Raw genomic sequence first — 72,089 nt, forward strand, 5'->3', positions numbered from 1 at the left:
TAGAGCTACAAGTGTGGATTTGGCTGTATTATTGGAGAAAGACACACAGGAAAAATGAGAAATTACTTTAAGAACAAATTCAGGGTCTTACATCGAATCTTGTGCGGTACCCTGTGTTATGTAAGGCTGGTTCTGATCATAGAATCATAGAATGGCTTGGGTTGGAAGGGATGTTAAAGATCACCTAGTTTCAACCCCCCCACCCTGCCCCACCATGGGCAGGGACATCTTTCACTGGGTCAGATTGCTCAAAGTCCCATCCAACTTGGCCTTGAGCTGTTCCAGGGTAGAGTCATTTAGGCTGAAAAGGACATCTAGAGTCACTTAGCCCAAACACTTGCTCAGAGCAGGGCCAAATTAGAGCAGGGTCAGCTTGATCATCAGCAAATGAGGCAGATACCAAAGATATTGCTGTAAAGCAGCAATACATGCCCCTTCCTTGTGATTTGTTTTATAACAGTTCTCTTATTTCTTTCTGTAAGAATATTTATCTATTACTGTTTTCTGTAAGACTAAAAGAATGTGGTAAGAATCTTTAAATAAAGACAAATATCTGAAAAATATTACAAATAGTCCATTACCTATTGCATACTTAATGTTACAGAGAGCTTAGAAAGCAGCGGAAATCTATATAAATTATGTAGATCCACCAAGGATAAAGTAGAGGTGACTCTCTTCTCTCAGAAAAATAAAAAATATAAATAGAAAGAAAACCATACTGAGAAATAGTGGCAAAGAAAAAAAGAGAAAGCCATCATCTAAAGAAGACCAATAAATGGTCTAGACTAAGCATTTTTCTGAGTTAAAAATCTTGATAAGTTTCTTAATTAAATTTATATATACTCAGCTGATATATTTAAAATACCATGGTTCCCTCAAAATGTTTTTGTTCTTCATAGATCTCTGCTTGTTAGTATCTATCAAATGTGTTAAAAATGAGGAGCTTGATTTTGAACGTGGAGCCCCAGAAACATTTTCCAATTGACAGAGCATATACAACTCCAATTTAATACTCAAGAGAGATGAAGTGACTGGAAGGTAACGGCACTGGAAATAGTCACAACAATATGCTTGTCATTCTTTGTAAAGGAAGAGGTTTTGACTGAAATTCAAACTGGTGAAACTCTAAGCAAACCATAAGGGAAGAAGACTGTCTCTGAAAATATTTTCCTGAAGCTTTTGAAAATACCATGAAAGGAAATAAGACTGTAGAAATCACAATGTGCACTTATTGGAATAGAAGGAGTTACAATATTCCTCACTTTTTCCTGATCTCAACGGTTATTTCCCACAGCATCATAAACTTGGGAAATACAAAAAGTGCTCAAGAAACTCTTAAATGTCCAGAATGCTAAGAATTGCACATTGCACAATACCAGTAGGTCAGTACACAGCTAAGTCATTTGTATCTACAGTCACCCCCCAAAAAAAATCTAATTTAAGTCTGACCTTTATCCTAGAGAAAGTCTGCTTTCTTCACTAAAACAAAGCCTTTGCCCAGGAAGAACAGATCTCTCTCATGTATGACTTACAAGGTCAAATCATTTTTTCAGCTATATTCAAATTCTACATGAAACCTTTTTCAGAAATTAAAATGGCTTCAAGTCCTTCCATGAACAGATGAAAGTTTAAAGCAGATCTTTCTGGCCTGAATTTCCGGAGTAAGAACTACAAAGCGCTGAAAGCCCTAGGTAGTTAAGAATAACCACAATTAGAAACAAACCTCCAACAAAAATGTTGTCTTCTGGTCCTGCAATAGCACAGAGGTGACTAAAGGATAAGATCTGGCTTCTTCATTGTTATTAGTAGACATTAAACTTGTATTTCAGACTATTAAAAGTTATGTTCTCAGTGAAGGACAAACAGGACACATCTGGACTTCACAGTGAATGATTTGGACATTGTCTATTAACAAGCTGCCCCATGGACAACAAAGATACCATATTTTATGCATTTTTTCAGACATGATTTCAAATGAAATCAAGAATAGCAGTCACGCACCTGTGATAAGATGCATTTCTATTAGAAGATTGGGATAATGAGTTCTCATCATCTATGAAAAGCCCCATTATCTGGTGACTAAACAGCACATTACCAGTGAAATAAAAAATTATCAAAATGAACTCATCTTAATTTAGCCTGAAAAGGTTATCGTCAAGTGTATTTCCAGATGGGAAGACCTTTTAAAAAGTTTATAGAAGAAAACAAATTTGTGAAACATTATAGGGATCTGGTGTAATAAAGTGTCAGAAATATTTCACAATACTACAAATCACCATATACAAACTGGACATCAGAGACATGACTGAAAGTGGTTAGGTTCCTAAGCAACTCATTAAATCCGATTATGTTAATGGAGAATAAGATTTGTTTGATTTCACTTCTCTGTTTCTTCACTGTCCCCAGAATACCACTCCTCCTTACAATAGGATTGTCATTTGCAAAGAAACAAGGATTAAAAAACAAGGCATTCCTTTGAGTAGGAAAAATATTCCTTTATCTCCATCCATTCTACATCTTTATTAATAAGCCTATGTAGTAATCATTTCCTTTACAGGCTGAAAAATGTAACTTGCTAATTTCTGAAATATTACAATTAAAACCAGAAAGCTATAATGTTAGTGGAACTGGAAGGGGTAAAACCCTTTATCTATATAACAACAAATATTATCATAGAAATGACAGAAAATCTGGGAAGGTTAATATTCATTCTGCAAATCTGCTTATCTCCCACATTTTCTGAGATATTTTACCTTCACAAATTGTGCCAGAAATGAATGAGATTAAGTTTGTTTTTACTGCCTTGTATGCTGTTATTCCAAGCATATATTTGATAACAGTGTTCATCTTGGTATGACATGCAACACAAAGAGTCACAGAGTCACAGAACAGGAAGGCACCTTTGGATAATCAGAGGCATCATCTAGTCCAACACCCTTCTAAGAGCAGGGTCACCCAGAGATGGTCGCTCAGGACTGTGTCCAATTAGGTTTTAGATATCTCCAAGAATGGAGGCTCCACAACTTCTATGAGCAACATGTAACACTGAGATCATGATCATTTAAAAAAAAAAAAAAAAAAACAACAATAATAACCTTGTGTTTAAACAGAATTTTCTGTATTTTAGTGTGTGCCCATTACACTTGTCCTGTCATTGGATACCCCTGAGAAGAGCCTAAACCCTTCTTCTTTACTCCCCCACTCAGATAGTTATACACATTGATAAGATCCCCTTTAGCCTTTTCTGCTCTAGAATGAACAGTCCCAGCTCTCCCAGCCTCTCCTCATATCACAGATGATCTGAGCCCTTAATCATGTTTGTGACCCTTCATCAAACACATTCCAGTATATCCCTCTCTCTCTTGTGCTGGGGAGCCCAGCACTGGACCCAGCACTCCAGGTGTGTCTCATCAAGGCTGAGCAGAGAGGAAGGATCACCTCCCTTGACCTGCTGGCAACTTTCTTCCTAATGCAGTCCAAGACACTGTTGTCCCTCTTTGCACTGCTAGCTCATGGTCAAATACACATCCACCAGGACTCCCAGGGCTTCCTCTGCAAAGTTGCCTTCCAGCCAGACTCCAGCCTGTACTGCTGCATGGAGCTGTTCCATCCCAGAGGCAAGACTTGGCATTTGCATTTTTGAACTTCAGGAGATCCCTGTCAGCCATTTCTCCGGTCTGTCAAGGACCCTGTGAAGGGTAGCACAACCCTCTGGTCTATCCACCACTTTGACACCAGTTTTTGCAGCCTTCAAACTTGCTGAGGGCACATTCTGTCCCATCATCCAAGTCATTAATGATGCTAAAGATTCTAAAACATATTGGCCCAGGTATCAATCACTGGGGTATACCACCAGGGACTAACATCCAGATGGACTTGGTACCACTAATAACAACTCTTTGAGGCCAGAAGTTCTGTCAGCTTTGGGTCCACCTTACCCAATCCATACTTTGCCAGGTGTCTATGAGGATCTTATGGGAGACAGTGTCAAAAGCCTTGCTAAAGTCAAAATAAACAACATACGCTGTTCTCCACTCATCAATCAAGCCAGTCCTCTCTTGATAGAAGGCCAGTAGGTTGGTCTGACATGATTTAGTCTTCATAAATCCATGCTGATTATGCCCTATCACCTTCTTGAGCTTCATATGATACTTGATGCATTTGGAAACAGTTACAAGGGTTATTTGCTCCATCACTTTCCCAGGGATCAAGTTGAAGCTGATGGGCTTGTAGTTCACTGGATCCTCTTCTGGTCTTTCTTGAAGATAGGGGTGACACGGGTATGTCCAGTTTGTTTAAATGTGCCATAACCTGATCCTCTCCCACCAAGAATAAGTTTTCCTTTATCCACACTTTCCTCCAGGTTGCAGGTTTCCTGGGATTCCTGAAGTCAAATCCTACCAGTAAAGACCAAGGTGAAGAAGGCATTGAGTACCTCATACTTTTCAATGTCCTTTGTCACCATGTCCACTGCCTCATTCAGCAGTGGGCCCATGTTTTCCCTGGTCTTCCTTTTGCTGCTGATGTACCTGTGGAAGCCCTTCTTGTCGCCATTCAGATTCAACTCTAGCTAGGTTTTGGCATTCCTAACCCCAATCCTGCATGCTCAGACAGTATCTTTATTTTCCCCCTGGGTCACTAGACTACAAGAAACTTGTGCTAATTATGTGCATGTAGCAAATAAGAAAGTTCAAGTAACATTTTACTTTGACTGGTAGCAGGTTTGTTTTGTTTTGGTTTTGGTTTGGTTTTTTGTTTTGTTTTTGGTTGTTTTTTTTTTTAGCTGGAAGCTGTCCTTACATATATAACGGCACTGGACACAAATTATGCCTGACCAGTTGTTTACAAAAATATGAAGAACTGCATAAAACTTACCACAGAGCCTTAAAAGACAGTAGTGCTGCTCACTATAAAAATTGTATGAAAACAAAGCATTCTCTGTGAGACAAAAGAGTAACAAATCACAACTACTGGTTAGATGTCAAAACTCCTTACAAAACATACAACAGCACATTATGTTGGCTCTGAGAATTGCTCCCTACTAAAGCAGAATAGCCAGAGCTTTGAGCTTTGGTAAGAGAGTTATTTGTTCATAGCCACTAGTGACACTGTTTTGTCATGAGTCATAGGAATACACATAGCACAGAGAACAGTTACAAAATACTTCAGCTGACAAAGTTATTTCCCATAGTTCATTTTCATTTTATAAGAACAAACTTGTGCAGAATTTTATACCAGAGTTAGTCTGTGAATTGGATTCACTCAGGAACATCACAGCCTTTCTTCCCTGTGAGGGCTTGTTGTATTCCAGTAGTGATCTTTTAGAAGAGTTGGACATCGTTACCTCTGATACAGTTTCTTTCTTGTTTTGTCAGTGGCAATTTTGGTCTGATGAGACCTTTTCTAGACATTGCTATTTCACCCCTTTTTTGATACTCCTTGTTATTGGCAGTGTACTCTGAGTCTGTCCAGTTTCTGCAGGTCTGTTAATGACATTCCAATTGACAAAATTGCTGAAAATTCAAATATATTGTTTTGTGCTTGAGATAAAATAAAATAAAATGAAAGATACAGTTTCAAAACCCCCTGGAATACACTAGTCATCAACTAACGAGCCATAACTTGTTTTTTCACCTTGGTGCTGCTCCTACTCCATTCCTGAACAGGCATCTTCTGCAATGACAGCTTGTAGCCCTGCTCCTGCGTAAGACATATGTCCCCCAACTCTAAGTCCAGAAGTCATTAGGAGTGCAAAAGCCAGCACTAATAACTCCTGCACCTCTGAAGGAAGATATTTTACGTAAGGGTCTAGTGGCCCTCTCCCATTATATAATGGGAGATTCTGATTTGCAAGAAAAAGGCACGTTAAACTAATCCCTCTGGTAAGGCAGCAGTTCCTGCAGAGCTTTGAACTCAGGGGAGCCAAGAGAGGTTATCTCACAGAGAGGCAAGCCCTGGTCAGACAGCTGCTCCTGGCCTTGTTGCTGCTCTCAGCTCATATACAGTTGCTTCAAGCAGTGTGGTTGGCCTCGGAGTCACTGTTTCAAACAAGATGAAGGTACTCACCACAGTACAAGACAGCCTGAAGTCAATGGAATCAGGAGTTACTGCCTCACAAGGAGCAGCATATTTGTGCAAGACAGCTTTGTCTGGTTCTGTCGAAGTTCTCACAGCTCCCTGAGATCTATCTTCTGCTTAAAAAATATCAGGATGGTGTATCAACTCACACTTGCAATTTAAATAGGCCTCATCCAAAAAATGATTAATAGAGTCCAATATGAACTTTCTCTCACACAAAAAGATATTTATCATAAATAATATTACTTCCATCAATAAGCAAAAAAGGAAAATATACCTACAGCATATCCAAGGTCTGTAGCTGTACGCTTCTACGGGAGAACTTATCTTGGGCCGCATATCTCCGGGACACAGGGCTCTACCCACCCTGGGGACAGTGATGCACAGACACCAATATGATGGATACAAAATGTCCGTCTATTTGGCTGCATCACACGCTTATATAGCTCTTGCGGTTCCTGTTCCTGCCACTCCTATGGGGAGGAGTCTATCTTTCCGTCACATCCCGTAATCTTCCGGTCGCCGATCCCTGTCTATTCCCCTACATCTCCCCCTCCCCATGCTACTAAAATTCTACAAAGCTACTTGCGTAAGCGGATACATATTGCGGTCAGGTCTATATTCATGTAACGCTCGCAGGCGCTCTTTGATTTGTCTTATAACACAGCATAACAATGGTATCCCACAAGTAACCATGATTACTACACACAACAAGATCCCCCCAATTATTACTATCCAGTTCATATCTCTCTTTTGCCGCCCTTTCCCAGTGTCGCTCTCGTTGCAATATTGCTTGTGATCTTGTCAAGAAGCTCATTTCTTTTCCCAATGGTACGGCTAGCATGAGGATCCATGTCAGCAGACCCTGCAAAGAGACAACTCAGAAAGGGATTATTCATTGTACATCCTTGCACAGTTCTGCTTTCACACACTTTGCAGGCACCCATTCTATGCGCCCCTCATTCTCAACCGTGGCGTAGCCCCTCCCCAGGCATCTCAGTTTCCATCCTCTCTCCCATGGCTCACTGCCTGGGAACCTTACTCGTACCTGCAGATAGCGCTCGCCTGCTTGAGCTTTGCCAAAGTGCTTCTCCACTGCTGTAACTTGCTCCTGCCCGCGTATAAAATGATTAAGTGAATATAATGCACGCATTAAAATAGTTTGCTGAGCTGCTATGGGTATAGTTCCCTTATACCCCTCCCCCTCCCCAAGCTGTATTATTTTTGCTTTCAAGGTGCGATGAGCGCGTTCTACTATAGCCTGCCCTGTGCTGTTGTAAGCAATGCCGTGTTTTAATACAATATTCCAAGCTTTACACCATTCTTGGGTACTTCGAGCCTGTTTTCTCTAATTTCTCGCCATAAACTTCGCACTAGCTTGGCATCTATCGGCGTCCACTCCACTCCTCCTCCTGGAGCTAATCGGACAGGGAAGATCCTGGGCATCTCTATCCTTACTCCATCGAGGCTACAATCTCTAGCTATCAGCCGCCAGTTAGGTAACTCAACTGACTGTCACTGGGGTGCACCCTTCGTTAAAAGTCCTGTCTGCCGCTGAGTTACTTCCCCTAGTGCGCGCATAACATGCTGCAGCTGCCGCAGCGCTTCCTCCGCGGACCCCTCCGGAGCTGCAGCGCCCCGGACCTCCCCTTTTGACGGTCCCTCTCCTCCCTCCTTCTGACTGGTCCTCCGAGTCTCTGCTGTTTTGTGCCTCTTTTTTGCGCGCCGCAGGCAAGCTGCTCTCTCTTCCCACATGTGGGCATCGGTTTCTCCCCCAATTTCTGATTCGCTGCTACTCGAAGTTGTTCTATACTCCCCCTGTCCTCCCCTCCAGGCACCCCAATCATCCTCCTCGTCCGACTCCCATCTCAAGGGTTGCCCCGGGAGCCAGTCTCGAGGGTCGGGCAGAGGGCGGTGCCGCTGCCGGCGCTGGTCATCTTTCTCCTTCCACTCCGTCACTCCCGCTGCGTCCGCTGCCACGTCACCCTCCCCGCGCGCGGGCACCCGCGCCTGTGCCAAATCATCCCAGGGGTATGCGGGGGGGGGGGCACTCTAAAGGCCCTGTTGGCTCAACAGGGAACACCGCCGCTTCCCGATCCACCTCCTTGGGAGCCTCAGACTGAGTCGCTGGCCAGGCTACTCCGTCCGAACTCCCCGTTTCTTCCCCATCCCCCGCGATGCTTGCCCCTGTCTGCGTCCCCACTGCCCCTCCTGGGTCTATTTCCGGGCTACTGTCGCCTGTAGCACCGTGCAGGCACCGCCGCGCCTGCCGCCACGTCTCCTGATCATCCCGAGCTTTCAATAGTAACCGGTGTATCTTTCCCCAGAGCTGTATGTACTGGGTTTTTCCCATCATAGCCCTTTCGGCTAACTCCTCTTTAATCCTCACCCACTTATCCTTATTAAATATGTCTGCGGGACTTCGTATGAGCCCCTGCGTAATCATCCATTGGATGGCCTTTGAGGTAGGCATCTTCGATGTCGAAGTACGATATTCCTTCCCCAATCCCTTCAGTACCTTTACGACTGAATCCATGGCGCGCCCGCCGACCTGCGGCTCCCCGTCCCGCCCCTGCCTGCCCCAAGCTCTCTTTTCCCCCCGGCGAACTTGCCAAGCCTCCCCGCTAATCACGTCGGGGTCACCACTTGTAGCTGTACGTTTCTATGGGAGAACTTATCTTGGGCCGCATACCTCCGGGACACAGGGCTCTACCCACCCTGGGGACAGTGATGCACAGACATCAATATGATGGATACAAAATGTCCGTCTATTTAGCTGCATCACACGCTTATATAGCTCTTGCGCTTCCTGTTCCTGCCACTCCTATGGGGAGGAGTCTATCTTTCCGTCACATCCCGTAATCTTCCGGTCGCCGATCCCTGTCTATTCCCCTAAAAAGGTCTTACCACAGATTTCCCTATTTTGTCTAAATAAGAATTATAGAAAAGGACCATATTATTAACATGATTAACTCATCATTCATGCATGCTATACATGATGGAATTAATATTTAGTAATTAATATACATGTAAATGTAATTACTATACATGAAGTAACATACATTGAGTATGTTATGCTAGTATTTCAAAAAGCCTTTGGTTTTCACAGCTAGTACAGGAAAGCCCCTATGAACTGCAGCTAGATAACTGATCCACAGGTTTTAAATGGATCTTAATTTCTACATGTAAGTTATGTCCCAAACTTCTAGCATACTAGATCTATGTATACAGTGAAGCGGTACTACCCAATTATTCTGCCACATCTTCAGATATTATTTAAAACCATTCTGAGCAGAGAGAACAAAACAATACCTAAGCATTTCATTAATTGTATTCATACTCATTGATTTGTAAACAGATTGATGTATTTGATATTAAGCTTGGAAGGTCTGGGATTTTTTGTTGTTTTTAACAGGTCACATTCTGTTCAAAATTTGTAATACTCACATTTTGGTGATATGTGTGCCATGCTTGGCAAAGGTTTCTTAGTTTCATAATTTTGATTCCTAGACACAATTTCTGTTTCCATAAGTGCTTCTATAGGTCATTATTCTGAATTGCTTTAAAGTAAATTTAGATAGAAAAAAATCTAGTTTTCCCATTTACATTCTACCTGACAGTTTATTCAGAATCTGATATCATTAGGACTATGGCTGAATTTTAAAAGAAAACATATCGGATGTAAGCTTAATAGTTCTGTATCCAGTTAAATAGTTTTGTGTTCGTTGGTTGTCTAAAACCTGTTTTTCTATTGGAGGATAACTCAGTAGCTGGGTTAGAAGTAGATTTTAAAGTCTCATGTGCCTGGATGGAATGTATATTCCAGATGATTTCTGATGAGTATGGAGGCAGAAGAGGAAAACAAAATCCCAAACTAAGCAAAACAAAATACACTCACTCTCACACACAAGATGAAGAACAATAATAGCAGAACCAACAAAAGAATCCTTCTATTTTAATGCCAGGTGTTATTGTAATGAAATCTTACAGGTTTATGTGAGATGGCAAAGCTTTTCAGAAATAAAAATCCAGCATAAAAGAATCTGCTTCCTCAAAAGAGTAAAAGCAAGTTCAGCCTTTCTTCACTTTCTTGTTTACACCACATCCCATCTGTTATGAATGGAAGGACACACAGAGATATTTTTTAACTGGATTTTTAATTGGGGTTTTTGTTTACTTTTTTTTTGCAGTTTTAATAATACATACCTGTCCTTTAGAAAATTATAAACCTCCTAATTAACAGGTTGCTGGAAGCAGAAGGATGTTCTGTACCACCTCAGTCCTACATTCTCATATATCCCCTGAGGCATCCACCTCTGGATCAAAGTCACCAAAGACAAAACAGTTGGTAAAGTTGCTGCCTAACACAGGCTGTTCTTTTGTGCACAGGATCAAACAGTTAAATTAATAACTTGGTCTCCTGATGTGTTATGAACTGTCTTGACAGTGGTTATTCATCATCAACATGTCCAATTTTTAAGATGATAAAGCCAAATAAAGCACCATTAGATCTCTAGCTATTATAACTTCAAATGATAAAGATTAAACAACGCTGTTTGATTTTAGGACTGCTCTCAGCTGATTAGTCATTTGAGAACCTACATTAAAAATACATAAATGTGGGAAAAAATTAAATTAAAGGCAATGTATGAGACTACCAGGAAAAAAGTTGAAATGTTATTTTTCATAGCTGAAGGTGCAGTGTTTTTACACCTTCCAAATTACACATGGTCAATCATGTTCATTGACTGGGGAAGAAATCTATAGTTCCTTCAGATGCGAATGTTTATTCAGTATACTGGTGAGAAAGTGGGCATTAATTATTCTACTGTTGATGTGTTTTCATCACTAACATTAGAGTATGGTGATTGTAAGAAAAAAGAGAGTTGTTGGGATTGTTTTTAAGATTTCATACCTGCAAGCTAACCACTGCAGAAACTAAAATTAGTGATTTCATTGGACATTGTGTGATCTGTTTTCATCCCAAACTAGGATGCAGTACACTCTTACAGTATCAAATGAAGGGGAAACACTGCAGACATTAAAAGACTGTGCCTTCAAACTGGAATGGATTATAGAGATGTGTCTAGGTTTACCAGGACAGCCCTCTCTTTTAGCTGATAGAAAACCCTCTTGGAAATTTTCAGGTGAATTTTCTTGCTGTTTAGACTATAAAATGTGTTCCTTATTATAAGAATAAGAGAAAAGATAAGTAGTTTTAGAACAACACTTAACTATAAAATTCAGCTCCTCCAAATTACAGAAAAATATTTGCTGAAACACTCATTTTTTTCATAATATTTTTATCAACTGAAGCAGCTTTATTAACATAATAAAGTTTCAGTTTAGCCTCTTTTTTAAAACCTGTATATAAACTAATGTATCCAGGGAGACTAAATGAAATGCAAAGTTCATCATGATTTTTTAAACAATATAAAAAGTCCTAGCCCTGTATAAAAAAAAAAAAAAAAAAGGCTACATAACAAATTACTTTTAAAAATACTGGTATCATGAATCCTTTCCAAACTTAATTTAGGTTTCCTTTGTTTTTTTTAATATTATGACAGAACCTTAAATATATAACCACATACTGGTCTTTGCTATGTTTTCTGGGATTAAATAAAAAAATGGAGAAGAAAAGAATCAATCATACCCAGAAGACCTGCCATGCAAACTCTAGCATCTCCTGGTAGGTCATCAGTGAAGTCCTAGGCAAACATCATCTCAAGCTAACAGTAATCTTCAGGAGCAATAGATTGCCATCTTCCAGATGTACAACTAGATGGGAACAAAGTATATATTTTGCCAGTAGGTTTCACTGATATTTACTGACAGGAGAATGCAATCTGCTCAAACTCCTGTCACTGTAAGTCCTAGTCCCTTACTCTAGGTCCAATTCAAGACCCAAGTCCTGAGAAGCATTTTCTCCCTTCCCACCTGGCACCACTATTTATCGTTTCTCCATCCTCAGCCCTATAGATGAAAATACTGAAACACTACACAAAAATATTTAGTGAGAGCAAGAATACATATAAAAGCCAACTCATAAACATCCTCATAAACAGCATAATATTGTAGTATTTTGGGCTTGCTTAATCTTCCTAGATGAAATGTACATACATACATGCATATTTCTGTATTTTATATGTATATATACACAAAAACACAGAGGACCTGCCTCCTTCACACAGTCTTGGAGTAATTCCTTGAAAGTGAAAACACATACGAAACCAGGTCTAAAGAAATATTACATGTTCTTAGCTTCTGGAGATACGTCCACAGCTAGAAAAGACTATTCATAACTTTTTCAGTCAGCTAAATTTCATGTTGCACACAGTATAGAATTTGTTAAAATAGTTCAACAATTATGAACTATTTATATTTATTTATTACCTTTGTTATATGAAATAACAATTTTCTCTTAAGTAATCTATTTCATAAAACCAAAACTCTGACATATAACTCTTGCCAAAAAAATTATTGAAGAAGTGTGTTTTCACAGCTAATAGAGTAGAACAATCACAATACCACGTTTCCAAACACCTCCTTCTCTGGCAACATTCTGAGTGATTTTTAGAGTTTAAATATTTGCTGAACATTAATACCAAATAATCTATGAACAATTCACATACATTGTTAGTTTTAAGAGCTATATGAAGTATCATAGACTTATCGAACAGTTGCTAAAAGGAGAGGAAACTCAAATATGTTTGAATTATTGTTAATCTCATATTTCAATGAACTTCATGAAAATTCTCTTTTTTTAAGGTTTTTTGCTTTTAATTTTTAAGAACCTCAATCATCATAGTTATTAGAATGTAATAAAATGATTACTCTGTGAAAAGACCATCACAGCAATCACCAATTGTCAAAATACTATTATTTGAACAGTAGTTCAATAGTGTGAGTGATTTTAAGGGGTAATTCAGATTTTACTAAGCTCTGATATAAGGCCTTTTTAAAAGTCTACCCTCAATTTTTCCTTCCCTTATGAATGGCAGAAGTTTAATTTTAAAAAGCTGGAAATTACTGTAAGACTTTGTAGGTTTTGTACTACTTTTCAGCAAATGTGTATCAAGAATCCCTCTGCCAAAATCGTATGAGTTTTACATTGGCATAAGTGTTAAGTGAAATCAGGGTTAAGCTCCACAGGTTTTTTTAAGCAATTCTGTTATATTTCATCTTCTGATTGACAGTATTGAGAAAAACGGAATAAAAGATGAAATATTTTTTTAAAGTCATTTGCATTATATGGAGCAAAATGCTGACTGCTTTTCTTGAGGAGGGGGTGGGAGGGTTTTGAGTGTTCAATACTGTTTTTTTCAGGGAGAGGGCTATAAGCTCAGGAGAATGGTTTCTTTTGTACAAAACTATCCTCTTACCTGATTGCACTATTATTCTACACTATCAAATCTGAATCATACTTTTTAGAAGGCTGTGCCTTAATAAATAAATAAAGCATACCCAATGTCATAGGCTGCAATTATGCTCTGAAATAATAATACCAACTCCTGATATCCTTCTTTCTCTGTATAACAAAATAATTCATTATAGTACACTTGGAAGACTTGTCATCTTGTCATGTCACAAGAAAATAGTCATCCCTGAATACTGTGTGCAGATTGGAAAACGCGTCATAACATTTATTGGGTTACTAGTAACCAGTTTCAAGTTACATTGCTAATTTAGCTTCCACTGTCATGAATCATAATTTTAGTTCACTTTAAGGATGATCCCCAGCTAAGATGAACATAAAGGCCAAAGGCAGGTCTAGAAAAGCATTTGTCTTTTATTGATATCAGATTGATTTTGCCAGACTGGTTCAAACACTGAAATTGCCTTGTTTAATCTGTTTAGTCAATGTCCTAAAGGCACTCTATGCTGCATTTCAAACTCTCTGCTAACCGACATAAAATTGTTGTATGAAGCTAAACAGAAGGTCTATCTACCTAACCAAAAGTGAGCAGCAAGGGAGAAAACTGCCTTGCTGTTTCCCTGAGAAGAGCTGACCAAGTGCTTTGAGGTAATTTCCTGCTGCCCAGGAAGGACTATGCAGTCTGGCTGCTCAAAAAAACTTGTTTCCACAATCAATATCACATGAACTGCTGAGCCTTTGACTGCTTGTGTGAACATTGCTGTCATCAAATATGCAAATGAAGGAGAAGGAGTAAAGGGAGAAAGAGCATCCTTAACACTCTTTTTCACTAGTCTGCATCCTCACATCTCTTCAGTTTACCAAGTTGACTCAGCATCCTTTCCTCTCCAGCTATTTAATGGGTGTATCACAGAATGGTAGGGGTTGCAAGTGACCTCTGGAGATCATCTCGTCCAATCCCCATGCTTGAGCAGGCACACCCAGAGCAGGGGGCACAGGAACATGTCCAGGAGGGTTTTGAATGTCTCCAGGGAAGGAGGCTCCGCAGCCTCCCTGGGCAGCCTGTGCCCCTGCTCTGGCACCCGCACAGGAAAGAAGTTTTTTCTCATAGTGAGGTGGAAGTTCCCATGTTCCAACTTGTGCCCATTGCCCCTTGGCCTGTCATCGGACACTATTGAAAAGAGCCTGGTCCCATCATCCTGACACCCACTCTTTAGATATTTATAGGCATTTATGAAATCCCCCCTCAGTCTTCTCCAGGCTGAAGAAACCCTGGTTTCTCAGCCTTTCCTCATAAAAGGGATGCTCCAGTCCCCTGATCATCTTGGTAGCTCTCCACTGGACTTGCTCAAGCAGTTCCACATCCTTCTTAAACTGGGGTGCCCAAAACTGGACACAGTGCTCCATATATATTTTAATATTGAGTCTGACTACTTTGCCCGCTTTCTTCTTAATCCAGAATTCTTCCTGAGTTTTCCCCTTTCTGGTCTATTTGTTTCCACCAGGATTTACCAGGGTCTTTTCTACTTTTGCTGCTATCTATACTTCTGCCCACTCTAGGCTGGCTGTCTCCTTATCTGTACCTTATCTGCATCTGCTTAAAACTTCCTTCTTACAATATGACCATGCCTACTATCTTACTATCCTATGTACACACAGCACATGCTTACCTTACCACCTTATACAGACCAGCCAAAGGAGTATCTCCCCTTCTTCCCTGCAGAGAAATGAGTCTTCTTCCATTCATGCGAACCCCTTTCCCATCTCATATCATCTACTTCTTTCCCCTTTTGGCTCTTCTTCATAAATTTTGCTCCCATCAACAAAGGGAAAAGGGGAAAAAGAAACTAAGATACACAGAAACTGATTTATAAGATGTGTAGATGTGGCACTTCAGGGTATGGTTTAGGAGACATGGTAGTGTGGGGTTGATGCTACCCATACCTCTACCCATACCATAGTTAAATATGAATACAAGAAGATTAGTCTCATCTTGGAGTTTAGCAGCCCTTTGGACTAAAGGCACAATAGGCAATGAACAGGTGTTAAGAAAAAACTTTTCCACTACGAGGGAGGAAAAAACATTGGCACAGCCTTTCCAGAGAGGTTATGAAAACTCCATCCTTGGAGATACTTGATTTTTGATTGAACAAGGCTCTACAGTCAAAGCAGAGGCTTACAAGTCCTGTAAATTATAAATGTATTTATCAGGATATAGTTAACAGTAGCTTGCCTTGAATCCAAATATAGACATACGAAACAGCAGTATGTAAGTATTCTGCAACACTGTGATGGTGTAGCCAGACAAAATGTATGAGCAGTGTACATAAGTATGTACATAAGTATGTTGAATACATAAGTATGCAACGGGACCAGAGTCATGTAGTTGCATGTAGGAGCCATGCAAGTAACAAAAGGTTGCGAGGTAAAAAAGCAGCAGCATAGGGGATTGCAAATATCCAGACACAAGAGCTCTCAGTAACCTGGTGTAAGATGTCCCTGCTTTGAGTAGGGATTTGAACCAGACACACTCCAAAAGTTGCTTTCAACCAGAGTCACTCTACAGCTGAAAAATTTTTGTAGTCTAAAGTCTATAGTTATTTACAAAGCACAGTAAGTATGTTTCCTATGCTTACCTCTCCTTTTAGCATGCAAAGCAAACACAAAATTCAGATTGGAATTATTACTAGAATAAGTGTGTTCATATTTAAACATAAATGAAGTAGCTTAAGTTCAGTAAACTCCCCTTTTTAGTGAACACATGTATTGTGTAGCAAAACTTTAACCATAAACATTCACACAGAGCTTAATAGCAATTAAAAGTAAAATAAATCTTTACAAATATTTTCTTAGGTCTGATATATAATGTAATACTGTGACATAATACAGATAATTATACTGGTCTCATCTCAAGTGTGATCCAAAGAAAAACACCTGAAATTTCTTTAGACTTTAACTTCAAATAATTCATTGGCAACATAAATGTGAAGTTTTCTAAGCTTACCTGTGGATCTTGAGTGCTTCTGACAATATATGTAAGAAATACTCTATTAAGGGATATAACTAATAGCCTTTGATTTTAAACCTCTTTGTCTTGAGATTTAACTGATTTATGAAAACTATGGAGTGATATTAATAAAAATTATAATGTTCTTGTTGATTATTAGTTAAGTCAGATACATCAGTCACTAGAGCTACAGAGTTTCACTTAACTCAAAGAAATGAGTTACAGACAGAATGTTTCATCAATTCATTGCACATTTCTTAATTTACCTTTTTATTTTTAGCTTGTAACTCAGAATCTTTCCCAGTATTTGTACATTAAAATATTATACTAATGGGCAAATTAGCAGGAAGAAAGAAATTAGAAAATTTTTCCTGAGCAACCTACAATGGATGCTAAGACAATAAAAGGATTAAGGGGCTTCCAGGTGGTCTAACCTAGCATTATACTTGTGTTATTTCATTACCATTTAATACTAACTAATACTCACTAGAACTGAGAAGGTAATCCACTCAGCGTTGTACTGATATATTTCCACCTTCTTTGGATAACATATTCTCTGTCAAGAGAATGTGTTAGTAGTGGTCTTAACTGGAAGACTCTTGTACATAGAAGATTTAAGGATCCACCTTACAGTTGACTTGAGCAGGTGCAGTCTGTGCTGTGCTGCACATACCACTTGGCTGCTGGATGGACTTCAGTGCATTGGTTGTAACAGAGGAGCCTGGATGTGTCTCCTACTTAGCACGTGGTGATTAAACTCCCTGCATGACTCATCTTATCTTGAAGTAAAGCAGCATGTTTTCAGGTACCATCCATTTGTTTGACAGTAGAAATTATTAATAGAGTTGCTTAATTCTAAGAACAGCCTATAAAAGCTCTCAAGACTACAGTGCTGGTGAACCTTTCCACAGACAGGATCTGCACAGTGCAATGTGCCACATCCTGACTGGAGATCCATCTGATGTTGCACGGCTCAGGCTTCCGAGCCCCTGAAGGGATTTATGTTTATCTTTGCTATCCTCTTTTCCTTTCTCATTTTATCTCCAAGAAATTATATTTTAACCAATACATTATGGGCTCTGAGTGCCTTTCTTACTGGAATCCATAATGAACACTTGCAATGGTGTATTACAATATTAAATACTTAGCTTTGAAAAATCCAAAAGTAAATACTCTTTGACTTTGTAATATCAGAAATTCTGATGGTGATTATTCTGTATGTGGCATAGGAGACTGCATTAAAATATAGGGAGACAATCAAACACATTTAAATTTTCTCTTGAAGCTTTTGCTAGAGTTTGTATATGCAATACAAATAACTCCATATCAGACACTGAAACAACTTCTTCAAGCAATCTCAGCTGCTAAGAGAATTTGCTCTTACAACCTGCAGTTTGGGAGCACATAAAAAAGTATACAGAAAGACTCCAGAACAGGAGTACCCAGGAACAAGTTTTCAATCTATGAATCACAACAGTGAACTCTTATGTTACTCAGTTATATTATATATTAAGACAACCTACTAAAATCCCTGTTGATGGTTATAGCCAGTGCATGGATCCAAATAACTCTGGCAGGGCACCATGAAGCAGGAACGTCTGTCTAATAATATGTCTATAATATAGAGAGGTTTTAAACATGGCATTGACATGATTAATAGGGCACTTACCCTCCGTCTACTTCTTTTTTCCTCACTATTGTACTATTATATTGTTGCTTCTTTTGTGCAAATAAAAGCATTAATCAGACAACTAAATATGGATAAACAAGATTAGGAAATCAGTTTAAGTTGAATTTAGGAATTTGGTTACTTTTAAAAGATAAGCTTCCAATCAATTCTGCAAGGTAATTCCCTTAGCAGAACCACAAGCAACTAAAGTAGCATAAAAGAGAGAAAGGTGTAAATCTCTGTTGATGGTATTGATAGAGGAAAAAGACCACTGAACTGCAGCATAAACAATCTTAGTGAGATCACAAAATTTGAGTCATGTTTTGCTTAAGCAAAGTTGAAAAACACTAGAGCGTCTTCCCAAGAAACATGGCATGACGTTGTAGATGCACCAACAAATGCTGTGAGCTGCAATAGTTCTACATGTCAAGGTCACTCAGCTAAAATCTACTCCAAGTGGAAGTAACCCTTACATAGATTTTGTTGTTTTCAGTATTCACATAGAAGAAACATTTGTCCTTTCCCTATAAGTAATGCTATGGTTGCTTTTACCTGGCTGCATAGTGATAGATACTAAACAGAGGGGAAAAAATCCTAATTTAGAAAATAAATAAGTGAATAAATAAATTAGTAACATATAACTGCAACATGATCGGAGGGAAAGACATGAAAGAAACATTAAAATAATCATGGAGAGTAAGGATTTGAAATAAACTTAGGATCAAAAAAGAACAATATACAAATCTGCATAACCCAAGCAAACAGAAAGTCACATATTCTGCTAGAGATATCAATACACAAGGCATTTCACAACAAACATCAACACAATTTATAAAAAAAAGGTGGAGAGGGAGTATATGTAGAGAGAGAGAGACAGAGAGATTAAAAAGAATCTATAAAAAAGCAAACAAGCAAACTTACATCAAAGAGCAGTGCCAAATCGCTTACTGAGATTATCCCCATTTATAAATCTGAAAAAAACCTGAAGTACAGTGAGGGAAAATAAACAAAATAAAAACATTCCTCTGTCACAAAGCTGAATCGTAACTAGTTTTGTTTCATTTATGGGCATTAGGTGGCTTCTTTCAGGTGTTTAAAAATTCATTATGGGGATTTGAAGTTGAACGTCGAAATATCACAATAAAATTAGCCATCTTTATTTTACAAATTTTAAAAAGTGTAAAAAAATTGAAATATAGAAAAATGTAGAAATGTAGATCATTTCTAGATGTGCCAGTACAGCTGCTGAGTATGTTTATATCTTCCCTATAGACCCATTCAAGATGATGAAAGGATAAGAGAGAGGAGTAACTCTGTAGCCACACAAGGGTGTTACAGGAAGATTGGAAGGGCTGAATGTCAAGCACATAAGCTCTTCCACAATAACTTTCCCATTAGAAACATATTCTGCACTAAGCAGCTTTATTAGTCAGAGTAACCTCTATCTGTCTAAACTGTTCCAAACTAAACAACCACAAACACTTTCAGTAAGGAAGAAGCATTTAGACAGTCATGGTGAAATAGATATTTCCATTAATGTCCTTCCCCAACCTTTTTATTTTGTTGTTGGCTTTTTTCCTTTTTTTTTTTTTTTTTTTTTTTGCAGCTGCCTCCTGATACAGATACATCCATGGCTGATACTCAGTTCACTGGAAACTACATGCAGAGGAAAACACATCTCCCACTGGAAAAGCTGAAAGACTTGAATAATCAAGAAAAGCTGCTACCTAATTGTTATACTTGGATACCCCGACATTTTTATTATTTTGACTTTCATCACTGTAAATAAGACCTTGAAAATGAGCTACAAATAATAAATTATTTTACATTAATTCATGAAGATCCGCAAAATAATAATGAAAACACAGTCTTATTTCAATGGATGCTAATTCCAAACATATTTATGACATTTAAAGCAACAGCTCACGTCTTTTTATCAGAGCAAAAAAAGAAGGCAGAAAAAAATGTGTTACATATTAGGAGCATAGGCATCATTGTAATGAAATAACCTGATTTTCCATTCAATATCAGGACCTGGTTGTTATAGTGACAGATGCCTTGCAGGAGACAGAGAATAGTGTGACTTTCTCTGCAAAGTATTCTTCAGTGTTGTAATGTTAAGGATCAGCTTAAACTGTACAATATTTTTTGTATACCCTTTACATGACTTTTCCCAGACTGCTATTACAGATCTAGATTGTAATTTTGATTGTTTCACTGCCTCCAGAAAGTTTACAATAACTTACTTTTGGGGGTAGCTTTTACTCATTTTAGACTATATCATCACATTAGACTAATTGCAACATCACTGAGATGTCACTGATTTGGCTGGGAGAACCAGTGGGGATGAAAATCTTAAACTCTAATTTTCTCTCCAACTACAGAGGAACACAGATATACAATCAAAGCAAATACTAGAAGATTGCACAATGCAGCGCCCCATCCTAAACCCTTAATCACTCCATTAGCTCCATTATTGAGCAATTGCATAAGCATTAACAGGCATTTCTCTCATCTGGATAACAAAATATCTTTCTCTTGGCACCAGCTGATTCAATGCTTATGTTGTATGCCTGGCTATTTGAACAGAAATTTTCAGCGGGGTAGTTGCTTTTGACAGTCCAAATATGCACAATCAAGTAATTTGTTAATGTATGGATATGATTTAACAGTGAGCTCAGTAAAAATAGGGTGAGTTATACACTGCCAAGGCAATACTATTCAACCTACTGGATATTACTCATGTATGAAGACCTCAGAACAAAAATAGTCACCAACCTATGTGAAAAGGGGTTCCTTCAACTTTTCAGCAGGATTTTGAGTTAACAGAATCAACTGGGGGGGGAGGGGACAAAAAAAAAAACACCACGCAAAAACCACCAACCACCCCAGACCTCAACAGACATTATTGCTGGGTCTGAATAAAACTTTGGGTGACTGTTCACAAGGACACAGGAAGGGAAATGAACAGGTATGTTTTCAAAGCAGATCAGCCAAGGAACAAACAGACAGCAAATAGCAAACATGAAGAAGGAAAACTAAGAAAAGTTTTGTCCCCAAATCAGCAAGACTGAAAGACATCAGGGGAAAATACATGTAAAGGGGTGCCTTTGCTTTTTAGGGTATTTCCTTAGCCAGCTGAAGTGCAGTGTTACTGGGTCTTGGAAACCTATAAAGTTCTTATTTTTCCCACTTCAAATACTGTATGCCATTAAAACGACAAGACAAGGTGGCAGAAATCCTCACAGAAAGCACATGAGGAGAAAATCATAGAACGTCTGAGTTGGAAGGGACCCACAAGGATGCTCAAGTCCAACTCCTGTCCCTGCACAGGACAACCCCAGATGTACACCATATCTCTGAGGGCGTTGCCCAAGTGATTCTTGAATATTGTCAGACTTGGCGCTGTGACTGCCTCCCTGGGGAGCCTGTTCCAGGGCTCCACCGCCCTCTGGGTGAAGAACCTTTTCCTAATATCCAACCTAACCCTCCCCTGGCACATCTCCCTGCCATTCCCTTGGGTCCTGTTGTGGTCACCAGAGAGAAGAGATCAGCACCTGCCCCTCCTCCTCCCCTTGTGAGGAAGCTGCAGACGGCGATGAGGTCTGCCCTCAGCCTCCTCTTCTCCAGGCTGAACAAACCAAGTGGCTTTAGCCACTCCTCATACAATTTCCCCTCTAAACCATTCACCAACTTCGTGGCCCTCCTCTGGACACTCTCTAGTAGCTTTCTATCCTTAATTTATTGTGGTGCCCAAAACTGCCCACAGTGCTTGAGGTGAGGCCGCACCAGCGCAGAGTAGAGCAGGACAATCCCCTCCCTCAGCTGGCTAGCAATACAGTGCTTGTCCTGTAAAATGCAGGACTGCATGGCGCCCAGAGGCCCAGTCAAGGCAGGCTGTCTATGGAACAGCAGGCCGGGCACGCACCTTTCTGGGTCTAGTGTGCATGAGCTGCAGCTGAAAAGAGCACTGCAGTAAATGTGGTCTGTAAAAATGAAAACAGCTTGAAAGAAACAGAATAACAAAGCATTAAAATAGCAACTGAAGTGCTGCAGGATGAAAAAGGAGATGGAACAGTTTGGATAATGTACTCAAAAAAGAACATTAGTCTGATCGAAAGGATTAGTATTCGAGGAGCATACGTATTCTTATCTGAAGGCCAGACATGTTATTTCACATCCACAGTGCAAGCCAACTGCACCATTTATACTAGAAATGTCGCCCTCCTTCTTGCAAGAAAAAAAGTAGTGCTGGGCATCAGTGACAGTGTTTATTACTTCTAATGAAGTTACAAATGACAAAAATGTGTTTGCTATCTGTGAGTTTGTCAAGGCACAAAATGGCTGTTTAATTTTATTTTCTGCAGCATCAATAATCGTTCTTTATCAAGAAATAAAATTGTCACTATCTTAAAAATAATACATTAAAGAAAGTGCTTTTATTTTAGTGTTAATGAACGAAAAGTAAGTTGCAATTATGAAACAGTGGCTCAGAGCAAAATTGTGCCTGTAGGTGGGAGGTTCACTAGTTACCAGTTCTTACTTCCAACAACCATTTTAGAAATCCTCAGCCCTACTTTTACCAGTAAAGATGCAACAGCATCCTCTTCCTCACGCTGTTATACACAACAGTCCTTCTTCAAGCAGGACTTTGTAACACTACAATTGTAACACTACAATCTTAACTACAAGGACACATGCAATACACCTGACTTTTCATGTCTTTGCTTTAAATCTAGATGCTTTAAAAGCTTTTCGGTACCATTATGTTAATAAGATGTATCTAGAAACTATATTCGTTAACAAATACAGAATACCATAGAAACCTATTCAAATATTAACTTACAGAATGAAAGTTTGAAGGTTTTCATTTCTGAGAACTAATAAATGCTTTCAGAGTTTGAAATACTGTCAAAATACTAGTAGCATTTTAAAGAAAAATGTGCCTTTTGAATTGATGAGACATGTTTACATGTATTCCCCACTGTGGTTTGTGCTGCATATCTGCACCCTAGTGGCTAGGTTTTGGCAGACAATTTCAAAGAAATCGCTCAGGAACTCTAGAAGACAAATAACCTGAACAGATTGCTATGCATAGATTCTAGCCTGCTGTCCTTCTTTCTCTTTAGAAATACTCCAAAATTATAATTTCTGAAATTTATCTTAGCTAGTATCCATTCCAAATTACGCACAACAGGCCCAATAATATTCATTTGACTTTTCACATTTATTAAGAACCACCACTCTCTTAAAATTCAGTGTGAAATTTATACCACTCTGATCATGTCCCACTTATGAAAATAGTATTTTAGGTTTACTAAATGAGGAGACTCATTTCTCTGTTCCTAATCTCATGTTAGACATCATAGATACCCCTGAATATATGCTTCTGTAACTGGTACTCAAATCAGCAGTTAGAATAAGGTCAAGCAGAAATATGGAAGCAAGTGATAAACTGCACTACTTAAACACCACTTCGTTAGCAGGTAAGAAGAAGAAAACTAGTTTATAACTTGGGTCTTTAAGTTCCCATCATTAGAAGTCCCTAGCAAACTCTTATTCCTAGGAAATGGTTATTGTGAAATACTTTGATGGTCAAATTTGTTTCAGTGTTCTCTGAAAAAATTCTTTACTGTATTGAAAGAACACTAAAACAACTTTCAGAACAATAATTTTAAATATCTCTCCTCTTTATACCCTAAATATGGAAAAGCTATGTGTCAAAAGGAAAATTTGTTTCAATTTTAGAGACTATCTGAATGGCAAGCTGTCATTCAAAGTAAGAGATTGGTATAAGAGATGAAAAAACAACAGAAATTATTTCTAAATATTATACAATCTGTATGTGCACTCATTTAGCTACAAACCCAACTCTTCAGTTTATCCTGAAAAGCAGACTCTCATATATGATGTCCTAACTAGAAGGCTGAACCTGCCTTCAGAGCAATCAGCAAAAGAACCGTTAGAACTCACTAAGACTCTGAAAAAAAAGCCCCATGCTTTAAGCAATATTAATAAAGGTAACTAAAACCAAGATACTTAATTTTTACTGGTTTATTTTACAATCACAGCAATACTAACAACCAAGTTACCTCAGGCTATGTGAGACTGTACCTGTCTAAAGATGTCTTCCAGGAATCAAGCAGATGGACGAAAGTTCAGGTGTTGAACACTAACTGCTCCCTATTGACTTTAGTAGGAGACACATGCACTCTGCAGCCCTGTAAATAGGTCACCTTCTCAGTACTTAGGCAAGAATTAGATTCCTAGCTTTAGCTATTTAATTCAACAGCAAGAGCGGAGTACCGAATAGAGCATAAATCCCTTTAACTGTGAGATCTTGTTTCTAACACATGAGAAATAACTCAAATACCAAATACAGTATATCAGGGTTAATACCTAGATTTCATCAGAAAAAATAACCACCATGGTTGTATGTACTACAGAAGGTCATGGTTCTTGGCTGCGAATCAGCTAATCTATTTATCCCAGAAAGCAAACTCCTAGGTATGATGTTCCAACTCAGCTGAATGCAGAAGCAGCCTGTATGAATGAGTCTATCAACCTCAATCACTTCTCTATCTGATTCATGAGGCTATAAGCATTCAGATTCCTCAAAATATAACCTCCTGAATGACAGTTGAATGCAGATAACGAGTCAGCATTGCTGTGCAACCACCCAGCAAGTGGGTGGCTTCCCACGGCACCTTTGGAGTAGGGTTGTTTTTTAATGAGGTTTGAGGCAGAGCTTAGAGGTCATAATTATGTACGTAATGTAGTGATTCTATAAACTGAGAGGGGAAGGTAAATAAAAGCAAGTTTATTTATACAAAATGAAAAAGCTTCAAAACCACCTAAGCAAAAACTAATTTCAGAGCATAATGTCAATCTAATTCTAAAGGTATACGGTGCAGCTGAAGATTTCTAGCTGAGTGTTGAAATACCTTTAGAAAGAAGTAGGATGTAGAGTTCTCCCACTCTGGATGATCACTCTTATGCCAAATCAAAGAAAGTACAGATTCAGTGTTTTTTTACAAAGGTAGATCATTCTTTCTTTTTCTTTTGCTTCAAAGTAGAAATTTTATTTTATGGTGGTTTTTTTTTCTTTTTAAATGAACACATATTATCACAATTTGGAAAGCAGTATTTTGTTCTAATTAATTTTGTTCCCCACCCATATGTTCCGTTTGTCAGTAAGTAAACCAAACATAAAATATTATTAAAACACTCATTCAGCAGGCATTTCATTAAAGTTCCAGGCATTTTTTTCCTATTAAAACTTCTTGCTACATCCACAGCTGCAGTCAAAATAAGGGGGCTATTATAATTTCTGTGGGAACTGTTCTGCATGAATTTTTTCAGTTATTTTGATTTATTCTTTTTTAATTCATTTTGCTTTGAGGGTTTTTTTTGCATCAGACTCTTGAGGAACACTGAAGAGTACTGAAGTAGAGGGAAGGTAGCTATGTTGCTTTTCATTTTGACCTCTAGTATTCCTAATTAAACAGCTAAGGTCAAGAGAGCTTCTTTATAAAACAAAGCTCCTGAATACCTGAAGTCTCATATTGCCACTCAACAAAAGGCAAATGGTGGGCATGAAGCAATTATGTGTATCTTGTTTCAACACAGGATAATGGTTCCCAGTTCCTGATGACTTCACAACATAAAAGGAAGCAGAAATCTCTGTTGCTTTTAGCTTCTTAACACATCCTAGGTCTCAGATTTCAGCTCTACCCTATACCTACTGACTGCTGGTCAAAGTTTGCTGACAGAACGTGTTCAACACTTGCAGCATTAGCTGATGACTGTAGTATCATGACACCGCTAGCGTTTTTTGGTACTAGTTAGGAATAATATCTAAGTAATGTATCATCAAGAAAAGTGCAAGCTACTCAAATATACTAACTCATTCTGTGATATGACAGCATTTGTTCAAATTTAATCATTGTGGTTTCCTTAATGTCATTGATGATGTTTGCCCTATTGAAAATGTCCACGAGGGAGACACATTAACAGTCACATCTAAAGTAGATGATCAAATGAAAGGCCCAGCTGAATGAACTACGGAGATTTCTTGCTGAGATATATAGTCTGATATTTATTTTGCATGAAGATATTCAAAAAAAAGGAAAAAATCAAACCCAAGGAGGCAACCTTAAAAGATTCAAGAAACATCTGAATTCTGTGCAGCAGAATAAAACCATAGGAAATCCAAAAGATTGTCTCTATGTGTCCCAGCCTTCCAAACTGTGTGGAGGGAACTCTCGAGGGTTTAACCTATTTTATTCTGCTGTCAGAGTCTTTAATAGTCTTTGCTTGGACTGTTTTGCTCTTACAGGTAAAGGTTCCTTCTTTATCCTTCCCTTTCTACACCTTCCCTGAAATTTTTCTTCTAGGGTAGACTAACAGCATTTCTTATGAGCAAAGGTGCTTCACGAACTCTTGGGCAATTTTCAGGTACCTTAGACAACAACTTCATGAATTCCAAATTTATACCCAAATGTGGTTAACATGCAGATCAAGGTTAAAGCTAAAAAAAATACCGGAAACATATTCAGAGTGAATATGACAGCACATTTCACTGCTATAAATGAAATATATTAATGGTTCTTTAAAAATTAATAACACTATGAATAAAGCAAAAGACTAATGTACAAGTGCCATCAATGCTTTGTGGGTCTTAGCAAAGCCACCCAACCTCCTGTCAATCCCTCCAATTTCTAACTTTCATCACCTTTTTGTTCTCTTCTTTTATTTCCACTCCTGAGCCAGTGATGATTATACGAATTGAATTATTTTCCCCATGGAGCACTTGCTTGTGAGCAGCTGGCCTGCTCAGGAAGCGAAGTGCTTTCCGTTACCTTGCCTACCAGAAGCCTTTCCATTTATCAATAGCCATAGCTTAGATCAACCACAGTTGCACACAGCTCTGAATTCATTGTCTGCAGTATGTGAGAAGTGTGACATCCATGTCTTCAGCTTGTTACATATCCAGCACTGAATAATTTACCCTTGGTGCTTTCCATAGCTACCTGGATAATTTTTTTCTTAAAAAAAGGCAAAAGCTGGCTGTAGTTGGACAGTTGCAGTGTGTTTGGATTAAAAAGCTGCAGCATAAACGTCTGACTTCTGTGAGTTTTATTACAGAAAGAATAAAGAGGATGTGGAACACCAGCAGAGTTTAAAGTCCAGGTCCAGGCCTAGAAATTTAACTACATGGGTGCAACACAGGTTAGAGTTCTGATATACACTTTTCATGAAAGATAAATGGAACTAGAATCAGCTAGCTAGTTTTGTTCTACAAAACTCAGTTCTACTCTACTATGGTTATCTACAACACGAAACTGATTACCTGCTATGGCCTCTCATTCATTTGTCACACATCCGATGCTTCAGGAGGAAGAGGTAGCCAATTTCATCTTTATATTTTCTACCTTAAAGATTTTTAAAATGATACTCAGTTGCTCATTGAGGGCATACAGGAATTGTTGTTTTGGGAATGGATTATAGTTGTCTAAAGCTTTAGGCCATCCCAGTAAAATGAATTAACTATATCTAGCTTTGTTCCACACTATTGGGATGAAACAAAAGAAGGCCAAAACATGACCATACTTTTAAGAAGTCATTGACACTGCATCTCTTTTTAAAAAAAATACTTCAAAATAAATGAAGTGGCTTAGATTTTAATAGTTTCTTGTCTGACATTCTATTAGAATTTCTAAGAAGCCAGTGTTTATTCACATCACTTATACCAATACAATAGAAAGCTTATAGAGTTCATTTTCCTATAAAAAATGTAATGTTGCCTTCAGTAGCAGTCCTTGTCCCTGTCAGAGAATGTTGCTAAGCCCTATAATATCTCCAAAAAATAAAATAAATTCGTGTAAGGTATAAAAAAGCATTTTGACAAGAAATAATAAAACCTAAACAATTAAGTTTCAATCAATTTAATTAAAAGCTGAAAGACTAGTGATTACATCTGTGAAAACTGTTAAAAATCCCTACAAAAGTACAGCTTCTGACAAGACAGTAAGCTCATCCAGTTAATCTGCAAATAAGACAAAATACTTCCCCACAAACCATTGTCCACACATTACAATACTGTTATTAGGTAACAAGTCTATATATTAAAGAGATCTATACCATCTACATAGTTTCAATAAATATAGTTACAAATAAAATATACTTTGCCTTCTCATGCTCCTCTAACGACATTTCTAAAATACTTAAGTAAACTTGGAGTGAAAACAATAGTTACTGCTGAGAGTAAGACTGGTTAAGATATAAAAGTGTTCGCAACAGTTAAATCATGACTGCAGAAGTAGTTTTCTCTTTCCATCATAAAGAAAACTACTGAAATTGCTTCCCTGTTTGGCAGCTCAGTGAATCTGAGTTACTGTGTTGAATGTTTCTTCTGCAAAAAGATTACCACATAAGTCTCAAACAAAACTGGCTGCTCTATGGCCAAATTGGCTGCTGTTGTGGAGACTGTTGAAGGTGGGAAAGCCAAGTACATCTGTTCTTGTCACAGCAATTCCATTTGTTCTGGTTCCAGACTTAATTGAAAAGTTTCTGAATGCTCAGAAAATTCCATGCTTCATTCCCCTGGTTTTGAGGGGATGAGGGCAAAAACCCAAAGAACAACCCTGCAAAGTCCAGTTGTAGGAGTTTCCTCAAGTGGAGTAGGATGCCAAGGTACTTTAAGCAAACAACAAAGCATCCTTTCCCAGAAAAGAAGTACTCAAAGTCAGAGCTGCTGGGATTTTTATATTGTATTTTCAAAAAATAGGAGTTCATATAAACAAATAACACCACCCACCACCCCCCCCCCCGACATTTGAAAAGATCAGATCGAAAAACATGTGGCCATAATACTGTCTACTGATGGTTTTCACAAGTTTGTGACACAAACCCTCCATATACTGGGTCCATCCAATGCTGAAAGTAATTAAAAAAATAATAATGCCAAACCCCACACTTCATGTTATTACCTTGGTTAGTAGTGACTTATCTTTCTTCCTTTGTTGTAACACTTCTCTTTAAATAGTTTCAGTTTGTGTTAGGGGTTTTAGAGTAAAAGACAGTTTTAATTAGGAAAGATTTTAATGATAGGGATCTTGGATTCTCCATTGTTTTTTATACAATGAAATCTATCAGCCATCACGGTACTCTTCCAAACCATTCTAGACAAAATATCTTGTTGAAGATAATTCAAATCAAACTGTCAGTAGTTCACTCTGTCAATACTTTTGATCTACACTTCAAATCCCAGAAGAAAAAGTGAGATTAATATTAGATTTCCTGAAATGATTGTCTACACATAACCCCGTAGCTAGGTGGAGAGAATCTAGGAGAATATGATTATGAGAACAAAAAACAAGCATGCATTTGAAGGCATACTGGTATGAAATGTGACTGTTCTATTTTTTCCATGGAATTCTCTTTATCACTCTGTACAGTCTGGCAAACATAACAAAAAGTAACAATGTTATAGGTATTAATACTTTGCTATAAAATTAAGACTAGAAAGCACTTTATTGATAATCCGTTGTTCAATAATAGAACTCAGTAATGATTAGAAAAAGGTTGTTAATATCAAGAACTCTGTTTTAAACTGACTCAAATTATTTCAATTAACTTATTTTTTTATTAATGTACTCCAGAAAGTAAGAATTTAGCTATAATTATTAGCTACTGGAACCACAGACTCAGTCAGCAGAAGTCTAATTTCCAGGCACTCTCCTTATATATTCCAGACACATAATTTAAAGTATTTTTGTCCATTTGAGCAAGCTTTGTCAGGTAAGTATGTCATGCACTCTCTGAAATGGCAGACTCCAAAACAAGAGCGGATGGCTACCTGGAAATGCCCATCCAACATACCTATGTTTGACTATGGCCTGGGTCACAGTGGAGCACCTTATTGCCATGAAGAATGTTAGGACTGTCCTGTCCTTGAGAAAGTCTACACAGTACTTATTTCTAAGGCTCTCAAACCCAAATAAGCACAAATTGTCATGCTCTGAAATAGAAACCTTTCCTACTTATCATCCTTACTCAGAAAAATTACTCTCAAAATAAGAAGAGTTGCCTTCATTTTACAGCATTGTATGCTGCAACACATGGGAATTTGAACACAGTATGAATTTGAGCTATATAGAAAATAAAATGTAATTAAGATTTGGTTTAGAAGCAAATTACCGTCAGAAAAAGAAATACTAGCTTTATTCATGGCATAACAAATGTAAGCAAACTTTACTTTGCAAAACTTATGTTTGGAGCTAATGTACATTGAAGTTAAAATTAGTAATCTACCCATTAATCTTTACACCAATCATAAAATATTGAAGAATGTGGAAAAGGGTCTTATTTTTAGATGAAGATATAAATGGCAAAAGTATTTGTGTTTGCCGAGCATAGTCTCAAATGATAGGAAACATCACATAAGGTCATGCTGCTTCCAGTTGACTAAAGGAGTCTTTCCACTGATTGCCAGGGTTTCTGGACCACAGCAAGAATGAGGCAGAGGTTCCATTAAAAAAAAAGCATGCAACTGTGTAATCTAAGACTCCATTGTAATGCTTACACACAAAGAGGCAAAATTAAGTTTGGAGGATATTAGGTGCTTTCTAGACATTGAACAATATTGTAAATCAAAGCGGACATCCAAAACCAGAGGCACCCCCGCAGAATTTTGAAGGTTTTCACTAACCTTCTTGGGTTATGTAATTATGAATATGCCACTACAGTATAATGACTGTAATTAGAGCTAGCGAGAAACAAAATTATGATTAATAGCACACTGTAATTCTGTGTACATTATATATTGGGTCTACTCCAACAGTCCTTACTCATGTAGGAGTCCAAATAAAGATCTATGGAATCAGATGAAATGACAGCAAAATTTAACATTCGTTTCAATAGTATGACTGTCTTTTAAATCCACACAGCCTGTGCTTCTATTTATACACTATGTACAACAACTCTAGGCTTACAGCAACTATAGGCTTACAGAAACACCCAAATTTAATATCTAGAAATAAAGCACTGAAAGCAAAGGAGCAGAAGAACAGTATTTGGTCCTAGAATAATTCAACTTCCAGATTAGAATGTAAAGATATACATAAATCATATAAAATAGTACTTTTTTTCCAGAAGAAACTTGGTTGTATGTTGAAACATAGAAAAAAAATGTCTCTCTTATAGCTCCACAATTTCTAGATCTAGAATTCCATGAAATGAATATCCAGGTATTGTATTTGCATCATATGAATTTTCAGAAGAAAGATTGTAATACAGCTCCAAGAAAAGTAGAGAATTGTAACATAACATAAGCTAGTTTCTTAAGACCTGATTTTTTTCAGTTTTTAATCAGCATTTGGTACTGAAGAGAAAAAAAAAAAAAGACACTACCCAGATAAATAATCAGAACTGCAATTGCAGAGCAGTGGAAAGTACTAAGCAAGATTAAAAAGGGGGTTTTGTGTCAAAAAGTTCATGTCAGAACCACAGATGAGATTTTAATATGACAAGCATTGCCCTAAAAATGATAATTACTACTAAGAAATAAACAATATTACATATATATATAACAATCATATATAACAATTTTATACATCTATTTATAATTGTAGATTCTAATTTTAAAATGTGTACTATTTTTTATAAATATAAAAATTGTTATATAACATCATAGTCTCTTAAAGGAGTGCACACCAGAGAGAATTTATGGGATCTTACTTTATATAGTGTTAGTGTTTTAGCAAGTACTGTAGTTTCTATGCCACCATGCGTTTTTTATGACTTTGACAAATTTATAATAACACATGCATGCCAGTCCTACATTTTGGTTTTTCTCATCAGGAGAGTTTGCATGCATGATTTTCTGCTGTAAGAATTAGCAACTTAAAAGCAACTGGAGAAAACATGCTTGTTGCAACCCATGTTAAAGAAGAACTTACAGCCAGGAGGAACATTGATCAAGAATGAGTTGAGATACGTGTGCACAGTTTTAAAAAAAGGAAGAAGATGTGTTCTTGCTGATATTCTCCTCTGCTGTATTTTAAAGAATGGAAGAGACAAAAAAAAAATTGTCAGGCTAAAGGTATTATGCAATATATTTGAATTCTACATTACTGATCCCACAAACCCGCTGACAGATACTGAGGCCATGCAGCCTACTTTTGAACCTTACAGAAAAGAGTAAGGACCGTCCCACAGCAATCCAATTCCATGATAGGCCTATAAAGAGAACCCCACTGACTGGATGACCTATATCCAAACAACAAACAAGACAAATCACCTTACAACAGACGAGCAAAATGTACAAAAGCTTTAAATTAGACTGTAAGGACTGTAAAGCACAAGCTTTTTTTTTTTACTTTCAAGGACAAACCTTCTGCTAACTCACTGTGTAACAACGAAAATCCCTCAGTGAGGTGGTTATTCTAAGCTTGTCCATTAGTCTGCCCTTTTCACATCACTGTCTGTCAGACAACCAGTTCAGCACTGGTACATGCCTGAGCCAGGCGATCACCATGTTCAGCAACTATGCAGAATTAATGTTTTTTAATCTGCATTTAATCTGTACTTTTTTATTTAATCTGTATTAATCTGCATCTGTAATTTTTATTATATTCAGTCAGTATTACTTGATTGTATTTTGCAAATGCCATGTGAGATTACTATAAGAAAAATATAAAGGCAAAATTATGTGCTTATGCAAGATCTCAACAGTAGTGTCAACTCAGTGCATATGATAAGTTATAAAACCCAGGGCCACATGTCAATCACATAGAACATTTGTTTGCTCTTGTTTAAAAGAGGATAAAATGGGGAAAAAAATTGGTGGGAATGGAGATTTATGTTGCATATTTTAGTTAATTCAGCCTATTTGGCCTTGATTCTTCCCATTTATTGAACTTCCTCTGCAACAGTCAGTTCTGTAAAGAAGTCTAAGGAATGGCAAACAGTGTTGTTCTCAGCTCTTTTATCCTCCGATAATAAAATAACAAGTCACCCTCACTGCTGTCTGGAATTTCCTGTTAAGCGTGTTCCTGTGGTCCTACTGAATTTTGGATAGATATCCTGGGGGAAATTTTGGATGTGAAGAATTGAGGGAAAAAAAGGATGACATTAGAAAAATGGCAATATTTGCTAGCAGAAACAGTATGGAAGAACAAAACCAGTGGTAACTAGTAGTTCTGCAGGCTTACATTTAGCAAAATACACAGTCCTCCTAAAGGCCTAGAAAACTCTTTTGATCAAATATTATACAACTGTCACAGATAAGAGAAAGCACAGAGAAAATAAATACATCTTTTCATTAATATTGTAAGCTAGTGACACAAAGAGAGGGTGGCTCAGAGGACTCCCTCAGTTCCTAAGCCTCCCCCAGACCATCAGATGTCTCCTTTCAGATGGGAGAAAGTTCCCACATGGGAGGAAAGTACAGATTGTATTCCCACAGTAACAGTAGAGAAAAAAATAAAGCTAGTGGTTGTAGACTAAAAAGGATTTTTTGACAGGTCTAAATCAAATTAAAATAGACAATCTTAACACCTGTGTCTATTTACAAGAATAGTTCAACTCGCCTCCTCTCCTACAGCTGTTCAGGGGTTATTTTCCTAGCCCAGCACTCTGACTGTGTCACACCTCTCTCTACTTCTACTTCTGGTTCTGCCTTTACTTCATTTAATAGTGTTACTTATCTTTATTTCAAACACTTTTCTAGCTTACCAGAGGAAAAAAGCCAACGGGGCTAGTCTAGATAATTTCCTGCCAGAATGGAGATAGCACAAGGCCACTATCTATAGAATCAGTCACTACAGCTGCCTATCTCTCTAGCAGTTGCCAAGCAAAAAGGTACTATATCAATTCCTGTGCATCTTTAAGGAAACGTGTACAGAAGGGGATAAAGTAGCATTGGTTAGAGACAGGTAAAACAGTGGTCCTGGAACCAGGTCTTAAAATGCATCTGATGAGGCAGATAAGAAAGGAGTTATGAGAACTGCTAACATGGAAGAGGAATTCAAAAGACTGGTGTTTGCCCTAGGTACTCCATATCCATAATTAAGGCATGTGTATTCATTTTAATCATACATAGGATGAATTGTTTTAAGTCAGAGTTAAGCACACTGCAGCAATAACAAAGTTAGCTGAGTGACCTTAAACCAGGTGACTTGCAAATCTTCTGACTCCTGTGGATGCACATCCATCGTGAAGCCGCTTACTCTGGCAATCATGATTGGGTACTATTCTGTCTATAGCTACATACTGGTGAAAGAAAACTTAAATGAATTCACTTTTCTGATGAAGCATCATGGAGGGCACCTTGAACTTAATGGTTTGGTTGTGCTTGCAAACTGTGAAGAAAGTGCAAGTCTCTGAGCTAATATAGCTCAAAGATTAATTTCTAGCCTTAATGATTTTGTGAAACAGCCTTTTGAAATCATTACAATCATACCAATTAGCTTTAAAGTCCTTCTAACAATGTGCCCCCTCTTTCACAAAATACTTCTCAAGCTACAATGAGGACTTATTTTTATTAATGTATATTCTGGTAAGTGAATCAATAAATTCTTTGTTAATAGTATATTTGTGTCAATTTTACCAGACTGCAGCATTTCCAAGAGACTAAATTTAACAGTAATACAGTGTCTAAGCACTTGAAACATCATTCAAAAAAAAAAAAGTGCTGAACTATTCAAATACACATCCTTTCCATCTTTCTTTTCTGGTGTAAGGGGGTAAAAAATAGATTCAGCATATATTTAGCTTTAAGGAAAGCTACATAAGATTCTGGAAATGTAGAAATAGATTATGAAAAAAAAGAAAAAATGAAGAGATACATATGGCAATACTTGCAGTGACAGTGAATGTAGAAAACTGTTACATATATTGCCTAAAATTATGAATTTATTTTCATATTTTAGAAGACGTGTATTCTGGAACAATATATTTTATTGCATTTTTGACTTTTAGAATCATACTGGGCCATTTAGAGGGTTTTACTTTGTTTTGCTACCTTGAATGTTTCCATTATCCTACAATAAATAAAGGTTAGTAACACACTTATTTGTTTGTGTACACATGCACCCACAATCAATGAAACACAACATCTGGACATATTTAATTCAGATGTTACTGAACCAAAGGAATCAGAAATCAAAGCCAAGAGAACAGGGAACAATAACTGTCATGCTCTAACTGGGATAGTATCAGCAGCATACGCTGCACACCCCCTGAGGCGCAGTTAGACAAGGACAAGATCTTAACAGCGTTTGGCAGGGGAGTACACTTTGGGAACAGTAGGGTCCTCAGACCCAATATGGAAAAACTGGTAGTTTACCACATAACAGGCAACTTCCCCTATATGATGGCATCTACAAGATTAGAACACCACCTGAAGAATTTTGGTTTATACCCATTCCACTGAGTTTGATAAAGTTATCCTTGGATTCTTAGTAAAAACCCTGCGATATCACTCCCTCCTCTGTACTGGTGACAATTTTTGCTCAGTCACTTGCCTGACAGCTTTGGCAAAGTTCAGCTGCAATTACTTTTCCAGGTGAAAGGTTAGCCTATTCCTGTCTTAGATAAAAGTACTTTGCAATAGCTGGGAGTTGAACAGAACTTGTCCTCAAGTAGGAAAACCTTAAACAATATTAGTCAAGGGGGAAAAAAAACAGACCACATAAAGTAAGCCTCCATTGCCAGACATATGAATTGTATATAGTGTGTGTGTGTCTATATATAAACATATATGTGTATGTATATATAAGAAATCTTAAATACATAACATTCACTTCAGAGTTACTTCTGTTAGCTATAACTACTTTCAAGACTCATACATGCATTAGTGAAGTGTGTGAAAAAAGTTCAAGCTGAAATAACTCAGAAGTCACAATACCACAATATGCAGATGACAGCCACTATTCACTATGAATCTCAGCTGGGTCTGGCTGAGATGGAGTTAATTTTCTTCATAGCAGCTTGCATGGTTCTGTGTCTTAGATCTGTGACCAAAACAATGCTGATAACACACTAATGTTGTAGCTATTGCTGAACAGTGTTTGCACTGCTGAAACAGCATCAGGTCTTTTCTGTTTCTCACCCTGCACCCCCATTGAACAGCTTGGGGGTGTGCAAGAGATTGGGAAGGGACACAACCAGGCAGGTGACCTGAACTAACAGAAGAGAGAGCCCATGCCACATAATGTCATGCTCTGCAATAAAAAGGGAAAAGACGGAGTTTTAGGGAAGTTAGTCATCTTTTGCTCAGGAACTGGCTGGGCATCAGCCTACCCATGGGAGATGGTGAATAACTGCCTTTGTATCACTTCAGTTTTACTTTCTTTCTCTCTTCTTCCACTTCTCCTCTTTTTATTTATAGCATTTTTTATCTTGACCAACAAGTTTTCTTGCTTTTACTCTTCCCTTCCTCTTCCCCAATCCCACTGGGCAGGGGGAGGAGTGAGCAAGTGGCTATGCAGTACTTTGCCTACCAGGGTTAACCCAAAACAACAGTCTAATTCAAAATAATTCTATTTTGCAACAAGCAAAATTATCAAAATTGTTATGCCTACTGGTTTAACCAAACTACAGCATTTATATTCCACCTTATTTTCTGCTGTAAATTTGTGGTTTACAAATATTCTAGCTCGTCTGCCTTTCTTCCACCTCCTCACACTAAGATTTTAAAGAAGTTAAAGAATCTGCTGTCATATTTAAAAAAAAAAAAAAAAAAAAGAAGAAAAAAAGGAAAAACACAGGATAAGTTAGTATTTGGTAGCCTGAAAATGCGAAGACATGAAAAATAAAGTTGGGGAAATGAACCAGAAGTGAATCAATGAGAAGTTCAGTGAATTCCTCCAGTTGCTGATAACAGTGCCTGGAGTTACAGAGCAGAGGCCGGTGCAACTCCTAGAGCTGGCTTCTGCATCCCCTCAGAGCTGCTCTGGGCTAGACAGCTCATGCCAATCCTCAGGCTCTGCGACACCACCCAGCCCTGCCAGTCGTGCACTGCATCCCCCTCTACCCCTGCACAAGTGCTGATGCTGCAACACCAGTAGCAATGATGGAGTAAAAGGCTGAATTTCACATGCACATTGTGCAGCAAGTCCCAGTGAAAGTCTTCCTTGTTTGAACAGAAACTGATCACCTATTTAACTGTCTCCCAGATATCCATCCTATATTTTAAGACAAAAAAGACAGGTGTGCAACAAGGAAGATCACGAGTAAAAAAATTTTCAGCTGGAGAAAGGCTTGCTGCTACGTTAGCTGTCCTTACCTGACTTGAGAAGTTTGAACATGACAGGGTGGATCTATGATAAGAGATATAACAAGGGGGTTATACATGAGGCCCATGGCCCACATTTGCACTTGATTATTATATGTGCATTTTTCAGAAGTTCACGTAGTTTAGTTTTAAGTACTATGTACATTTCTACAATACATGCTTTATACACCGTAAAAAACACACCCAATCATGGAGAAAGCAATTTGGAAATTAATATCTTCAAATTTTTCAAAACTCTGGCTGCTGTCTGAAGCACGTTTCATTGACAGAAAATTTGTCTGAATCAAGCATCTTTGACACTGCAAATCTTTGTCTGTATAGATGTATTGATTACTTTAGCTCTCTGAACTTGACTCTTCTTCAGTCATTGTCTCTGACCTCAAGTGTACGAACCTACATCAGGTTTCTACCATAAATCTGTTTGGACTTGCAGGAAAAGAATGTAGGTAAATATATTTGTCCCTGAACTTCTTTCTAGCAGTATTAGTAGTGAAATGGTTAGTGTCCACAGACACTACAGAAAATTCCCCTGTGAGTTTCCACTATTTGGATTTACACAAGCTGGTTTGAAAGAGAGTTTGAGTGAAGGGTATACAGACCAAACCTATTTACGTATTATTTTAAATTTAACTTTCGTTAAATATATTTTGCTGTTTTAATCTCTCTAACAATGCTAACTTTTGAAAGAAGCTTCCACTTTGTCTTTTTTGTTAAGGGATGATCTTGGTATATTTAGACAAAAAATCTGTGTCACCTAGGTAAGCCAGTGCCAAGCAAATTAAAAAAATGAACAAGTGTGAATATTTAACACATGCCCACCCCATTGTGTCTTCTGTATGAGATGGTTGTGGAAACCCATTGTGAAACAAGACTTTAGTACAGCCTTAAAATAACTTCAAAGATACTGAATAAGAAGTAATGAAGTCCATCTGCTATGATGTAATAGACTAGATTAATGCTTTCTATGACCACTGCATCGTGCCTCAATGAAAACAAGTTGTTTGTTTGTTCTACTGTTATTCACACTTCATATGATTTTATTGTGTTTTGTACGCTAAGAAGTGAAGTTTACAGATTATTTATCTGTCTCATGCAGCATTTCAGAAATCAAGAGATCTTATTGCTTCATCCTGCCTCTAGGAGAACTTTCCACTAAGTTTACTGTTGTTCACCTTTCCTGTGAAAATCTTATTTTAGGAAACCAAGACACTTTGATTTTTTTTTAGAAATTATAAATAAATTTCAGATTATGTGCCAAAACATGTTATAAGAGGATAAAACATAAGCAAAGCTTTCTTCAAAATTTCTTTCTATAATTCACAAGATATAAGAAAACTTGGAAACTTCATGCCAATTCCAGAGGAAAACATGGAAGTCAGTTCAAAGGAAAACTTACCATCAGTTTAGGCATACACACCTTAAAATGTGTGCAGCTTTTATATTTTCACTACCACCAACTAGCCTGTCACATTACAGTTTACCATATCATGACTAAAGTTCATCAAAATCAAGTTCTATGATAATAAATACTGTTGTTCTGACTATATGAGCTTTCCTTTTCTTCCTTTTATTTTTTTTAATTGAAATACTCTAGACTCTTCTCCTGAAAGGTTTTCCCTCAAAGTTTTTTGAGGTTTTGATTTTTCCCTGCACATCAAAGACCTATTTAACAGGGAATTTTCCATTCAGCGTTACTTATGGCTAACATTCCAAAATTCACTGCAGGCTCATGAATTTAGAATTCAGCAGACCAAAAGCCTTCCAACATGGCAGTGTGCGCACATTCAGGTGTATACTCCTGGAAATATAAAGGTATGCCCATATAACAAAATATAAAGCTCCCATAGACACCACTAAGCACGGTAACTCCAGAACGGCAAGTAAGACAGCAACATTAGCAGAGTTTGATTTATGAGTTTATTTACAATGTTATAAGGTTCTCTTAGGAAATTAACTCCACACCTTGCTACATGGTGCCATGTATGACACACCTTTGATAAAACACTTCATTTTGTGTATATGCAAAGCATTATCTTGAGGAATAGACCTGTTAAGAAGAATTGCACATATCCCAGAAAGTAAACAGTTTGCTGAGGTTGTTATTATTGACATTCCCTAGAGATGGGACCTAGTCCCTTTTATATGCAATGCAGAGAAAGAGGCACAGCCCTTTATTTAAGTGATTTTGCTGGAGGACTGACATTCATTTTAAATTTTTTATGTAGCTCATGTAATTTAAAATACATCTTCCACTGTGTGGAAAATAATTCAGAATTAAACAGAGATGAGAGGAAAGGATGTATGTGACTCTCGTCCCATTGTGTGATGTTGGCTTGGAAGAAGGAGGTTGAAGGTTTTCACTCCTCATCCAAGAACCATTTACGTATTTTCCCCACGGACTAGTACTAGACATCATACAATTAGAATCTGAAAACTTATATTTATAATTCATCTCAGTTTTCCAAGTATGACTGTCTATTTCTATAGATTCAAACAAAAACCTTAAAAACTAATTATTAACTCACCAAATGTGCAACCAAAAGTCAGCAGGCTTGAGTTTTTCAGGTGTCCTCTGTAAGCCTAATAACACAGGTAAAAGTCCCGTTGAAAACAAAAAAAAAGAAACGATAGGCGTGCATTTTAGTGACATAGACAGACCTCAACCATATGGTGTTTTCCACCTTTTCCAGACAATTGTAGCTATTCCCCTCCCACACAACCATATTTGGTTCTTCCTCAGGATGCTGCTTTTGGCTAATATTTGGAGACACAGTATGAGCTGCAGAAATACACTGCACTTTTCCCTGGCCTGACCAAGATAAGCTGTCAGGTTGCTCACAAGTGCTCTCTAACCTGTTATTTATTTGAGATTATAGATCACTTAGACTTTGACTATTTCCATATCTTTGCTAAAGAATCAGCAGTGGCATAACAATTTGGCATCAAATGATGTCAGTTGAACTCTGTAAGAAGTAATTATCTTCTCCAATGATGTACCTGTCTCTTCACCAGCTATGTTATAGCCACAAACAAAAGATTCTTTCAACACCTCTAGCACTTTAGCAAGTGAAATTATCTAAAACAGAGGTCATGGATTTATTTCTTCCAACCCTATACATATCTGCCTCTCCAAACCAAATCTGTAAAAGTCACTGTATGGTTATGGATAGTCACTGTATCCTACACTGTCTATATCTATGACACAAGTCCCTTATGTCAGAAATGTTAGATATAAAGCTGACCTATTGTGGTATCAGATGAGAGGGCTTAAAAAGCAGTAATGGTCAAAGGCAGTTTAAAAAAAGAAGTCAGAGAAGTTTTAGAGGTTTAGACTTCTGGCTATATGTTATCAGTGAAACTACTTCAGGACTACTGGTGCTTTTAGCTGACTCAGTGAAGCTGATACTCTCTCACACTGGAACAAAAGTAAGCCTGTGAGCCCTCAGCTGTACTTTCAGTCAATGTCATTTCATTCACACTGGTCAAGCTTTAACCTTTAATGATTTTCTGACTAGACATGCACTTGCTGAGTCACTGCTTTGGATAAAAGCTGAAGAAAATTCTAGCAGAAACAGTAAAATACCACTGAGATGATATTTGCCCTTTGGTTTCTTGTAATCCTTCCCTAACCTACTATTCTCAATAGTGGTTAGTGATTTGTAGCCCAGCAATAGTCAAGTCTTCATTTACTTCATGCATATGCACTAAATTAAGCTATTTCCCTCCCGCCCATATGGTGGGCTGATATGCACAGATGCTATTACAGTGTTCTGTGCCACATAAAATCCCAGCTGTAAACTAAAAAAAAAAAAATAAAAAGCCCTTTTACTCATCTTCCAAAAAAGCAAAACAATAGAAAATAAGCCCATAAGGAACTGGATAAACATAAACAGACCCATACAACATCTGACACAGACACAGTTCAGGGACTGAAGATGGAAGACAAAAGCAAAGAAGGATTAGTATTAAATTATTTCAGACAGTGAAAGTAATTAATTAAAAAATGCTAATCTCTACAAAATAGCAGTCAACAAAATACTTTTGACAGTCCTTTAAACATAAGCAAGCTCTTAATATTTAAGGTTTCTCAAAATCCTGTGTTACAGTATTTTTTTTTAAACTGGAATGAAAGAGTGTAAATATCAGAAAATATGTATTCTATAGGGCAAAGTGGGACTAATTGGGAAAAATATGTCCAAACACTTCTGTAAATCCTTTCAGTGCTTTGCAGCTAATGGATACCTTCCCCTTTTTAAGCAAACATCCATGCTCCTATAATGTTCAGAATAAGTTTAAAACCACAGCGGAAACTTCTTCAATCCTAAACCCGAGTTCATCACAGAGGAAATCAGTTTTATCTTCAAAACTGTTTTTAATTTTATTACCTTAATATTTCCATCAAAGCTTGAAAACCACTGCCTACAGTTTCTTATAGCCCTGAGGATCACATAACACCCGTGCTAGATTCTCAAAATTTACAAGAGTTATCGACAGAATTTGGTGCCTAAGTGACAGTTCTGCCAGTAGCTCATGTGGGTTTTCTTTTCTGTTTGTTTGCCTGTTTGGTTTTTTTGGTTTCTTTAAATTGGAGCCCTAAAATTCAAAGTGTTCATTGCTTTGTAATTGAAATTTTAATTATTGGATTATTATAACTTCAACTGGCAAGTGGCTGCTGGAGATCTAGTCCATAAAAGCAAAGATTATATAACTGTTAAAGAATATCTTAATTGGCAAATTAGGATTTCTTGGAAAATGAGCTTTTATTGGAGCACGTAGAAAAGTGGTTTACAATAACATTTCATATTCTGAAAGCACAGGAGCCACAAAGTCAAGCTTTAAAAGCAAGGTAACCTCTGACCACTTAAGAATCCTACTGAAAAGATTGACTTAAGACAAGAAGGCCGTACGTGGGAGTTTTATTACACCCCACCCTTGGCAAAATGTCCTGGATAACAACCACTGCTAAGACAGGAGGAACATGTGTGTCAACAATATGGGTGACTCAAATAACAAAAATTGTCTGTGCAAAGCTGATCATACTGAAGAGGAAGACCATCAGGCAGATTAAAGAGTAACCAGAGAAGTACAATGAGGCTCTTGCAACAGTGAAGGAGTTGGTCTGAAAAGATGTCTAAAAGGAGCAGGCAAATTTATAAGTGAGGGAAGAGACCAGGGAGTGGGAGTCAAGCCCCCGTTTGACACTGCCAGAAGTCAAACACATAGAAACATACAGAGACACCCCACTGACCGTGGGGAGCTCTGCTTTGGCCAGACTGCAGTCTCGCCACTGGGCACTGAATGCAATGAGCAGCTGCTTCTCTCCAGTGGCGGGACCAACACCAGTGGTGACAGAGGTAGTACCTACACCTCAGGTGCACATACGCAGACTCTTGGGGTGTTTTTCCAGTGGCTCATGCACTCGCAGGTTTTAGAGAGCAGAACAAGTGCACACAAAGCTGATTTCCCACTTATACTACAGTTGCAGAAAGGGTGTGTGTGAATGTCATCCATGTTGCTCAGGGGGCGATGCCCCTGAACGTGTATGTGGGCATCCTTGTATGTGTACATGTGTGTGTGTGCACCTGTGTGTGAGAGACAGACAACTCTTTGGGGTTTGGGTGTTTATTAACACTTTTTAAGCAGCCAGAACTGCAGTTTATTCAATCTGTTAGTCATATTGATCCTGAAGGTATAGTTCACTGTTTGCCAGCTAATTGCATGTCATTAGTAAATCAATAAAAACACTTCGATCCTGATTTGCTTTAATTGCATGAAATGAGCAGCTTTTCCCTGTGACAGTTGGTCTAACATGTCTTAAAACTATGTATATGAAGATTAGATAGGAAGTCCTAAACAAAGATAGGTGTGACTTTAAACTGAGGCAAAGAGTCTAAACTAAGTATTTCGGACACCTTCATCATTGGTCTCTAGATAGATATTCTCCTTTTTACTAGAGACATTTCATTGCCAGTTATTGGAGTTCAGTATTCTGGTTGCTGAGTCAGGGAAGTCAGTGACCTAAACCAGAAGCTTACTCTATAGTTAAGGGGAAAAAAAATGTTTCAAATCAATTAAGGGAGAAGTCTGGGGTCCTATCTAGAAACTGCCAGCCTTACTCCAAGTTAGAGAATGATTGGACCTGAAAAAAAAAAAACAACAAACCCAAATCAAACAAACAAACAAAAAAGATAAACAGGAGCAGTAAACCTTAAAAACAATGGTTCCTAAAATCGAGATTTTTAAGCTTCATAGCACGGTAAGGAATTAGATTCCTGAACCAAAGGATGCATAGAACAAGGGGTAACAAAGCAAAGTCAGGTTTGGACCTGCAGAAGGTCTGACCACAGTCGTACTTTATGGGCTCAAAAATGTATGGCTGCACTACCTTGTAAATGAGTTCTATTCAATTCAATTGTGATCATGTGAGCAATTCTCAGCTGAAATTTAGATGGGCACAGCTTCTTTGTTACTATTATGTAGTATTTACACAGAGAAAAGGCAATTCATACATTTTGTGTGCCAAAATGTGTATAAAAAAAGGCCTTTGCCCCAGAGATTCTATAACATAACTTATTTTAAAGCGCAAACGAAACCAATTTACAAGTCAGAGCAAATGAATATATCATGTTTCTTCAAACTGCAAGAGTCCTTGGTTTTTCACTATCAGAACCAAACAGCACAGGTTCAACACTCTTCACTGGACTCCTTTAGTTTCATAACCTGTGTGTTTGGGACTGTAAAGGTATACAGACCCTCTGAACTCTGGAAGCAACATTTGCATCTTCAAAGAGGTCCATAACTTATAGAGACAAATATAGAAACTACCTCAGGAGTAAGGTGTAGAAGCTGGAGAGTCTGGAAAATAAAGGACTCTAAGAACAAAACATGCTGTCACATTTCATCATTAAAATCTCCAGTGAAAACAAGTGACCTTTTCCAAAGCACACAGGCCAAGTTAACTATGAAGAGAAACACTTGTTTTAATTCAAAATAATTTTAATGCAAATTAATGTAGTAAGTTTTCCTTCTACTTCTTCTGTAGTCTGATTTAAACAAAGGTTTATCCCTCAAAACCCCTACATAATTTTAAGATGTTCTATACCTAAGGACACAATGCTTAATATAATAGGACTTTGGGTCACTCTTGCAGAATCTAGCCTCTCCTCCCCTGCACATTTGTCCTGGAAACCCTCTACGTTAACAAAAAGTGTTACTCCTACAGAAGATGCATAGGCTGGTTTGAGATCTGAAATTTCAAGGGTCTTAATATAAGCAACAATAACAAGAAAATTGCTATCTTCTGGTAAGATTAATGCAGGATCCTGGGGTAGTTTGTGGGATTTATGAAGTTAGAAGGAGAGAATGAAATATTTCTTGGCAACAGTGACAGACAAAATTATCTACAGGACAGTACACACACCCCTCAGGTCTCTCAGCTTCGCCGTGTGATTTGCTTGCTTGCTTTGGACACTGAAGTAACCGGGATACTTTGTGAACAATTTTTTTTACCTTGGTGTTGAACATTGATTAAGAATTAGATCCATGCTTTTGAAAGTCATCCCTTCATCTTCCTTTTCTTGTGCATAGCTAAATTTCCTCACAATAACAAAAGTTGTTCTCTGTCATGACCACCATTCATTGGATAGCTTTTATACAATGTTCATATTGGTGGCTTTCTGAATACACTTGACATTTTCTGTTTCCCATGAAGTAATGGGAAACAGGGGTGTCAGAAGTCCACCATGGTTTCCCTTCCCCTTTTCACCACGTAGGCTACCTGCTTTTTATCCCACCAATTGCATTGCAGAGGGGTTTCATCATTCAAAAGCCGTAAGGAATGCAGAACTTATTCCTGCATCTTGGTGCTGTTTGTGAGAAGCCAGCTAGGAAGATAAAGGGGGAAGCAAAGACCAGATTTCTCCAGTTGCTTCTTGAAATAATTCTGACCAAGACCAAAGCATCCATTGTGTTCACACTGTCCAACACTAATAAATCCTAAATATTCTATTCCAGGTATCATCAATAACAGGAAGTCTGGGAAGTTGTTCTTCACAACTCAGCAACAGAAAATTACAAAACTAAACAAAACTTCACAGCATATGGTATAAGAAAAGGAAGCCCAAAACCAGAACACAAGAGCCTGAAAAGGCAAACAAACAAACCAGTCCATAGTTTAATCCCCTTCTTTCACATCATGGCTTTGAATTAAATTAAAAGAACTCCACCCTAAGTATATCCAGTATGATAATTTCTCTGTTGTACCTAAATATAAATGAGTGAACAAACTAGAATAGCTTGAATGCTTTTGTAAAACTAGTTTTAAACAGGCAAAAAGAAGAGTGGGAGAAGAATATCATCACTACATTTCTTCCCATAAGAATTTACTGTAGAGAAAGATTTTTTCTGAAATACAAAACGAAGTGATCACCAGGAGACAGAACTTCATCAAATATACATTCCACTCAGAAAAGAGAATTGATTTCCTAAGGGGAATAAAATGTGAAAAAAACCTAATAAAAAACAGAAAACTACTTAGCTGAATCAGGTGCTTCTCATAATACCTTAAAACAAATTCAGAGGCAGCAAACATAGCTATATGGTTATCTATTTCTGATACTTTCTATCTCACTTCTTTTTAAATACAAAACACAAAATGAAAATTATAAGCCCAGGACACCAGTTGTATTATCAGAGCATTGCAAGATATTTAAATTTTAAAGAGATATCGTCAATCTCTTCCACAAATAATACTTTCAATCTTTTGAAAGAAATGCTGAAACCCAGACAAAAGAAATTAAAAATAACCAGGGGAAAGATAAGAAAATTAATCTGATGAGAACATGGAAAAGAGCAAACACAGCTCAGACCAGTCAATGGGATCAGTGAGGTGAAAGACAATCTCATTATAAAACCCTAGTCCACTATAAGGATTCATGTCAGATTTGGGCAGGCCACTCAAATAAGTAATGCCTCAGTTCTCCACTCCTCAAATGAGAAAATAAATGCCTCCTTTTCAGGGATTAAAAAAGTTAGGATAATATAATTAGTAATGTGAAAGTACTTGGAAGCTATAAAGTAATGCAAAGTATAGCAAGCAGCCTATCAGAATGCAATACAAATGACTTAATGTGAGGTCAGGTGAATGAAGAATAAAGACGACAAAAATGGGGACAAACAACTATGGGGAAAAATACATCTTAATCAGCTAAGTGTAAGAAGTAGTGTAAATCAGGGATCATTTAGAGATATAATAAAAAAAATAAATACTACCCATTTCTTCCTCCTACCTCCCTCCAAAATTGTCCTAAAGCACAGACACACTAACACTTCCAGTCAGGAAGCAGACTCCCTGTATTTCATGACAACAACCTAATTATGCAAATAAAAGCAAACAGCTGTGCTTCATTTATTGGCATAGTACTTTAAGACTAAAAGGTACTCAGATTTTTCAGAGAGTGTATCTTCCATAAATCACAGAAAGCAAAGGTAGAATCAGACTCCTGTATACATTGGCTTCTTTGTGCCACTCAGTGATTTAGACTGATACACCAAGCTGCAAAACCAGCTGATAGTAAATGATAACAATTTGGGGTCTATTTGAAATAAATAAAACCTGAGAGATAAAGTACCATGTAGCCTCAAGGCTGGAGGAGAGTTTTAGGCATGTTGTATACATGTCCTAAACTGTGTTATTTCAGAAGCAAAGGACAGGCCCACATCAGACCTCCTGTCTGATGTCTAAGATCCCCCTTCCATTTTTACATAATTTGGGGGAAACTTGTATGTCAAGAAAGAAAAATATATTACAGATACCTTATGTGCAGCATTCTCCATAGGCATGTTGAGACTGCCTCTGAGAAGTACAGACCTAGTGAAGATGATGAAAACTAACATTTATGTTCCAAAATAACCATAGTCTGTCAGTGTATATTAAACTGCAAAGATTAAAACAGCTACGGTTTAAGAGTGAGTGTCAGATTTCCACATAATGCCTTGGCCTACTTTCTGAAGAACTTTATCTGGCCATAGACATGGGATTTGAGCTTTCTTTAAAACCTGACTCAAAATAGTTGCTTTTAGAAAGAAAAACATAAACAGAATTAGTTTATTTATAGTCTGAAACAAACTGCAATCAAATGCAAAGTAAGATCCAGTCATTACAACTGAGGTGCATTTACTTTCATTATATCTGAATTTACCTAATTGCTTGTATAATTCCATTGTTCCAGGATAAGTAGATTTAAAAGGTTCAAATGTAAGTATTAAGAAAGGCAAAGGCTTTTATGTTATAAATAAGAAAAATCCAGAGGTCTACATCAGACTCAATTTTTCATATCACAGTTGAAAATTGCTTTCAGCTGTTTAAAAAAAAAAAAAATATATATATAATCTGCTGAGTTAGTTTGCTAGTTAGAAAATTGAGTAGGAGGTTTTTTTGGTTTTCAATTATCATTGTTATAGTCAAAAAAGCATTTCCTTAGGCTATATTGTATCTGTATCGGGGCAAATGAAAAGCACGGAACACCTCTCACTGTCCTTGCTGTCTGAAGTACCACCACCTTAATAAACTCCAGTCACAGTCTTAAGAAATGATTGAAACTGGTGCTTCTTTATTTGTGTTTTGTGGAAGAGTCAATCAACTGATAAAGATACCAGGCCTGAAGAAAGAAAATTTACAATGTAGACTATTTACACTCCAGAAAGTTTTTTATTTTGAAATTATAAGGGAAATATAACTTTCTTGTACTGTTGTTTTTGTTTGGTTTGTGGTTTGGTTTTTTTTGGGGGGGGGAAGAGACTGTTTGGTTTTTGTCAAATGAGTATATTGGGACTAGGGAACTGTGACAGCAGTATCACTAAAAGGCTAAAAAGCAGAGCAGTAGACCAACAAGGGAGGAATCATGAGTATATCCTCCAAATCCTCCAACAGCATTTAACATAACTCATGGTTATTTTATGCAGAGGAGAAGTAGGACCAACTGCAGTGGCCATAGAAGAGAGGATACAGCTGCTAGAATGGCAGCATAAGTGGAAACACAAACAAAGAATTAGATTTTACCAATATTCTGTTGTTTTTAATTAACTAATTTGGACTTTTGACAGATATCCTGTCAGGATAATAGGCCCTATTTTTCATAAACAGTAAGTCTGGCCCCAGCACTGCAGTTTTTCTAATTCTGAATGCAACCTGTTCTGGGTGTTAATTATATACCCTATTCTTCTGCTAAAGAAAGGGAGAGTGAAGACACAAGTGAGTAGTATTTTCACAGTTTAATTAAAGTAAATTCTTCTTAATTCAAGCACTTTGTCACAGCTGTACTAATTAACCCCAGAGACAAACACAAGAAAAAGTGGAAAAAGTAATCTGGTGGTAGGAAGCTAAATAAAAACTAAGTTTTCCCAGCTTTTCCTCTAAGTCCTGTTTGCCTCTCTCCCTTCTGCTGTCTTTGCACCCTGTTTGCACTCACTCTTGTTGTTGTGTAGCCCAAAGGATTTGGCAGTCCAGCTGTTTGTTTGCAGGAGTATGAATAGTCACATTAACTTGTCTGCACTAGTATCCACAGGTTCCTCCAGCAGTAGATTTTAAATATAAACAAAACTCTTCCAATCTCTTGTTTAATCAATCAAACAGCAATACTGATTGAGGCCAGACATATCCCAGTTTCCTTTTTGATTAGTTCTAGTGGACAGTTAAAGCAGACTAGGGGCGATATGAGAGAAGTTGATTTTAAAATGTGGAAAAGTCTCAGGGATCATGCAATTATGATTTACTATTGTCCCATTTAAACAAATACTGTATCAAAATAGAAAATAAAACAGACTCCATGAGTCATGAGTTACTGTCCCTGAATATAATTACACTTCAGTTAAGCTAATATCTTCTGGTATGACATATTCTGTGCACCACAATAATTTCAGCTCAGGGAGCTTTTTCTTCTTTGCCAAAGTATCAAACATCATGTATATTTTAATATTTTAAATTTTTGTTGCAGGCTTTTACACACTCTCATGTGTTACTATAATCTGTGCTTTATTTGATTGTTTTACTCATCTCAGATGTAGTAATGTGTAAGTTTATGTAAGCACATTGCTATGATACATGTTGTAACTGGGGGGAGGTGCTACCAGTCAGAGGCATCAGGCCTGGTTGTGACTGCTTTTCATGAAACTTTTCTATTCTTTGCATTTTATTTATCATAGTCTACTGAGTTCTGTTTATCTCTTGTCAAAAGCTGTAATATATCAAATTGAATTCAGACTAATTCCCTATTAATTCTATAGTTTATAACTATAACTAGCTCCTAGTCAGGTCTACAGTCTTCTTTCACACTTAAAGTTAGGATATAATAAACAACCTCATGAAATACAGGCAATTGCCTTTATAAACTTAGTTCCTTATTAGTGAGAACTGAAGCCTCAGGCAAAGCATGCACTTGTCTGTACTCTTAATCCAAATATATTTCAAATGCCTTGAACAATAAGCGGGACAAATATAACAAGAGCCAGGAAACCATCTCTGTCAAGCAAACAGATTTGAAACCTGTGCTGAGATCTACTATGTCCTAAAGTATCTCTACAAAATGGCATAATTAATGGAAATTAATAAATCACAGTGATTTCTTCCTAAAAGCTTATGGACTTGTATTAGTAGAAATTCAATAAATAGGTTCTCCCTCACATACTGTCTCTTTCACAAGTTGATTAACTTTTTCTCCTCTCCTCTACACAAAACTCTCACTTGAATTTCTAAATTATTTTTTCCTTTCTGATTCTTGCAGTACCAGAAGTATCCATTTCATCTATTACTGAAAGTTAAAATATTATTTTTAAAACTTGTTAAGACAGTAAATTGGCTTTTCACATTGTAAAAGGCCAGACTTCCTGGAATTGAAGCTTTTTGGTTTTGTCTTTTACTTTCCAGGAAGGCGAGTCATTACACTGTGTAGACATCCAGTGCGTTCACAGATTCCTTGCTCTCACACTTCAGTGATGTTCTCCCCTAAATGACGGTACAATATCTCAATGCTGGAAATTTCTATGAAGGACACTCTTATAGCCCAGTGACAGTGGTTATACTTGCCACCGCTGGGGTCAGGCATCGGGCTGTGGCAGGTACCAGGGGGTGGCTGGGCTGCCCCTAGCCTGAACGGGGCTGAGCTGGGTTTACCAGGTGCCCCGTGGCCGAGTGCCCATTGCCCAGCCTGTCTGAGCTCCAGCTCTGTGAGTGCTGCTGGGGAAGGGGCTGACAGCCCCAGGCAGTCCTTGCCAGACAAACAGCCCTGGGGATACTGGGGGACTGTGGGGCATCAAACCCTCACTGTGTCTAGGTTTTTGGTACCTGTCACTGTCACCACCCTGGTCCTGCATGGGGTTGTGCTCTGTGGGTAGAGGGTCTGGTCACCCAGGTCTCTCTGGGAGCAGCCCCTCTCCCACTGCTCCTTGATGTTCTCCTCCCTGCCCAGGCATTTCTCTGCTTTCTCCCTTTCACACCCTCTACACATACAATGTACTGTTCAAAGGCTGCTACACATTTATAGAGATTAGAAGTATTTTACAAGTCCCAGCTATGGAGCTGGGCTCTTAGTTCAAGCTTTAGGGCAGCACTTCCCAAGCTGGAGGTCGTGGCATCGGCAAGTGGAGTCGCCAGACTGGCAGATATTCAATAGTTTATGTCAGCATTTCAGACTGCAGGGCTGATGAGAGTATATGAGCAGGCATAATAGGAAAGAATGGAAATGCTTTCTGTGGAGAATGATGGTTTTCACTCTGGAGAGGCTCTGTTCAAACCTGAGTCACAAGAAAAATGGCTGCTGTTTTCACAAATGTGCAAAATGGTATTTCAGCCTCTAATTTATCTCCTCTCCACTGCTTGGCTACTGTCCTGTCCTTAAAGGAAACTGAACTCCCCCCTGCAAGTGAAACATTAGTCCACTTGGAATAAGGGTCATGCTCACCAGTGCCTATTAAGTGAACCTATTAAATGAACCACTTCCTTTTACAGTACCAGTATTTCCAGTTACTCCTTGTCCAGCTTGCTAACTTCATGAGTTTTATCTCATGACCAGTAGCTCTTCTCACTGTATCCTCTGGGAGCACATCTGTCTGTGTCCCTTCACATATATGGCACTACCATGCTCTGCCCAGGGGGAAAAATATTACTTAGAAAGGTATCTGTTGTGTTGAACTTTTTAGCTATAAATCTGCCACAATGTCACTGTGGGATTCTAGTCTTTGGTTTAGGAGGTCTCAGGAGCTTGCTACGCCTCTCACAGAGACCACCTTGGAGAGCACTGCCAGCTGAAATCATCGTGCTGTAAGAAGTACCGGGCAACCTGACTAAGCAACTGGTGCAAGACGTCTTTTTTTTCAATCCACCTAGAGCTGTCACCATTCACATGCTAATGCAGACCTAGATCCGTCACAGACTGAGGGACTTACAAGCTAAGAATATATGACACAAGTACTCCTGGAGAACTAGAGGAAGGACCTGACACTGATGCTAGAATAAATTTTATAATCTGATCATATAAACAGTTATGTATGCCTAAAGCAGATGTCTTCAAAGCCAGCCTCAGCCAGCAGAGCCATCTAGTATTTTAAGTTACTCACTTCAGATTTAAGAGAACACCAGAACAAGGATCTAAGCTTTGATTTCCCCTAAAAAAAGGTAGTGACCTGACCAAGCTACCTGTTATTCTAGGTCTTCCCTTTTCCCATAAAAGTTAATAAAGTTTTGGGTTTCTCCAGTTATGGAAGAAGACAGTGTTTGAAAACATGCCACAAATTTTTTTTCATTCAGAATAAATAATTCTTCTGTCTAACTCTGCTGGATACAATCTGAACAAACAGTTGAGATTGATAAAGGAGGTGATGGAAGAATGTTTAATGGGAAGATGTTATACTGCTGAGGAGCTAAACAGGATCACTGATTCAGCAACTGGACCTTACTACTATTTAAAACAAGCATTGTTCATGTCAAACATTATCCCAATAATTCACCAGTTCATTTGGCAATCAGGTTGTCAAAAACACCTGAGTAGAAAATGCAGCACAACAGAGATACTTCAGTGCCTTAGGTACAATACTCAATACTCCATAGGGCTCATGAGAAATTTGCTGAGATTTCAGCAGAGGTGAATTTCATTCAAGTTCTGCCCAAACGTCATCTTTTTCTAGACCAGCATTTACCACTTGTTCAGTGTGCACTGCTCCCTCTCCAAAGAGACTGGATCTTTATTTGACATTGAACACATGCCTTTTCTTCTTAAATGGTAATGAGTAATTGCCCACGAGACAGAGATTATTCAAGAAAAGGAATTTAGTACAAAAAATGTAATGGGAGTCTGCACTGTCCCAGGGTGTTTGCAGAAGATGTTCGTATAGCTAATTCTCTAAGCAAACCTCTCAGTTATAAATTTAAAACATTCCCATTTCCTCAGAATGTGCATGCATCAATTTCTTTGGAGAGCATACTATTACTACAACATGTATTCCATATGAGTTTTTAATTGAAAATGTAATAGAAGTTTTAATATTCTGGATGCATAAAAATCTCAACATTAAAATGTGATCAGTGACAGTTATAAGCCTGTGGCCAAAGCACTGTAGTCACATCCCTTCTTATCTTCCTTTCCCTTCATTTAATTTCTCCTACAATGTAACGTAAAGATAAGTTAATATTAATTTACAATGGAACATTTCTGTAGTAGAGATTATTTGCATTCAATTGCTTGCCCTGATTTGTGTTCATGTCTTCTTGTACTTTACACCAATGGTCCTTTTGGACTGAAGATACATTAATGAAATACATACAGTACAAAAGTGATAGGCTTCTGGTACACTAAAGACAAAGTGATTCCTCTTGCTGTATCTATAGATCAAAGGCAAGTAGGAAAAGAGAGGTCCACACAATTAGATTGGAGCTGGACAGAGGGCAGTCAGAACCCACTGCAAAATTTTGCCACTGGAGGTGAAGCATATTCCTTAAAGTATCATTGAGTAATTCCTTTCAAGCCAGTCCTACCGCATACTTAACAGTATGCACACAGAAACAAATGTATGCTTAATTATGTCTGTCATCTTTCTTTAGGTCGACGAGTTTTTAATGGTATCTTTAACATTTCCAGTAATTCTACTGCACCCTCCTTTTTCAGGCTTTGTATATTATAGCTTTTCTCCTTGTGAAAGTTTAAAAGTTCAGCAACAATTGCCTCCTTAATTACTTTAATTAATACCTTATGTCTCTTAGTTTTATGAAGTATTGACTTTCAATCAGAGGTTCAATTATAATATGATTCTATGACATATTATGAAGTGGAAAAAGAAGGTTAAAATAGGGTCCTTTTCTAGGAATTTACAAACTCATTTATATTCACAGGTTTGCACTTTCCTATTTTTCGTCTTAAGCAGAAGATATTTTGCTATTTGCTGCTGAAACAATGTCAATGTTAGAGACAAAGTAATTGAACTTTTCAACGAGGGCAAAGAAAAAAAAAATCTTAGCAGAAGGAAAGGTGAGTGCCAGTAGGACATTAGGTACCTGAACGCTTTTGAGAGCTACTTGGTATCACTCTACCAGATAAGCTCCTGAAGATTCAGGTGTAGCACTTCAAGCTGCTCCTGCACCAGATTGTGTTCTCTGTTCCTGGTCAGAGACTGCTGTCCATTGCCCATCTGTGCCAGCTCAGTCTCATGATTAAGCTTAAAAGCTCTTGGCACTTTTTTCTTCTTGTGTGGCCTCTGGGGAAAACACATTACAAAACTGAGGAGGACAGAAATATAGTAAACTAAGAGATGGGCAGGTATATCTGCCACGAAACCTTCAGTCCTCAAGGTCACTCCTGCTGCTCTGCACCTGCCACAGGATTTCTTCCTGGCACTTTCTCGTGATTGACTGACTCATGGCTTGGCTTTCATGGCTTGCCTCTCTGAATGAGTCCCTTGCAGTTTAGTGAGGAGAAAACCTGCACAGCCTTTCAATCATAGACACTGTGTTGAGTAAAAGGTATGCTTTCATTAATTTTACACACTTTTATTATGTCCATCATATCCCATGGAGTGGGATATTACTATTTGCCAGATTAACCTAAATTCATTCATACTACCGGACAAGTCTTGGATGGAGAGTAAGATATGTTTCATTCTGCTAAAATGCAAAATCAAATAACTAATTACCAGATTTAGAATAAAATAAAGAAAGAAGAATTATATGCTTTGCCTTTTTGAACTGATTTCCAGCATGCCTTCTGTATTTTATTGAGCTAAGGACTGACAAGGACAGTTCCATATTCTTAGAGCTGCATGTAATTTTTTCAGAGTAGTGACTTCTGTAGTATAATTCCCAAAATGGGAATCTCTAATTCGGGGAAACTTCCTTGTGAACTCCTTGATACAGTGAGAATTCCACTGTGCATAAAGTACCCTGGGGACTTCCTGTAACTTAGAGTACTCATAATTTCTTTTAATTAGCATATTAACTTATGTTCCTTTTATGAATGTAAAGCTGTCTGACATGGCATAGATTTTGCAGAGCAGAGAGGTTTCTGAAAGGCCATCTTAATCATCAGAGGCCAAACATTGTTAGCGCCCAACTAATTAGACATCCACTCAGACATGAAATTGAATCTTTTTTTGATAAATATGTTGAGGAAGAACCGCATCATATTTAACTTCATTCAAGTTCAAGGCTTATTCCTTTATAATTTAACTTTAGAAACAATTATACAAACATTTCAAACATAAGTGGAAAGGCAACTTTTTGTTTACTGGTGAATGACTAAATACAGCAGGTAATAATATAAACCTGTACAGAACCAGAACCAGCACTGTGGCCTGCAGTGTTGGAAGACCTCTCTCACAGTAGGCATGTCTCAATTTAAACACTGGAAAAATACTTTTGAGGGATCACTATTACTGAGCTAAATTAAAGCACAGACAAGCCCTAGAGAGATTTTACCAAGTACCTGACTATTAGCGCTGCCAGTGATCCAACTCTAGACCTCCCCTGAGCAGAGGCTGATTACGAGCTAAATGGTGTCAATGTCTGTGGGGGTTTGTGGTGTAGATTAATCGAATCTAGAGTGTTACAATCAAACTCACTTTCACTTTGGTTGTTATCAGTACCACCGAAAGGCCAAGTCAGTTTCTCCACTGTGTTATATACTCCCTGCTCTCTCAAGATTTTTTTTACTCTCTATAGCAAAAGGCAAAATGATGAAAAGCTAGATCTTTAATACTATAGATACAATATCTGTACTTCCAGTTACAAACAAACTAGATGATACCCATACTCTTCCTTACAGACCATTTGAATTGCAGTCACATAGATCAGGTTGTTATCAGCAGCTCTTTAATACAGTTTTCAGGATTTTTTAATTCGTTATGCAAACCCCCTCATCAACTCACCAAATAAGCAAGGCCTGTGCACTAAGGTACTGACTAAATAGCATATGTTTCTGAGAATATTTTTTACTTTATGAGATCAAATGATGTGTCAGTTGAAAGTGGTGTTCATGCAGGCTTACTAAAGAGCCTTGTTAAGGTACAATTGGTCCAGAAATTTCTTCAGTACTTACTCATGAACACATACACTTTTTGACTATCACAGAACAGAGAATGCATTTTCCCTTTGACTTGACTTGAACTTAAAATATTAGACCAACAAATAATCCACCCATAGGTCCCTGGTTTCCCCACACTCTTGTAGAGAAACACACGTGTCAGGCATCATTGATATTTATGATTCTGTAGATCATGCTAGATAGCACTAATGTAATGCTCCATGGCTCTTATAGGATGATAATTGTAACAAGGTATAAAAACATGGTAGTTTAAATCTTATCTACAGAAACACCTCAGGAACCTGATAGAATGAAAAACAACTCAGGGGATATGATTCTAACTTGCATATACCTTGCTAGAGATATCTCAATTTGTAAGTTCACATCCCTGAGGGGTAGCTGCATATATACTGGTTAATTTATTCTGGTGGAAGAAGTTTTATTTCCATAGTATTTAGCAGCTTCAGAAAGTTTAAAGGGCAGATTTGAAGTAAAATGGCAAATAATTGCTACAGTTACACTTTCCTGCCCTGACAGGAAGGGATAGCTAATGGTAGTAAGGCCTAAAGGATGCTATAAGTGTAAAGAAATATGAAAATGCTGATATAACAGCTTGTAATCACAATGTCAGCCAAAAGTAAATTATGTTTAATTTTTATTTGTTGCTAGATACTGTACAAGCTGAAAAGATGTTATTAAACAAAATATTAGAGAGATACTTTTCTTTACAGACATAACATTGAAATTAGCTGCTAGAAACAGAAGCAAACTGTGCTGGGGAGAAAGCATAACTGTTCACTCTCTACAAGGTAGGCTGAGAGAGCTGTAAGATGTCTGCCACAGCCCCCGCAAACAGGGCCAAGTGGTCACAAGTGCACAAGTGCATCACTTACAATGTCCAAAGATGAAATATAGGAAGAGAATATTTTCTGTTAACTGGCAGATGATGTAGAGGAAATAATGGGACATACACAGGGAGGTAAGGAGGACAGTAAGCCATGGGGAGCAATTCTGCAACTACTCACTGCAAACTACCATTGCCCTGGTAATGTAACAGAGAAAAAGCTCCAAATGGTATATACTTGTTGACTTTGGAATAAGAAGAAATTGCCATAATAGGGACAAAACAGATTAAATAGAGATCAATTTAGTCAATACACACAAAACATGACTGAAATTCAGGACAAACTGTTTAAATCAAAATCTTCCAATTGCAATCTTCCAATCTTCCTAAATGCAGGAGGAGATTAGAAGAGTTTAGCATAATTCTTTGCAAACAGCAGTGTACCACACCCACAAAAAATGATTACAGAAAATAGAAAAGATATGAAAGTTAGGTTAAAACTTACACTCTCAGCAAACATCTAAAACAGTAAGTAATGCTGTTTATGGGTCTCTACTGGCAATCACATTATCCAAGAAAGGATCAGACCAGAACTTATAGAAGTAATGTCACATTCATACACACATAAAATTACTTGGTGAAAATGTGTCATGAGTGAACACAAAGTCTGCCAGACAGCCGAGGCATCAATATCTTTCAGAATGCCTGTGGAAAGAACACAAGTAAAATTAAATCTAGGGTCCTTCTATGGTAATTAGCCAAAAGCTCATTTTTTTCTTAAGGTCACAAGACGAAGACTTTAAAATGTCCTTATGTCCCGTATGCCTTTAAATCTCCAGCTCCCTTTCTTTCTTCTGTCCACTTAACATGAAGGACTTAGGATACACTTTCCTTTACCAAGTTTATGTTCCCTTATAACAGCCTAGAAAGAATTCTGGCATCTGGCAAAGCAAAAAAACACTCAGTATTTCATAAATGATTTTGGCAACATTTTCTTAATGCAAAAAGTGTGTTCTCCCAACAGAAGTAAGTTGAAAATAAAATTTTGGTATTATGGACTGTCTGGCAGGTAATGTACAAAACAGGAAAAAGCACAGCATTTTTTGAACACATTTGTTTCAAAATGTTCACTCAGCATTAATTAGAACTCAAGCTGTTGGCTTCCAGTCTTGAGTTCAGACTCCTGCTCCCCCTTTGCCACCCACTGGGGCCTGTTATTCCCATTATAAACACCCATAAATCTCACCAACTCTAATGGGTTTATTGCATTCCTGCATATGCATCAAGGGGAGGATAAATGTCTCTACTTGTGCCTTCTGATACCCATAATTGTTTAGTAACTTAATGAGATAATGTTTCTAAAACAGCAAAAATCAGTGGGTGGTTTTCTATGCCCTTTAATATGATTTAGTGAGCTTTTCAGCTGAAATAATTCTAGATTTCAAATGCGGTTAGTAATTTTTGCAGGCAAACTAAAGGCCAACTTCCACCTGAAGACAGTAGAGGTAGGAAGTAAGGGAGAACATATTATGAACTTTCTCCCCATTCTCCTACCTAAAGGACAATGAAAAAAATGAGCTGTCTCTGTTAAGGTAAGCTTATAACTGGATCAATGAATTTGAAGAGGAAAAGGTACAGCAAAGGATGATCCACGAAAGACTTTTTTCTCATGGAAGATGAACAAAAGAGCTTGTTTCATTAGACCAGGAAAGCACAGGATGAGGAGGAATAGGATTGCTGTCTCTAGACACAACAAGGAAATGAACACAAGGGAGAGAAAATAGCCACTTGAGTTAAAGGAGAACATTGGCCCAAGAACAAACGGACATAAGCTGAGCATGAATAAATTTAAATTTAATTTAGAAATGGGCTATGAGCCTTCCTGCCTATCAGATTTTGAAAGAGTCTTTCATTGAAAACAATGGAAACAAAAAGAACCTAAATGCTTATAAGAAAACCCAGTTTTTAAAGCAGTCGAATAGTATAGTGCCTGCAAGGGATGGATTTCATAACCGAGAAGCTTCCTTCCCACCCTCTTTGTTGCCCTGTTGCTTCCCCTTTCTCTCCCTACCACAGACAGCACAGTAAAGCATAAAAAAACACCATTCAAGAGCAGAACTTAGTGACACACACATAGTTATGAGGGACAAAGGCACTACATATTTGCTATAAAGATGCAATGAATTAATAGCACTTGGATTTGACCTGAATATAACTCTAAATTAAAATAACATTTTTAAAATTTTTATGTCTTGGTACTCCTTTTGGTATGAATTTGCACTGTCTCATTCTCAGACCATAACAAACATTGTCCTGCTAACTAAAAATTTACTTTAAAGGGACAGTAGGATCTGGCCCAGTGCTATTAAAACAGCACTAGTATCTTTATAGATTTATAAGCAGATCAAAATAAGCAGAGCGGTTTTGTGGCAGTAGTTCCACTTACTGGATGCCATCAAACTGCTGATAGTTACCATTTAAAAGAAAATAAATTAATGACAGGAGTTAAAAGTGTCCTTTAAGTACTTCATGTTAGCTCTATGCTATAGCTGCTTGAAAAGACATAAACACCATTAAAAACTACGGATTGCTCCTTTATAAATTACAGCTGATTGTAAAACAATGCTCAAGTTAATTGACTTTGCATTTTCAGTAAGCACTTTTCCAAGTAATTATTATTTATCTAACAATGGTTTCAATGCAAATTGATGGTGCATATTTGCTATTAATCTGAAGTCATTGCAAAATTCAAACAACAATTACTTTCTGAAATTACCAGAGAAAACAAAGAGAAAATCACTTTGACACTGGTTTACACATTTAATTTATAAAAAAGAAACAAACAAAAAACCAGCCTTAAATATTACTGTTTGTCATCCCCCACCGGCAAATTGCTATGTTAAAAAATCACAAAGGTAAACCAAATTTAAAAACCTAGAATGTGTGCACCTTCCCATCAAAACAAATGCATCAAAGATCCATATATGCTCAAGTGTCTTAGGGATCCCGCATGCTTCTCAGGAATACTCCTGGGAAAGCTGCTGTATCTCAAAAAGTGTTGTGCTTTGCAGCCAAGAGGACCACCAGACCATGGAACGCTAAATCTTATTCAGAGGAGGCAACTACATTTAGCATATTAATTGCTTCTCTGTGGGGGATTGTATTTAAAATATCTGGGGGAAGATTTAAAATATCATTGGGAATAATTGGTTCAAATTACTAAAGCATTTGCTGGGAGAGTATACCCTATAATTGGCACCTCTCATTAGATACAATCTTCTGAAAGTGATAAAGCTGAAATATAGAGAAGGATCACTTTGTCCATGCCCTTTGAGCTACTCAAGTTTTGTCAGATACACTGACCACCACCAAAACTCTTGCAATACATACTAGCAAAGAGTTAACTACCACTCAGAATTTAGATGGGGAGACAATAATTACTTGGATTTCAAAATTAACAACCTCATTCTTAAAGGAATGGTACACATTAATAACTGCATATTGTCAACGACTCACTATATTGAGATACTGGTTACATAGGGCCATCCCTAAAATGAGGAGAAGACAGATTCTGCACATTTTAACAGACTGATGACCTAAACAGAATGTCTTGCAACCTCCTTTTAGTCCAGCCTAAGATAGGGCAGCGGGAGGGTCAACCATCAAACTCACACTGTTGGAAACATAACCATAGCAACTCAGAGGAAAGCAATACCGAAAGATTCACCTACACTTAGTACTATGGGATTATCCTTTCAGGGCTGTGATCCTACCATCACTTTAGGTTGGTATATGTACTTGCTCATGCTGAAAAGAGCAGTCCCATACTGACCCATTCTTCCCCACAATTCTCTTTCAACCAGGCCAGCATCTGTGTCTTGACCCAATTCAGGGAATGACTCCAGCTGAAAAACTGTTCTTTATTATTTATTTATTTTCTGTTTAACTATCATCTGGCTTCCCTTTCCATGCACCTGCTTGACCTTGCTCATCTCATTGATGCACGAGATACTACAAACCTTCTTTTTTAACTGCAAGTTAAAATTCAGTCTTGTTCTTTCTGGAAGTCAATTTTAAACACTTTATTTGCCACTTCTGAGCATTTGTTACATTTGAAGGATTTCTAACTTCCCTTAAACCTTCCAGAAATAAAAAAAGGACTTATCTCATCTGTCAGCCTCTTTGCAATTCCAGTTGTCTGATCAAATAGCTACTTTTTCAATTGGCTTTAGTAACCTGTGTGATACCTTCATGTTACCCAGTCAGCAAAAGCATAGATTCATTTCACAATGTGGCAATCATCTCCAAGACAACATTGGAAATGTTAAATTATTGATGGATAGATAAGTCGAGATACAGCAAAATCTAACCTAGAGATTTCAGTCTACCAGGTAAATCTCTGCAAGAAGAAAAAAAAATGTGCACCGAAGTCTTGAACAGTCTTTTATTTACATCAATATACCCATAGTGCAATATGAATTTGTGGTGCAATTCACCCCTGACATTGTGTAGTTGAAGTAGCTGTGAACTTGACTTCATCCAGGCAATTATACAGAAACCAGACTGAATTTACCACTCTATACAAAATAAATAATTAACACTTAGAATAGGTATACAAACTGAAACATCTTTTCTGAGATAAAATAGACATATTCAGAGAGAGGAAGCAAAAACTCCAGGAGAGTGGGTATTCCAAGCACTGCCCTGTTCGGTACATACTACTATCATTGGTTGTGTTGCTTTGCCAGATGAAATCTAACCTTTCTCTGAAAAAGGAAAACAAACAGGACACAAAACATTATATACAAGCCAGTAATGTAGTATAAGAATTCTATCAGAGTTTTAGTTAGCATTGTAGACAAGTTGTTTATTAAACTCTGTTCTTAATGAACCAACAGTTGGAGGTATGTTGGTATTGGTACTTCATTAGCATTTCTGGTGAGTTAGGTAATTGAACAACAACAAAAGGGAACAAGAGGATGTTTCCCTCCCTTTCTCTTGTGTTTATACAAGCAGAGTTGGATGTGGGTTGAGAAAATTCTTTTTGAAAGAATGCTTCCACAAAGTGGAAATAATTTCTCTTTTCTTGGCCTTTCATGCTATGGAGTATTTAGTGCTAATAATTTCATCCTAGAAAAAAAAAAAGTTACTGTCATCTGGAACTTTTCAAAAATTCGTGCTTTGATTCCTCAGCCAAACTCACTGCATGAAAAGCTTGGAAAAGAGAATTGTTTTCTTCTACAAGTTTTTTTTTTTCTAAATAGTTATTCAAATACATGGTAGTAACACACAGTACTGGACAATCTCTTTGTCATTAATACATACAGTACCCCCTTACATATATGTTCACTAAAATATTCAGTCCAGAGTAACTTTTACTGTGCAGACTGTGGATATATTTTAGTACTGTGGAAGGAATATAGATGTACATTGTGGCCCATTAGATGTTGTAGGTGTTTTGGATCACACCATATCAAAGAAACAAGCAATTTTTTTTCCTATTACAAGGCCTAAAGCTTGAATGCAACTTCTCCTTTTGCACTGAAACTAATTTTGTGTCATAGAATATCACATTAAAATTCTTTTATAAATAAGATGGCATTATATATTAAAATATATAATGATTTAAGCATTGCCTAAATACCCTTAAACTTGAAATATTATTTCTAGTATTGGGATTTGACTCAGCCTATGCTCTAACAAGGACTAATTTTTAATCATAACACAATTGGTGCTATATTGCTGGGGTACTTCATCAGGTGGTGATTTAGTTCAATGACTACATTTTGTGGAGAGATTTGATTTGGAGATTGAATTTTTTCACGCTGCTCTTAGAAAGGTCTACAAGACTAAGGACAAAAAGAAATTAGATTTTCTAGCTAAATCTGTGCTTCCATTCTGTTTGGATCTCTTGCACCATTCCTAACATACCAGCATAAAGAGAACAATGGTGTAATGCAGTTGAAGAGTGCTGAGGCAATATTATCGATATTCCCCATTATGCTTTTCCTTCAGCTGTTCAGCTTAACTCTGCTGAAGCGCAGACTGGATTTCTGATTTGTTAAAAGCATTGTACATAATTAAACGATGGGGATATTATCTGTAAAATTTAGGTGTTCAGATGTGCTTCTAAACTTTCATAAACAGAGTACTTTTCAATTTCTTAGTAATGTATGAAGTTCCACTTCGCAGATGCTCTTGAAACAATTTCTATAATGCATATAATATAAATAGTATATCTTTCCTGAGCTTGCGATGAGCTGATTGAATATCAGTTGTTTGTAAAACAGAGATCTCTTGACTGTACCTAAAGTAAGACAAATCCTGTGACTCGATTCTAGTAGAAAATTTCTCATTCAGATATTATTCAGCAAACATGGGGTTCTGACATTAAATCTCATATTTGTAAGTAGAACTGATTTTATACTAAAATAATCTGAAATTCTGTTAGGTTATTATCCTCAGGTTGTATATTTGTCTGCTCTCCTGTAAAAAGCAGCCATTGGTTTGCCACATTTCCATTCCACACTCATTCTCAGGATGTGGTTAGGTGTGACGGGCCAGCTGGCTTACCCACAGTGAAAAATTTCTGTACAGCTCCAGAAGGAAGTCCTAGTCTAACAGCTCACATACCAGTCCTACCAGTTTTAGCAGTTTCCACCAAGCCTTTCTCACCAGGGTACCCTGCCACATAATCTGCACGTCTGCATGTTTGCAAAGAAATGAAGATAGTCTCTAGACATAGATACTCTTAGCTCCTGGTTTAGCACATAATCTGTCTCTCATATCAGGCTTTCCTGGAGTAAACATCTAACTATGTCTGAAGGGAGCTATGGCAGGTAGCCATAAACTCTAATGGGACAATGAGAAATAGGGCTGTGGGCTTTATAAAGCTCAGTACAATAATTCTAGGCATATGACATGTACTCCAAATAAAATCCATCCTCACCTCATGTTTCTTTCCCTTTTAGGCCAACAGCATTAAATGGAGAAATATAACTCATGCATGTTTCTCTGACATGAAAAGTTTGTGAATGACCTGTACATTATGGTCAAAAAAACCCATAAATCATAATACCATTGAGACAGACATTTACATTTGTATGTTGGTGTTTTTTCTTTATAAATGTTTAATGTTAACTGAAAGTCAACTAGTAAAGGTATATACAAGGTACCCTTCCTATTGGGATGACATCTACCGGTCCTAGAAAGATACTACTGCAATATGTGGGACAGGTGTTTCGTTACGCTCTATGACATGGTGTGCTATATGTAAGCACACAGACACGTACATTTAAAGTGTTCCTTGTCCATTTCATAAGAAGGAGATGCCCCAAAAATGGTTATTTTCTTGCCTTCTTTCCCTCTGAAAAATTGCTAAGAGCAGAGAAGTGTGGCCAGAAGTTCATCAAACTTGGGATCTACTGGACCTGCAGGAGGAATGAATGCAGGAAAACTAAAGCCTTAAGATCCATCCTTCTTACAGGCAACATCTAGGTTGCAGACTAGCAACTTGCTGAGCTTAGCTGTCATGTTGCTACATGATAGATTTCAAGATAAACATTTTTCTGGAAGGCAATTTGATTGTTTCTGTAGAGAAATCAAGTTGCTTTGTGGGTACAGATTTCATGGTGCATTCTCATCAGGCCAAGTAAAGTGGACCAACTCTAAATCACAAATCACAGAATGGCAGGGGTTGGAAGGGACCTCTGGAGATCATCTCGTCCAATCCCCATGCTTGAGCAGGCACACCCAGAGCAGGGGGCACAGGAACATGTCCAGGAGGGTTTTGAATGTCTCCAGGGAAGGAGGCTCTGCAGCCTCCCTGGGCAGCCTGTGCCCCTGCTCTGGCACCCGCACAGGAAAGAAGTTTTTTCTCATAGTGAGGTGGAACTTCCTGTGTTCCACCTTGTGCCCATTGCCCCTTGGCCTGTCATTGGACACTATTGAAAAGAGCCTAGTCCCATCATCCTGACACCCACTCTTTAGGTATTTATAGGTATTGATGAAATCCCCCCATAGTCTTTTCTTCTCCAGGCTGAACAAACCCAAGACTCTCAGCCTTTCCTCATAAAAGAGATGTTCCAGTCCCCTGATCATCTTGGTAGCTCTCTGCTGGACTTGCTCAATCAGTTCTACATCCTTCTTAAACTGGGGTGCCCAAAACTGGACACAACACTCCAAATGTGGCCTCACTAGGGCAGAGTAGAGGGGGAGGATAACCTCCCTTGACCTGCTGGCCACACTCCTTTTAATGCACCCCAGGATACCGTTGGCCTTCCTGGCCACAAGGCCACAGTGCTGGCTCAGGGTCAGCTTGCTGCCCACCAGCACTCCCAGGTCCTTCTCAACACAGCCGCTTTCCAGTAGTTCAGCCCCCAGCCTGTACCGGTGCATGGGGTTGTTCCTCCCCAGGTGCAGGACCTTGCACTTGCTGTTGCTGAATTTCATCAGGTTCCCCTCGGCCCAGCTCTCCAGCCTGTCCAGGTCTCGCTGGACGGCAGCATAGCCTTCTGGTGTATCAGCCACATCTCCCAGCTTGGTAAATGCCTTTTACCAGCATGAAGAAAGACTACAGACTTAAGAAGCTTAATTTATTTATCAGAAAGCTACTCTACTAAGCAGATGCTCTGACAACCTAAGCATCTTCAGCTGTTAAGAGTAATTAATGAAGATTTAAATGATGATACTATTTGTATCCCTTTTGTCTTCCTATATATCTGCATCATGGCATATCTGTAATAATTCTAATTCAACCTGTCACACAACTGCTTAATTCCATTCTGGGTATTGTGTCCTGCACATTAATGGAATGATCCCAGTCTCTAGGATTCAAAAGAGAAAATCAGATTCACCTGATTTCTGATCCTTTGTAACACAGTATCCATGGAAGCTTGGAAATGAACCAGAATGGTGTACAGTCTTCTGTCTTGTTTTATTCCTCTTTTTGCAGTTTTTTCTTTAAGTTTTGAGTGATATATGAAAGCCCATAAAATTGGACAGAAGATACATGTAAGTGGCATTCAGGTTTCATTTCTAAATGGGGACTTTGCCCTTCTGTGAATCTGACAAATGTACCTCTCTATCTGCCAGCCATTTCCTCTGGTAAAGCTTTTAAAAGGGCTTTTACCAATCATTGCTGGTGTTCCTAGAAAAAAAGGTCTGTGCAGCATGAAGGGAAGCACCTGAATGTTTCAGTGGCATCTGCCTGAAGGGATATGTCAAAGAAGAAATGCACGAACAACAAGATTTATTAAAGTAAGTGTCCAATTTCTACCACAGAAAGCTTGACATGCCTTAACCACAAACCATCCAGAAATATTCCCTTATTCTCTTTCTCACTCTGTTCTCTAAATCTGGATTTATATGTAGAGGGAAGGCATGATGACTGAGGTCAGATATGACATTTATCTTCACAAGTGAGGAGACTAATAAATCACCAATGGCATTACCACAAGTGAGTTCTAAGGTCTCCTCACAAGTGAAGATAAATGACATATGAGACCTAAGCCAGCATATATTACATGAAATACCTAATAAGTCTCACTCTCAACATAGCTGGATTTGATGGAGATGACTGAACTTACGTTACATCTCAAATCCACCACCAGAGAAAAAGAAATTAAATTTGCCAGCCAAATCAAATCACTCACCACTGAAACAACCTTAGTACATTTCAGCCATTCACCATGCTACTGCTCTGCAGATCTACAAGTAGCAATGTGGTAATAAAAATCAATTAAATATGTCCTTATGAAACAGAGGTTCATTCACTCATTTTTCAGTGCATGAAACATACCTGACTTTCATGCCTTGGCCAATATCAGATGCTTATAAAGCTTTACATATCCGTGTCTGTATGTACATTTCCATGTACCTGAAATATGTACAGCTAGCATTTATTTTAGGCATTACAGAGGACTGTAAGTTTTCACAACAGCTTGTGGTCTTCTGTAAGGTTGTTAGTGGCAGCTTTGTTGAAAAGCTGAGAGTTTTTAGAATTTCTAATTGATTTAGGAGTACAATATTCTTTCTAGATTGTGAGATCTGCAAATGAGATATTGTATTTCTCATTCATTTAGTGTACTTGTAATCAAGTCCCCTCGAGGTAGAAGACAGTCTGAGTGGCATAGAAGCTAAAAAAATAATTGTGGTTTTCACATTTCTCATAATGTATTACATTTTGACCACGTGCAAAAATTAGCAACAATCCAGGTAAGTGCTAATCAAGGCATTCAGCAGCCTGCGAGGATAAGAGCAAGAGAAATTAAATAGTCTTACACAGTGACAGGGCACAGCACAAGCAAGGGTCGCCCAGAATGCCAGGGTGGCTGGGGCCATGGGGCCATCAGGTGGTGCAGTATTCTCCCTAATCCAACCAGCCCCATCCCACAGCCCCCAGGTAACAGGCAGTGCAGAGAGCACCTGACCCACAGGGTGTTTAAATGGGGCTACAACAAGAGTGTTCTAGAAACAGTTGTGCTTTTATAGCATAGCCTTGTCTAAGCATCATTTTCATTTTATTGGTGAGAAAGTGAAAGGAGATAACCCAGTCAAATGATCTAGCTAATATCAGAAAAAGCATTCACTGTACTTAAAACTAATTCTTAACTCTCAAGTGAATCGCTTCTTTAGTCATATTGGCTTGCTTTCAACTATACTAGTCTTCCTATACATCATGCATCCAAAAGAATAGACATCTGCAGACTTATGAGTCTAGAATTTAGCTTTTGCAAAGGTAACCAGAAACTAAGATTAATGACAACGTTTCTCTTTTTATTTTTTTCCCCAAAGTGTTTGCAAAGACCTGAGTAAATGGCGTAGAAAGCTGAAACAAACTTTAAACCAATTGCAAAGAACATTAAAAAAGATTTATCGATTTTCATTACTGAAGTTAAGAGACATGAAACTAACTGGGAAACAAGAAACTAGCTGAGACTTTAAAGGTATAATTTTTATCAGTATTCCAGATTTCTAACATAACTATGATTTTAAAAGTAAAATTTTCAGTCTGATATAATTTGAATAGTAGTGCAGAAGTTCTCCTGGAGAAGAAGGGGAGAACCAGGTTGGTTGTAGACAGTTAAAACTGGTTTGTGATAGCCTATGTGACTAATACTAAGCATTAAAAATAAACCAAATCAAACAATAATAACACTTATGGAAAAATATACTTTCTTTTTTTCTTTAATACCTTTTAAGGCATTAAATTGTGTTCAGGTTCTGGCTTAAATTTTTTTTTTTTAATAAGTCTGACAGTAAGACCTGTATATGGGAACCAACTCTTTGAAAGACAAGAAATATCAAGAGAATTCTTGATTAAACATCAACAGTGAACAATATTCAAAATTTATCAGGAAAACTGCTAAATTTCTTCAGCTGAGATTGTCTCTGTATGTATAAAGATCTGAATTAGCACATATTAGCATATATTACTGATTCTGTTTTAGACAGGTTTTTTAATCTTTCTGTTTCTGTTATGAAAACATTACCTAGTTGATAAATAGTGCTAGGATTTCTCTGGAAAAACTATAAGAAAAGGGAGGGTGTTCTGGAAATTGCAGATATTGTGAATGATAAAAGAAAGGGCCCTACGAGAATATTCAATATTTAAATAATAGTTTACTAGTTACTGTATCTTCTGGTAAAAGTAAACAACACAAGGCTTGAAGGTGCCACTAAAGCCTTTCCCACCCTTCCTCACTTGTGAGAGTGAGACTAGGGCCTGTAGCATCCACTGAATTCACAATACAAGGAAATTTATTTTTTTTTAACAAAAAAAAAGACTTTATATAGTTTTTCTGATACATTTAACTAAGTAACTTGTTAATACCCATGTAACAAGTGAATAGACTAAAGTTCACAGTTTCCAGAGGGAAGGTGAAATACAAGCTTTACCCTAATACAGAGATATTTTCCTGGGAAGTCTTCAATCTTCATAAGAACACCTTATTTGGCTTTTGACTCTGCCAATAATTAGGCTTCCCAGACAAAAAAAAAAAAACAAACAAACAACAAACAAACAAACAAAACAGAAAAAAAGAGGAAAAAAACCACTGTTGTTTTGCTTTCAATTATGTGAACACTTGTCTAGAAAAGCTGGATGGAGGTCACTTCTTTTATAAGTAAAATATATGCATTTTATTCATTACATTTATCCTGAACTTCTCTAGGCACATTTCTTGTGTGTTACACCATTTCTCACTCTCTCCCCATTCCATTATCCTTTGTCTTATAGCTTTCTTTTGTGGTACAACGTTTTGATAAACATGTTTGTCTATAAGCAAACTTCAGCTAATTATTTGTCTAAATAATGTTTACTAAATGGAGAATAGCAAAACAAAATAAATTAAGAAATAAACAGAATCCGTTGAGAAAACTGAAATTAATTTTCTGCACATTTGTTTATTCGCCACTTCATTCTTTCATCACACACGCATACCTGCTTTGCTGCTATAGGACTACAGGTATGGTCCAGTGTTTTACTTTTTTTACCCTGTTGTTTCTGAGGTTTGAAATTTTTAATGCATTTTATTTTTTAATCAAGAATAGTTTCAGTTGGAAAACCATTATAGTGAGTCATCTAGTCGAGCTCAGCACAGCAGAGGGATTGATTTGGTGGCTTACACACATCCCCTGTGCGCAGCGTCTCATCTAGCATGGAACAATCCACTGTTGACAACTGTAAAACATGTCTTGGCAGGCTGTCCTACTGCCTAACTATAGTCACAGTTGTGCTGGTTTTGGCTGAGAAGGGGCTAATTCTCCTCACTGTGGGGGTCGGCTACCTTTCCAGTTTCCCACGCTCTGCCGTGTGGCAGGGGGGGCTGGGAGGGGCAGGCCCATGGTGGGGGTGGCTGACCCCGACTGGCCAATGGCAGGTTCATTCCATACCATGTGATGCCATGACCAGTATATTAAGGGGGGGCAGTTGCTGCTTGGGGAGGGGTGGTGTTGTGTGTGGTTTGCCCCCCTTCCTGGGTTTCATGCCTCTTGTTGGTTTCCTTTCCATTGCATCTTTGTTGTTGGGGTTTTTTTAATTTTAATTATTAAACTGTTCTTATCCCAAACCACAAGCGTTACCCTTCTGATTCTCTTCCCCCATCTACTGGTGGGGGAGTGAGAGAGTGGCTATGTGGGGCTGAGCTGCCGGCTAAGTCATGACAACAGTAAAAGGCTGTTTCCCCCTCCTACTACTAAGCTTAAATTTTCATGTCCTGAAAGAAAACTGTTTACATATATTCAATAGGATGGTAAACTCTAATACTGGGTTAATACCATCAAGTAATTCCTTACCTAGCATTTTACAGACATGAAGCTTTTTTTTTTCTTCAAGCTAATGACTCATAATAAAGCATTTGAACAATTAAGCAGTATACATGTATTACACCTGTACTTTTAAGAGGTATATTTTTAGCATTTAGCCAACAGTTTTGACCAGTGTATTCTCATAGTCAAATGGCTCAGCTCTAACTCTCCTTCTTTGGGTGACTTTTAATATGTGGAGGAAAATTCTACAATGTGAAAAACACTTTGCAAGAAAGATATACAATTTAGAGCACAAAGCATTATTTTATGATTAATAGCCAAAGCTATATTCTGTCTGTGTAATAAGCTAAGCATTAATGGGCTCACTCTTCCAGTGAGACATCTGGTGAGCCTCTACTGCCCAAGCTGATTTTGGTCAAGTGGGAAAGGGTCAGACTCCACTGTTCCTTGGAAAGGGTTGGCTCTTGATGCTGCTACACACTACTTCCCTGCATTTCTTTTTCTAAGTGTTTTTAAAATAAGTTTTTCATGTGAATGTTTTTCCTTTCAAACCATTCAGCTGCTAACTGTTGTCTTCTCAATTGTCTGTCTAGGTTTTAACTTCCCTTATGTTGTGTGGCTCTGGCATACCTATCTTTCAACAGCAATTTCTCAGTAAAACCGCACCAAGGTCACAAAGTTGTGCTGTAACAAAATAAACCCTGTATAACAGGCAACTCAGTCCCTGGGCTGAAGGTTATATAGGTGTCAGCCTTTTAAAGCAGATTGTTTCAGCCTAACTCATTCTCTTACGTTTACCATATGTAAAAAATAGCACGTTAGCACTTGTCATATCATGCACAGTCACCATTATAATTAACGTCACAGGTTAGGATCAACTTTTTGTTTAATGATTTCCCCTCTGTGAAACAATCACATGATGCTTTTCTCTTTTGATACAAAACATACCGCTGTGAGCCTAACTTTTACTTCACCAAATTATTGGTACATCCACTGCCTGCAGGTCAAACCCCATAACTGAGAAAACCTTGCCTGCTGCCACAACAGTCCATACTATTATAAATCCTGTTTAACAGCAAAAAGACTAGACAAGATCAGGCCTCTTGAGTCCTCAGAACAAATTAGATGTTGAATCTGTACAAGTAGTAGAAATTCAATAAGCAAGCAGATCTTTTCAAAAACTCCTTGAAATTAAGCTATAAGGATGGAAGTTATCCACTAATTGAGGCTGGAAGGAAAGGTAGAGACATTTTTGTACCTAACCCATATAAATCTCACTTGTAGTTAAGTGTTTAATTGGATTTTTTATTAACACAGTGTCTAGAAATCAACTAATCATCATCCAATGCAACTGTTGTCTAGAGTAACTTCAATCCAATTCCCTCCCCCTCTTCTGAAACAAATTATCCTATTTTTCACAAACTCTCCATACTTTTTGCAAGCTTTCTTTTACCTTTAAAAAAATTCTACTCAGCATTTTAACTGTGATCCCTTTAAAGCAAAAAGAAAAAACATCTTCATCTCTGGAAACAGATGTAGAGTGCCTAATTTAATATAATTGCTACATATCTGTTGATATTTAGTACTTGGTTTTAAAAATTTTTGTTTTCAGTTGCTTGTAATTTTGGCAAGCTTCTACTCATGTTTTTTCTCTTATTGGATATGACGCTCACAAAAGTGTGTCATAAAATTTCACACAGAAGGGTTTAGCAATTTCAAAGAAAAAAGAAATGTGCTGCTTCACCTGCCCATCCTATCTGCAGCAGCTATACCTCCCACGTGTTTCATAAATTTGGCATAACAATTCCCAGGCTGTCAAGAATCCCCCTTCAGCATTTGACCTGTGTTTCAACACTTGCTTCTTCTGCACTAATGCTGGAGCATCGTGCAGGTCCGAGCCCCATGAGCAGGAGTGTCACACCTTGTCCCCAGGGAAAATCACACACAGAGGCAAATTAGGACCAGGAGTTGGTGTGGTCAGAGAGAG

The sequence above is a fragment of the Phalacrocorax carbo genome, chromosome 1 (assembly GCF_963921805.1).
Source record: "Phalacrocorax carbo chromosome 1, bPhaCar2.1, whole genome shotgun sequence".
NCBI classification, from domain to species: domain Eukaryota; kingdom Metazoa; phylum Chordata; class Aves; order Suliformes; family Phalacrocoracidae; genus Phalacrocorax; species Phalacrocorax carbo.